Raw genomic sequence first — 54276 nt, forward strand, 5'->3', positions numbered from 1 at the left:
CAGGACAAATAAAATGTCAAACTTTAAAATAACACACAATACTGTTAAAGTAGTGTCCATGTCCTATCAAGGTTATCTTTTCATTTTCCAGTTTGACTGGTTGATTGCTGGGGATTATCGTGGTACCTGTGGTGTCAAAAACAACAACAACAACAACAACAGTTTAGGAATTAGTAGTCTGATTACACAAACATGCATTATAGATGTATCTACTTTATTAACAGGAATATTGATTAAAAAAAATTGCAGCTTAGGCAAACAAGAAAAAAATTCTTCATTTCATGTTTTCTGCATGAAGGAAATCTATCTAGTAAAACTGAATGTTTATTACAGTGCAGCTCCTAGAGTGCTTGTAGGTGGTGACAGGTGTAGTTGCACTGCTGCTTTGTTGAGGTTTGTTGCTGTTGTAAAATATGCCAGTTTACCTGCTCAAAGTCTCCTGCTGACTTCCTAACCCTAACCCTTCACTGTGATCTGGGCTGGAATTCCAGAGACGAACTCCAGCTAACATGGGTCTGTGGGATGCATTGCTCTGTTTCTGGGTATCCCCTTGTCATCAGCCAGCTGTCTGGCTTGTGTCTGGCAGGTAAATGTCATCCTTGGAACTGCAATAGCATAAGAGCCGTCTCCCAGACTGTTTCAGACTTACCTAAAGAAAAAAAAAGATAGAACACAACAATCTGTATATGATGACATTTTTAATTTGTAGTAGTTTGTGTAGTACTTTATTTGTAACTGTTATTATAAATACATGTTAGTCGGTTTAGTAAGGTAATTAGGTTTATACAGCAAAACACCATCCCTGTTTTTCATTGCTGGCCTATGGACATGATGGTTATAATCCAGGCCTCAGTGTACATCAAGATGTGGTTTTGAAATGGTTCCAGTTCTGCAGTTGATCAACATGTAGTATAAGTGGCAAATTATAAATCACTTTAAACATATTTAGTCTGATAGATGAAGAATAGGAAATATTTTCTTATTTCTCCACCTGATATGTCCAAAGTGAATCATGTGATTGTGAACACACTTTTCTTTTTTACTTTATTATTATTTAAAGTATAAAAGTGCATGAGTCCACATGTTGCCTTGGCTCTTGAGTACTGACTGAAATCACAATGAACATTTGGGAAAAATAACAAAGACAATTCAAAAAGTACAGTCAATATCAATAAATAATACAAATCAATAAAGGCCAGTATCTGCCATTGTAAGACTTGAACCAAACCAACCTTGTTCCCAGTTGTTGCAGTAGACTGATAGGACACAAGTTCGTCTGTTGACTGTATGTAGGCTATTTCTGTATATTTAAATGTGATTGTATTGAGCATGGTTTCACTCCCAGCATTTCTCTTTTAGCAAAATACAATTAGAATATGTCAATTAGAATATGCGATGTCTTCACCCTCCTGACACACATACACCCCAGTGCACATACACACACATTATCATCTACACACACGCACAGTCACTCACCCACTCAAATCACATATCACTTGACTAGCTGATCCTTCAGTGACCCCTGACCTCCTAACTGTATCTCAAATCTGATTCTGGGGTCCACTCTTCCTCACTGTCATTCTCATCAAGCTCACTGTCCTCACTGTCAGAGGGTAACCCCCCTAACTGCCTAATCACATACCTTCCTCCCATAAAGTTCTTACATCCATTTCCTAGGAATTAGTACAAGTTCATGTTTGTTCCTGATTCATTTGACTATTGTCATAATTATATATCCCATTGCTCAATGCTCTCAAAACTTTAATATTGTGGTTCTCGATCCTGAACCTCCTATTCCTGATCCAGCAAAAGTGATGAGATCAAGTTGGTATTAACTGCTGTAGCTGCTAATAACAAACTGATTATTTGAATTGGGTGTGTTGGAGCAGGGAAACATCTAAAACATGCAGGCAGAAGGCCCTCAGGAGGACCCAGAGTTGAGTACCACTGGGCACTGGACACACTAGACCAAAGTGGTCTAACTGCATGATGTTGCCCTGAGGCAACGAACGAAAAAACACTGTTTTAGTGAATAAACGAAAACAAAATATGTCTTCAAACAACCAAATTTACATATTCATACGCATATTTTTTAAAGTTGTTTGAATTTAAACATGTAAACTTTGGTACCTAACATGATTGCCCCACCCTCCAGTCAGAGGTCAAACCCACTTCTACCCCTAATTTTATTGGATGAGGACATGTCTTGTGACATTGTATGGTTCGTTGCCTGAGGGCAACACCATGCCACAGAGGGTTAATCATTTGTATTTTAAAACGAAAAACAAATACCTTTTCTTGTTTTGTTTTTCAATACTCGTTTCTGAAAAGAAAATCGAATGACCAAAAGATACACGGACCGCTGACTGACATACTACATCAGTGCTACTTAGCTTGTTTTTTAATAATACAAAACAACAACAATAAAATAAAAAAAAAACCCACAGCAATACATTCTTTCTGTGCTTGGTATATTAGTATATTGGCCCGAGTATACTTTCAATGTTTCCAGTTGGAGTCGTTTTTTGTTATTCTTTCTACTGTCTTCTTTCTGATATTGTCTTTAGGAAGATCGGTGCAACGTTTGAATTGGAAAGTACAAATTTACTAGGTGTACGTTAAGGCAGCACACACGGACCCCTGAAAACTCATTCATCATCACGCGCTGTGTTCTGGTCGAGCTAGCCGTCGGTTTTACGCGCTAACCGGCGACATGTTATACGAACCGAGGAGTCGGTCGTAACGTCACCCTTATAACTGTAACCATAACTATTTAGTCGTAAAAGCAGCTGCTGTATCTTTATCTAACTTAAGCGACACTTTCCTGTGTGGTGTGCTGGGAACTACCGTCTCGTGTTATGGGAGAAACACGGAGGTCAGACGAGCTTTGGGCTGTCAGCGATAATGTCCGAGTAACACAAGCCTGCTGCCAGTCTGACAGCTGTCTGATGATATTGTAACACTGGTAAGGATGATACCGTTTGCACTGGAAGCAGCAAGATGACATTGTTGTTACATGCGTGGTGTGCCTGTGAAAACATGGCCGATCAGGTAGAGCTTAAGAGATTCTGACTGCAATGCAGTTAACCTAAGTGGCTTTTCTTGCTAGCTTTAGCTCTAGCTAACTAACATTAGCTACCATGTTCTTGAACGGTGGGTCAGTAGATAACTTTGGAACGACTCTATCAGCCATTCACAGCTAAGCTAAGTTAGAAGCGCTATTATCAAGTGTAGGTGAGGGAAGCTGGCGTATTAGCATGTGAGCAAACAGAGGAAGGGGCTCTTCACACTGTCAACAACATATGCCATGTAACCAGGTAGTCTGCTCTTCAGTCCTGACTGTTCGTGACAGAAATCTGCATTATAGCAGGGGCTAATTTATCATTATTTCTGTTATAATATTATTTGTCCACAGATCAACTGAAAATTGAATCATGCCTGGGAAACTGAAGGCCAAAATAGTGGCAGGGCGCCACTTGCCTGTGATGGACAGAGCCAGTGACCTTACAGATGCTTTTGTAGAGGTGGGTGAAGTTGCTTGAACTGCAAAGCTTATTGTTTTTCTTTTAATTATATAATTCACTTTGTAAACACATGTATTACATTGGTTTCAGTGTGGTTGCTACATTATTATTATTATTATTATTATTATTATTATTATTGTTATCTTCTTTATTATTAAATTATAAATATGATATTTAGAGCTGTGCTTTTGTGCATTTTATTTTCTAGGTCAAGTTTGGAAACACAACCTTCAAAACCGATGTCTGTCCCAAATCCCTGAATCCACAGTGGAACTCAGAGTGGTTCAAATTTGAAGTAAAATGTTTTATGATCTTCACTTTCAACTATGGCAGCATTATTTTTAGTGCATGGATCACACAGATTAATTGCAATGAACCTCAGCTTTCCTAACCTTTATTACACTGTCATCTCCTGTCTTCTTTCCATCTCCTATCCTGGATGTCTAGGTTGACGATGAGGACTTACAAGATGAGCCATTGCAGATCACAGTGTTGGACCATGACACTTACAGTGCTAATGATGCTATAGGGAAAGTTTATATTGACATTGACCCATTGCTATGCCATGAGGCTGCCTCTGTCATCTCTGGCTGGTTTCCCATCTATGATACTATCCATGGTACAAGAATCAATCAATAAAACCACATTAATCACAGTTGTTACTGATCCAGATACAGCTGTTGTTGATTAGATTTTTTGCTTCTGTTCTTTTAGGGATCAGAGGGGAGATCAATGTCCTTGTCAAAGTGGAGCTCTTCAATGATTTGAATCGCTTCAGACAGTCCTCCTGTGGCGTCAAATTCTTTTGCAGTGCGTGTGTCTTGATATTTATTACATTTGTTTACAAATTTAAATGCAACATGAGTTGCAGTGTGTCTGTATAAAATGCAGATAGACAGTACACGATAGATAGGACAAGTATTCACAAAACAAATGCGTGAAAGTGTTTAATTTGAGGACAAAATAATTGGTGTTAGGCATGAAGTTGATTGTCATAATCAAACTTACAATTAATGATTCAGCAGAAAGGTGTCATTTCAGAGATCAAAGAAATTACAAGCCAACTAAAAAATACTTTGGAATATCTGAGCAGAAATTAAGAGGAACCTTTTTCCTTTTCATTTAATATAAAATTATTTCACTGTGTGTTGTTTGTCTATTTCTGTATGATAGCCACATCCATTCCACGGTGCTATCGGGCAGCGATGGTGCACGGGTTCGTGGAGGAACTTGTGGTGAATGAAGATCCAGAGTACCAGTGGATTGACCGTATTAGAACTCCTCGGGCCTCCAATGAAGCCCGTCAGAGGCTCATCTCTCTTATGTCTGGTAAGAAAATTTACAGTAATCCTGATTTCAAATTTGTAGAGTGTTCCCTGTTCTCCCCTCTCTTATTAATGTGGCTGTGTGTTACCCCCTGTGTAGGAGAGCTGCAGAGGAAGATAGGGCTTAAGGTACTGGAGATGGGTGGGAATGCAGTGGTCGGATACTTACAGTGTTTCGATCTGGAAGGAGAGTCAGGCCTGGTTGTCCGGGCCATCGGTACCGCCTGCACACTGGACAAACTCAGCTCTGGAAGTGCCCCTAATCCCAACACACACATTCACCCTAGCACAGCCCCTGCTTCCAATGCCTGCAACTCCCCCTCTAAGGATGGAAAGGAGTGAGTATGAACCAACAACACAAGCATGGACCCTGCCTCTTATTATATGCAAGTTTCACTGCAAATTTATTGTGTGAGAATGTAAAGATGATCAGTGTGTGCATGAGAGGGAGAACGTGTGGGCGAAATATGTGTTCTGTGTATAGTCTAGCAGTTACTCCTGTGTGTGTCTCAGTATCTTTGATTTCCCTTTGTAGATTGTTTGTCTATTGTGTGTCACGTGTATTGCATCATGAAACTAACAGCACATGACATATCCTGAGACACACACATGTACAGTACACACACCGGCATCCTCAACCGTCCCCCTCCCTTGTCTGCTCTTTTAGACCACCCTTGCATGGCTTTCTGCTCTGCCTCTGCATGTTCTAGTGCTGCGTCTTTTAGTGAGTATCTAGCACACCGAGTGTTCTGTTCAGCTTCTAACCGTCTGTGTTTGTTCTGTTGTCCTCATCCTGGCTATTGAGTGGGTAGTTTGTCATTTCACCAGTTCTTGTAAGAATAGCATAGCAGTTGAGGGCATGTGTGCCTCTCATTAGCAATTATACACTGCATCTGTGTAAGTGTGTGTGTGAAATTGTGTGTATCAGGGATGTAAACATTTTTGGTGATGACTTTGTCTCTGTTACATAACCTGTGTACATTTGATAAGAACATTTTTTTGGGGGGTGTGAGATGACAGGAAATATACACTTTTACATAATTGGTTGGATGAAAGATAGCAAGACTGATGATGTGTACTGATGACTGATACATCTTCTTCTTTTTCCCCTCCTCCAGTAAACTTTGTTGCAGTTTGCCTGTTCACATGATCATGGGAATATTTGTTAAAGTGATTGTGTGGCTTTCAAAAAGTCATCATTGAAGTGCCATACTTAATTCAGATTATTATTTTCAATACATATTTCCCTCTCCTTATTTCCTGTTTATTCTTAAAACTAAAGTGACTCAGACTGATCATTTTATATTTTATATGAATGTGTCTCAGTGAGTTAGCACAACCACTTCACTTTTATCATAGAATTTCATTTACATTACTCATACATACATTTAGCACTACAATTTTTTACTAATTTACATAATATTACTAAAGCTGCAAAATAGTTATATTAATTATGATGATCAATCATATCAAGTATTTATTAACTGATGGTTGAGGATAACATTCTTAGTTTACAACTAGCCTTGCTTTAGTATTTTTATCTTTTTAGTTTTGTCCAGACCTTTTATGTTATTGTCTTGGTTTCAAGCCTCAGTGGCACTTGGCTTGTTGAATAAAGGTTAAAATAAAGGGGTAAAATGTAAGAAAATATTGAGCATGAGCCAGAGATCAGCCCTTCAGATTGCTTTTTTCCCCCCAACCAACAGTCCAAAACCTAAATATATTTCATTTATAAGAATATATAACCTAGAAAAGCAAAACATTCTAACATTTTTGAAGCTGGAACATTTTTGCTTGATTGTTAACTCAATCAATCAATCAATCAATCAATCAATCAATCCAGGGATACACATAAATAAATTGTATTATTTTTAGCATGTCCCTATATATTTAAATATGCACTGTATGGGCCTCTTTAGGTCTTTTTTTTTTTTTTTTTTTAAATCTTTTTGTTCCCTGCTGTGTTTGCATCCCTGCTGTGAATGTCTCTGTGAAAGTGAGATTTAAGTGAGAGTTATGCATGCGTTTTCAGCTGCTTATACATGGCTTTAAATGGAATAACAAGGCAAAGAGAGGGTGTAAAACACACCCTCTCTTTACTGTTCTGTTCCTTTTTTTCCCTTTTCACCCTATTGCAATGTTGTGGTGTCGGTTGTTGTGTGCGTTTCTTTCTTCCTCTCTGGCTTCGTTTCGGACTGGGACGTTTCATACTGCGTGTGTCCAAATCCGTCCTCTTTCTTCCTCTGTCTGTGTGCTGATTGGCCCAGGTCTCCCCTAGCCCACGGATGCCGCTCCACCCACAACAGCCCCGTGCATTTGGCCTGCAGCTCCCAGAGACTGTCCCAGAACTTCTCTGTCTCTGTTCCCACACTCATCTTCACTGGTATGCAGAGGCAGGGAAGTAAATAAATGTAGTCGTAAAGGAAGTTGTTAGAGATAAAAAAGAGAAGTAGATGGTGATGTTTATATGTAGGCTGAAAACTGAATAGACTTTTTTTTGTCTGGAGTCTGGACAGTTTGATGTAGGAGAAACATTGTAAAGCAAGGCAGTAGCCAAAGACGCAGGAAGGCAGACCCTTGTACCTTTGTCACAGAAAGACCAAATGTCTCCACCTGTTGTTGCTTTTCATGCCGAAAGGGGGAAGGTATACAGTATGCCACTCAAGTCAGTCTCCGTTTTCATTGGCTGTTTTCTACAAAAAGGGTCCGAGGTGTGGCTTTAACTCTGAGGAAAGGCTCGTGATCTCTCTACAGTCACCTGACCTTTGCTTCACTCCACTGGGACACATGCTTCATGCTCGTCATCCTGTGTTGGATCTCACCTTCTTGTGTTTTGTCATGTTGCTTATCCTTTTATTTTGACGTGTGTGTGTGTGTGTTTGTGTTTTTTTTAATATTTTGCTTTCCATGCTTGCTTATTCGTTCTCTAGCCATCTGTAGCACCTCAAACACACCTCACCCAAAGCAAACAACATCACACATTTAAAAAGTCACCTTTCCCACTTAATGGGTACACTCATCTGCTCCCATGTGTGCAGCCACACACACACACACACACTCAGGGGGTGAGGTGATGACTGACGTGAGTATGTGTGTGTGTTTGTGTCATGTTCTCCTCCTGGCAGGCCGGTATTTGGTGAGGACCTGCCCTCGTCCTCCGGCCCGCCTACCCCTTTCAGAGCCCTTCCCACCTCCTCCTCCTCTCCTCCCCCCTTCTCTCCCTCCAAGCCATGCAGCCGCCAGTCCTCATCATCAGACACAGACCTCAGTTTGACGCCCAAGACGGGTAAGCACACGTGGCCCCGTCCCCTTCCCATGTCACCCCCCCCCCCCCTTCTCCTACACTTCATTGTGGTGCTACTCTGGTAGTGGTTTTTGATTATTTATATTTTTATTTAAAAAATATGTGGTTTGTTAAAAAAGATTGAGTTTAACGTTGTTATTTTTTTCTAAATGGTTTTTAATTTATTTTGCATGTTCCATCTTTCCCATGTGCTCAGGGGTCTGGTGTGTCTTCATTATTCACACTACTGAAAAAATAGAAATAAAATCTATGAATCTAGCATGAAGACACAGCAGAACTCTCAGAACTTTGTAGTAGTTTTGTTCCTCTGTTGTGGCCTTTTATAGAAGCACTGTGTCTCATGAGGGTCTGTTCTTGATCTAAGGTCATTCCTTCAGCCATTATAGTTAATCATTGAGGGAAAAGGTAAGTTCAGTCAAATTGTGCCACAAGGATTACTTGAGGAGGAGTTTGTCCTCAAATGCCACATAGCCTGGACGTTTGTTATTACCAGAGTTGCTCCCACCTCCCGACCCCTCAGGAAGGTACCAGCAGTCCTCCAAATCCAACTCCCTCATCATTTCTTCCTTCTCTGCTACTTTCTTTTTCTCATTTTCTTACCTTCTGTTTCTCTTGTGCTCCCCCTCTCTCCTGTATCCTCCTGTGTCTCACCATTTCAGTTATGTTAACGTGCCCAAATGCATCTTTTGCATACCTGATTTCTCTATGCTCCTGTCTCCTTTCTCTTTCTCATACCCTCTGTCATAGTTGTTGCACTTCTGCTCACCCTCCTCATGGCTCCACCTGTCCATTCTCAATATATCTGTTTTTCTCTATGCACCTTCCATCTGTTTTTCTGCTGGATAGAGGAGCCCCAGCCAGTGAGACGCAGGCCTGGGATCTTCCTCTGCCCCAGCTCCCCCACCCTCTCCACAGACACTTTGTCCCTTCCTGGTACTGGCTCAGTGGGCTGTGGTCACGGCTCTGCCCCCAGAGCCACGACCCCGCCCCCTCCCTTCTCCATCCACTCAGACTCTACCTTGCTGAGAAAGAGCGTGTCCTTCACTGAGGACCTGCTGCTGGCAGCCTCCGGTATAGTAGGACTGCTGTGTGTCATCTAGTAACAGAACCTGATAACAGCGCCATGTGAGCTCCTGTAATGTAACGACATCTTCAGGGTGGACAAGCCACAACAGACTTGTTGTCTGTGCAGAATATCACATTATAATTGCACATGGGATTAACTGGGAAACATTAACTCAACATGCATGATATCACTGCTCAGTTGTGTTGGAGAAACAGCACTACTGACTGACAGTCCGACTCAGACTCCTCCTACCCCAGCATGCAGTTTGATGTATTTATCAGGTGTACCCAGTTCTCACTCTATCTGAATAAGACAAAATATTTAGAGTAGGCTAGTCTTATGGTGAGAAGGCACAGGAACAGTTCCTGTACTAAATTTTTGGTGTTAATTGCAGTTCAAGTAGTTGCTTTCACTTGATTTGTCATAATAACATTAATACTGCAATGTAATTATCAACTGACAGTGTAACTGGCTTTTTAGTCCATCGACATGTGTGCTATAAGTGATAAGACTGAAGCCAGACTCTCCTCTGTGATCAGGAATGGGCAGTGGGGGCAGTGCCGGGAAGGAGGCGGGGCCTCTGAAGACCCTTTTGAGACAGCAGACGCAGACAGCTCTGGAGCAGAGGGTACGGCAACAATCACACTCACACATGCTCACACATGCATATACAGATTCACTGTATGTGCAGACATTTGCAGCTGAAACAGACTCCAAAAATGGCAAATCAAAGCAATGAGTTTTATATGACATTTTGTCTCCGGGTGGAACCTGACTGGTTAACTGTATTAATGCAAGACAAATAATAAAAAATAGTTATATTTATAGCCATAAGCAGTCATTAATAGGGGTGTGACACACTCAGCTCACGAGACGAGACACGATATTGGATTCACGAGATGACATGACTGTTCTTTTATTTGAAATTCACAAAATGGAAATTGATTCATCTTGTAATGAATCAGTTCTACTTTCTAAATATATAATTATCATATGCAGTATGCAGCACTGTAAAACGTTTCCACATATAGATAGATAATTTTGGCATTTATGGAAATAACAACCATTAATACAAAAATTAGATACAATCACAAAATATAAAAAGTAAATTATAAAGAGTAGAAACAATTATAACATATTGCTAATAAATAAAACACAGAAATAAAAGTAAATTGCACAAGTCCTGTATCACATAAATACACAAGTAGAACAAAATATAAATTGTTATAATTTGTTAGTGTGACTCATTTTACTTTTGGCAGCATTAGGCTTCCATAGATTCGCTAGATTTCTCTGCTCCTCCTACTTCAGGCTCTCTGTGTAGAGACCACAGTCTATGGTAGAGACCTGAGGTCAACTTTACCACTGCTCCTCTCCTCATCTCATACTTCTGACTGAGATCTTCTCAACAGGTAGAAGCTGCAACAAGGTTTATTATCCACACGTGACATTATAAAAAGAAGACATGCGAATGAGCGATAGAAAACCGATCGTCTTTTATTTTTATTTTTTGGTGCGCCCCTTAATTATAACTTCGCGAGACAAAATTCACTTAGACGAGAAATATCGTCGCGTTTTTCGTCTTGCGAGATCTCGTCACACCCCTAGTCATTAATATCCTATAACTCTATATCCTTCAAACTTGAACAGTATTTTATTTCACTAAGAGTATTGTATGTTAAATGTTGTTAAGTTTAAAATAATTTTACGTTCTATTTATTTTAGAGTTTCAAGGCTGCTGCATTTTTATAGAGTTGCCAGTTCAAATGTCTTTGTAGCACCTACAATGAAAATGACGATTTTATGTCTTATGTCAGTTTAAGTCTTGTCAGTCTAAGTGTTTTACATTTGACAGTTGACTCTTGCGTTTCAACCTCTGATGTCAGCATATAAGGTCAAACAGTTACTTAATGTCATACACCACTACATACATAGCTGCATTCTTTATGAAAGCTGACAGATTTACACTGGCGAGGTGTTAAACTGTTTTATGGGGAATGGGTCTATGTAAGAACAAGTAATGTTCCCTTTTTCTGTCCTCTTGACCACTTATGCTACTCAGGGAGCGTCCTCCTCTGGGTTATTGTTAAACGCCAGGGTATGTCCCATCAGTGTGACACACTTTCTCCACCTCTCCCCTAACACCCTGACCAGCTGATGGCCACCACTCGGTCTGAATCAACTTCTAACCCCATCTCTCCTCTACTGTTTGTAAATCTCAGAGAGCCAGGCTTGTTGGCTTGAGCCAACATGCAGTGCGTGACCTTGCGTTTGCTTGGTTAGCCACTGCACTCTTAAAGATTCACAGACATGTTATGTGGAGGGCTGGAGAGGAGTTGTGTTCCCTTCGGGTTTGAAGGGTGTGACTGTGTGTGTTTGCCGTCTGGATAGTCATGTTGAACTCCTCCTTCCTTTCTTATCCCGAGCCTTGATTTTTGGTTTCCTGTGTCGACGACGGGAATGAGCACGCTCACCTCATCACCTCATTCTTGCCTCCTTGCTCTGAGTGGGAGGAGCTGTCAGTCAAATTAGTAGTAGTGACTTCCTTACAGGATTATTGGACAAGAAAGAAGCTAATGGTAGTCCTCCTGCTGTCTGCCCCCTAAAGACATTCATCAAATATACCTGCATGGTTGAAAATCCCAATATGGTTTTCTTTAATGGTGGTCATCACTTCAACTTAGAATGAATACCAAGATGCTAACAAGCAGTCCAAGTATTCCTAGTTCTTCCTAGTGAATGCATGGATCTGCATTACATCATGTGACTGGAGGCAAAGGACCAGTCCTGTTGGAGGATAGGGAGAAGCATGTAAAACAAAATCCTGATCCTCAGCCTGGACCTTGTTTGTGCGTGTGTGTGACTTTTACTCTCAACTCCAAACCAAAGTAATGCATTTATATAGATTTGAAAGGATTGAATAAGTCACTTGATCAATATAGATACACTTTATTGAAAAATATATATTCTCAATCACTTCCAGATCTATTTGAAATGCTGTTGAGTTTTGTCTATACAAGTTAAGGCAGAAATGGGATAATCCTTCGGGGTGCACCTTGCATGTGGGGAAGGGGGGTGGGGGGGTTGGGGGGTACACCATCCTACTTCAATCCTTGCTGCATGTTGACACTTTCCTAACACATTGTCCTATTCTACACACAACACAGATTTATCTTGTATTTGTCTTTATTTTGATAATTTAAAATTCAATACATTTTGTTTGGGACTATTTTTTTCTACAATACACAAAGAGGAAAAAGTCACAGATCTAATTAAAATTAGTTTAGGCTAGTTTAACATTAGTTTTATATTTTGGTAAATCAACATTTATTTTTACTTGTATTACTTAAACCTAACTAAACAGGACATTCACATGAACTGTTCACCCAAAATTTTCACTTGAGCACACGGATAGTAAGATTATTTATTTACTTATAGAAAGCAATAGAATAATCATGAAATATTAAATATTATGTGTGTGTGACCTGGCTGCTTTCTTCCAGCAGGAATTCCCCTTCTTCACTTTGACGTCATTCCCACCTGGTTTTCTGGTTCATGTTGGCGGAGTGGTCAGCGCTCGCTCTGTTAAATTGCTGGACCGCATACACAACCCTGGTGAGTTCTGTGTACATAAACAGACAATGTCCCAATGTAGGTTGTCCATTGTCCTGTGAAATGATATGATTGAGCTCCTCCATTTAGCCTATCGTGTGAGTGTCCAGTCTCGTTACAACTGGCTCTCCTATGTGTGGTTCTAGTCCCATGTTTGCTTGGCCTGAAATACTGTTTTAAAAGACTTGAGTTATGTACAAAGCACTGGTCCTAAACAGGTGAAAGCTGTTCCTGGTTACAGTCATAGGCTGCAGCTTTGTAGCATTTTGGAAACAAAGTTAGGATAGGCTATCAACACCTGCATCAAACGGTTTTGTGGATAGGGGCATCTTTCACCTTGTGGTTTGACTGACTGGCTATGTGTAATGTAGTCTGTGCTGGTCGTGTGATGGCTGTGTGTGTTTGTGTGTGTGCGTGTTTGTGTACCTGCTGTGTTACTGAGTGTGCTATAAATTTGCCCCCTGGAGGTGAGGTGCAGTAGTGGTGCATGGCTTCAATCCGTTGCTTGCTGCTTCTGTTGTGTGGTGTTGTTGGCTGCAGGTGGCGCTGTGGTGAGGTATTGTGGTGTCTTATTTATGCTCTGCTGCTTTGAGTTTTAAAATAGGCTTCTTATCTCTTTTTCTTTTCTTTAATTAATTAGACGGATCATAATGAGACATTTACTTGTTAGATGGTACCTGCCCTTTTGAATGTGTTGGATTCTCCTGGGCATTCAGTTGAGCCCTTTTGTAGTGAGAACGTCTGAGAATTTAGGGAAAAGGGGAGTGCTGATGAATGTGGGCCAGGTTAGGATAAGCAGGGTTCTTTTCAAAGGTGGACATGGGGAAACAAAATAATCTAATAATATAAAAAAAATGACAGTTGGCAACAACACGACTGTCATGCAGCGATTAAACCTACAGTCTTCCTTCCGGTTTCAGACCTTGGTCCAAACAGCAAGCTTGGAAACAATTTTGAAAAGAGCCCTGTTCACTGTTGTTATGCCCAGACTTTATCTACAGATTACATTAAAGGTATCCTGTGGAGTTTTTGACCACTAGCATCGCCATAGATCAATGTTTTTACAAGTCGGACCATGTTTTGTTCGTAATGCAGGATTTAAAATATTCAAACGTTTTAAGGAAAGTTATCAACATGTATTCAGCAATCTTATTAGACCTCAAGGACATACATAATAGACTTTGGTGAGACACACTGAATGTGACCATAAGTTTTGTTTGTTGACAAGAAAACTCCACAAGGCACCTTTAAGTTTAGAGAGTATACTGTGAGTTTTATCATTTTATCATCCTTAACCTTTGTCATTCTCTATAGTCAGCGCAGTGACACAGCAGCTCTTCTTCTCTGCTGTTTGTATTAGTTTTCTGTGCAGCAATGAATCAAGAATGTAAATTAACAATATTTTTTGAATAAGGGGGTCAATCCCACCCTTTCTCTTAAACTGGCTGCTCAAAGCAGAAAATAAAAGAAACCGGGATGTGTTTTGCCATATTCCACATAAATCTGAAAAGGAAGTGAAATCCTAGCTGACTGCACCTTTAGATTGCTACTGCATACTCCCTTTTTTTTTTTTTTTAGTTTCTCTTCTTAAATCTTCTCAAAATGTGATCAGGGCCTGTAGCTGTTCTCATCTCTTATTTTCTTCTTTTCCTTGTCAGTCTTGTTTGAGATTGTGTTTGTAGGCCTGGATTTAGTGACTGTGGAGTGCTGTCTGTCTCTTCTGCATAGTGACTGTGGAGTGCTGCTGTTGTGCTGTGCTTGTTTGTTAGACTATCTCTTCTTTTCTTTTTCTCTCTTTCTGTACTAACGGTGTGTTCTGGCCCAGCCTTGGGTAACACGCGCTCATACAAACTGCTAGACTGGAATAGTGTCACTGCAGGTATTTCCCCCCTTTTACTGCTCTCACCCACAGGAGTGATGGCAGCTCAGTGAAATGGATTGAATCTCTTTTGTTAAACATGCACTCAACACTCACCAATTTTGACCCAACACTCACCGATTTTGACCCAACTCACCTGATAGTGTATCAATAATAACTAATGAGTTCAGTGAGCTGCCATCCTCCTCTCTCTAATCTGTGTGAGTGTGTGCTGAGCTGAGTTGAGCATGCGCTGTGTCCCCACCCCGCCCACTCCCTCCGCCCCCCCACACCCAGCTCATCCTGCTGCACTGAAGCGCTGCAGCTCTTCCCTAACGTTGTCCCAGCGCTGTTCTAATGCTTCCTGAATCGGCATCATGGTCAAACCTTCCTAGACCAGAGGAGGTTTAGAAGGTTTACTCTGTTACAAAGAACCACTGACCAGGCATGTGCATCCCTAACTCACTGGGCCGTATTCATACTGAGAGAGAAAGAGAGAGAGAGAGAGAGTGAGAAGGAGTGATGGATGAATGGATGGATGGATGGATGGATGGATGGAAGGCAGGGTGATAAGATGGGTGGCAGTATAGGAAAATTAAAACATGGATTTGGGATGTATAATGGGGAAAGAGGTGAGTTTGGGGAATGGAGGAAGTGTTATAGCAGTCAGTGATCTCAACCTTTTTAAAACTAGATTTGATGGACTCTAGTGAATGAATATGGCCCTTTTCCGCCCATGAGCGTGCACATGGTCATGAGCGTGCACGTTGGTGAGCCTGTGCCTGTGTGACATCCTGCTTCTGGTTTAAAGGATCCCACTCGTGGGCCTGATGCCTGACCATCAGTCATTCTTCTTCATCTCTTTAGTTGATCTTCCATTCCTTTTACCACCCTGACTCATTCCCATCCCCCCTCTCACCAAAGCAGCTGAGTTTCTCTCTCTTTCTGGGGCCCCGTCAGCATGTGGCCCTCCCAGGGAGTCATGGGGTGCGGCTCAATACTCTAATGTAGCTTCCTTCGTGTCTTCTTTGTTCACTGATCCAGAACTACTTAATGAGTGAAACTTTAACTCAAACAATTAGGCTTTTCTGAACAGTGCTAATAAAGCAGAGGTGGTAGTTGAGCAAAGCCTCATGAGACTATTGAAACACACCCATGGTTTAGCCTAAGTATGATGAAGGCTCAATCCCTTTTGACTTTAAAATCTTTGTCTCCAGGTTAGGAAACATTTTTCCTTAAATCAGGCACAGTGTCTTTTATTTAATGACTCTTTATAAGCAAGATTTTCTCTCTATACCTCCACAGCCAAAACTGACCTACTGGCTGCCTCCTTTCTGTCAGTGCAGCTGAGGGAAAGGAGATGTAGATTAGAAAGAAAGACAGTCAATTTGGTTTTAGACAATGTACACTGAGAATTTTAAACACACACAACTAACCTATCCATTGACTTTGCCTTCATCATCATCCTCAAATTGTCATTAGTCACTGTCATTGTCACTTTGTGTTACAAAATGATAATTGGTTTTGGCTTGCTTTGATACACCGATTAACCCATGAATCACCAGAAAATACAACTTGTACTGTTTGCTGTCTGTTTATTTTCTGGTAAATTCAGATATCAGATTAGATTAGATGCAAACTTCCAATGTTAAATTTCTTGTTAACATGTTTATACTTGACAGGCTTTTACAACATTACTTAGGTTTAGTGTTAATTCATTATTACCTAGACTGTACTGATCAGTGAAGTTTTAATAGATAATCCAATCTGAAAGCTGTTAGATTCAGAATTTTGTGTTTTTCAGATGAGCCAGAAACACGCGATGCATGGTGGGAGGAGATTCGCCAGGAGATCAAATCTCATGCCAAAGCTCTTGGTTGCCATGCGGTTGTGGGATACAGCGAGAGCACCAGCATCTGGTATGTCTGTGTATACACACGACAAAATCTCTTCTGTTTGTAACTCCAAATTTGACATTTTAGTTTTAGCTTCTTGGGTACATTCATTGTTGAATCACTTAGCTTTCATATTGATTTTAAAATGATTTTAACTGTTTTTAAAGCACGTCGTGGTTTAGCACCAGAACTGACCAGCTGTTCCAAAAGTCAAAACTAAAACACAGTTTAGTTTTTACGCCACGAGGTGGAACAGACTGCCTGAGGACCTGAGAACAGCTGGAAGTGTGGACATTTTTATAAGGAAACTCAAAACCTACCTGTTAAGCCTGGCTTTTGATTCATAATTTAATAGTTTATAGTCTTTTTATTTTATTTTATTGTGCTTCTTTTTGATGTTTTATATTTTTATTTATTAATTAATTTTTTGTCTACTTTATTTTACACTATTTTATTATTATCATTCAATAGTTTTATCTTCATATCAATTTTATTTGTCTATTTCTTTTGTCTTTTAATTTCTTTTTTAGCCTAGCGTTAGTCCAGCTTTTATTGAACCCCAGTTTTGAAGTCTAACTTATAATGTTCTATAAGTGATACGACTGAATGTTAATATTATGTTCTTATTCTCTTTTATTTTACTTTTTTTAATCTAGTTAATTATTTATTTTTACTTATTTTGTTTAAATTTTTAAACGTTTTTATCATTTTTATTTTATCTTGCGTGCCTTGGTCTCAATTTTTGTCTTTTAAATTGTTCTTTGTTTTTACTCCTTTTTAAAAATGTTTTTCTTCTAATTATTATAATTATTATCATTTTTAAAATTTTGTCACTTGTTTTGTCTTATCAGCTAACTGTAAAGCACTTTGAACTACGCTAGTCTTATGAAAGGTGCTATATAAATAATGTTTGATCGATTGATTGATTATAAACCAGCTTGTTGTGTGCCTAAATTCACATTTACTCTCTTCTCCATCTCCTACTGTCTCCTCCCTTTTATTTTCTTTATCCCTACACCTCCCGTCAACACAGTGAGGAGGTGTGTATCCTGTCAGCATCCGGCACAGCAGCCATCCTGAATCCTCGGTACATGCGTGAAGGCTGTCTAGACATTGGCAGCACCGACCACAGGTTATTTTGATTAATATTATATGTAAATATGTAGAGTTTGTCAGTACAGTTTAGAATGAGTTGTGGAGTCTCATACCAGATAGTGTGTGTTGTTTGCCAGGTTTGAGGAGCCATCTCCCCCGAGTTGTGGCTTCTGTCACATACCGTATGATGAACTCAACATGCCGTTTCCTGCGCAGCTCACTTACTGTTACCACTGCAGACGACAGAAGGTCCCAATTACATTTCCTTATATTAAATCAAAGACTCCTATCTTTGTTTTTTCACTATGGTGAAATAAAGTATTGCTTTACTATGTTTTTTGTTTTCAAGGTTCCTGATGTGCTGTTCACAACAATTGACCTGCCATCAGAAGCAGCTGTCACTGGGAAGGGCTGCCTTATCCAGGCCAGGTACAAAACTTCACAGTTAAATGGCTTCACATATTTTTAAAATGATGTTGATACTTTAGAATATACACACCAATAAAATAATTAAACCAAATCTAAAAGATTCTAAAACAGTAACTTAATTTATAAGATTTTAATAATACAATATCGAAGAATAATGTAGTAAGTAATAAAGTTGTGCTTAGTTGAAAATTGAAAGTTTTTTATACAAAAAAACTGAATATGAATTACTTTGTTAAAACTAATTTAAGGCACTCGGTTCAACTCTGATTGTTGTCTGAAAACATCTTCCCAGTGGCACAATGTAGGCTGAACAACACGCGTCTCAAAATGGAGCCTTACATCAAAGTCATTGATCAAAGTGAGTTGATGCCTGTGTTTGTTGTCTTCTAGACTGTGTCGTCTAAAAAAGAAAGCCCAGGGAGAAGTGAATGCGACAGCCATCTCCAACCTGCTTCCTTTTATGGAATATGAGCTCCACACGCAGCTGATGAACAAACTGAAGCTGCGGAGCATGAATGCTCTGTTTGGACTACACATACAGATCAGTGTTGGCGAGAACATGCTCCTCGGTCTGGCTGTAGGTGGACATTTTAAACTACCAATTTCTTCTGTCATACATGTGTTTTACTGCAACATAGCCCTCAAAATATGTGTGTGTATTCAGTCTGCTACAGGAGTGTATCTGACAGCCCTGCCGGCACCGGGGGGCATTCAGATTGCAGGGAAGACTCCTGGTGACTTGAGCAATGAGCACCACATCCTGACCATCCAGAAAAAGATCAACGACACCGTAGCAAAGAACAAAGAGCTCTATCAAATAAACCCTCCGGTGAGTCACTTGGAACTGAATGTGTAGAAGACATGATTTGTGATTAAGTCTGCAAATCCTCCCTTATTATGCCAGGTTTGCAGTGTTAAGTAGTCTGTACACTGTCAGATCAACACTGCAGTAGCTAGGATGGGATTTTATGACTCCCATAGGCCCACAGCCTGTGACGTAAGCAGTGTGAAAACCCTTCAATAAAAAAGCAAATGCAGTTGCAAGTTGATTAGGTATACCAAGCTAAAAGTAATGCAGTCTTACACACACTATAGTCTACCCTTGTTGACATAAATACTGTAGGTAAGCAAAATATTATAACACATTTCATGATTTGATTTGAAGATTTCTGTAAAAGAGATGCAAAAAGGACATTATAACCTTTATATATTAGATGTATTATATTTAGCTAGTTTGAGCTAGTTGTGCCTAATAAACTGGTAACAGAACGTTACGGTGTGTTGCTAACATACTGACCGTTTCCCTGATACACTTTTTATTAATTTACCTGTGTTGTAAATGAACAATATTTATGACAGATGTCCTGGGATATAAAGATATAATGAAGGATATCTTTATACTGCACACACACGTTTTTTAGACTTGGATGATAGATACCAGACGAATAATATCTACAGTTTATGGCCATTAAATTCTTTCATGGCAAGTTGTTGAGCTTTTATGTTATGCAATAAGTATAATGATTCTTCTTCACAAACTCATTTGATGGTGAACTGTTTCTATCATTTTGGGGTAATGTTCTCTCTGTTCTAGTGTTAAAATAATGTAATAATACATTTTACATATAATCTGTTCTTTGTAAATCATGATAAACTTACACCTGTTGTTTCTCTCTGGTCATTAAAGAAATTATTTGCCCTGGACCCTGAAGTGTTCTGCGGCATAAACATGGTACTGAGCACGCCAACTTTTAGCTGTGAGACACAGCAAAGCATGACAAATACTTCACTCTATTAATCGCAATTCTACACCACCTATACTCTGTATAACGCTCTTAACTGGGGCCATTTGGGAGCAGGTCAATGTATAACCCACTACAGAGTCACCTCTCAAGGGCAACCCACTGTAATCTCATTGTATTATTGTATTTGCATTCTATCTTGCCCATTCACACTCACATGTGTATGTTTTTGTGGCGTGCGTGTGTCTTCTGTGCCACTACTTAGTCTTTCAGATTCACATTCAAATTAACACTGTGCGTGCGTGTGTGTATGTGTGTGACATCTGATTGGGTGTGTGTGTGTGTGTGTGAGAGAGACATCTGATTGTGTGTGTGTGTGTGTGTGACATTTGATTGTGTGTGTGTGACATTTGAGTGTGTGTGTGTGTGTGTGTGTGTGTGTGTGTGTGTGTGTGTGTGTGTGTGTGTGTGTGTGTGTGTGTGTGTGTGTGTGTGTGTGTGTGTGTGTGTGTGTGTGTGTGTGTGTGTGTGTGTGTGTGTGTGTGTGTGTGACATTTGATTGTGTGTGTGTGTGTGTGTGAGAGAGAGAGAGACATCTGATTGGGTACTTCAGTGAGTGTGAGACATCTGATTGGGTATTTGAGTGAGTGTGAGCATGTGGTGTGTTTATTAACATAGTCATTCTACTAGCTGTACAGTCTGGACAGATGTGGGTGCAGATGGCGGGCTGCTGCGATATTCTGGTGTTTATCTTGATATCCCATCTGCTCAGACAGGCGTGTCCCTTTGCTTGCAGGAGCTGACAGAGGAAGCAGTGGGTTCTCCGATCCCTGAGCCCAGACAAAGATCCAGACTTTTTCGTTCTCACTCAGAAAGCTCTGATGAACTGTCGGAATTGGACCTGTCCCATGGCAAGAAGGATGCATTCGTCCTGGAGGTGTGTGCTTCTAAAGTTAAATGAAATCAATATGTAACTTTTGTGGACAAGTCTAACTGTTATCTGTCATTTATAGATTGATGACACTGATGCTGTGGAGGACATCCACTCTCTCCTCACTGATAACCCTCCTCCTACAGGTATGGGCCATGTACTCACTTCACAGCAGTTCTTATACAGCACACACTGCACATGTTCAGAGTTACTTCCTAATAAGGTCAAAGCACAAATGTCATTACTTATTATTATCTACAGGTTTCTACAGCTGCAACACTGAGATAATGCCTGGGATTTACAACTGGACTTCAGGAGTACAGGTCACTCTTGATTTTACAGTGTTGCTATCTTCACAGATTACAGTCTGATGGCATCATTAAACACCTTTTTTTTAAATGATGTTTACAATTCTGCAATAAGGAAGTGCACTGATTATTGTACCATATAATGTGTATTGCTGTCTCTCTTTTACAGATGTTTTCATCTGTGAGGGTCTTTAGGTTGAGTAATGCCAATCTTACTAATCAAGGCTTGAACAAGATCTTCACTGACCTGTGTGAGAATCTGCTAAAGGTAAGAAATCATATTGAGCAACAAGTAATTACGCTATATGTAGCACCATACTGGTGCTTTGTAATGGGCTTAGTGGATAGATCAGAGCTATATAATGCTCATTATGGTACTTGCAGTAGTTTTGTTTTGAATTACGAGTTACAAGTCTTTCAATTTCTTGTTTGTTTCAGAGTTTTTACTTCAAGCTGCGCTCTATGATCCCCTGCTGTCTTTGTCATCTCAACTTCACTGTAGCAGTGCCAGAAGAAGAGCTCATACAGGTGAGCAGTCGCAGGCTATCTTTGATTTGTGAAATTGCATCAAAACCAAAATAATAATAATACTGTTAGTGCCTTTTTCAAATGTTTTCCTCTTGCCTCACTCTCTGCTATACCACTCTTGCTGCCCCCCAGGTTGCAGTGACAGCGGTTGCCATGACATTCGACAAGGACCAGACTCAGGAGAAGCCAGCAGAGAAGCCCACCACCAAAGGTCTGTTTGTTTATCTTTATTTTAACTACTTACCAAAAGTCACAAATGTTCAACTGTGACATCTTATTTTAGTTAAGTTTCTTGGTGGCTGTGAGATCAGTAGCAGCTCTGCGCAAAAGGAGCATTTACAGCACAGCACATACATCCTATTGTTAGTTTTATGTTAATATCTTAAGTAAAAAGCACATATTGGATCCTTATAACTGGCTTACATTTTGCATGGAAGCGACAGATAAAGTGGATTTAACAGGATGTGAGTTGGAAGTTGTAATGGATTTTAATTTAACTAAGCCAACCATCCATCCTTGAAGAATATGAAATGTGTGTCTCCGTATGGATCATTAGATGTCATAGTCATACAGGGACTGAGCTAAGATATGAATACAGTATCAATATTTAGTACCATGAAACAGCATGCAGAGACATAAAAAGGCTTTGAAGATGTCTCAGCCGTAGTGAAGCAGGTAAACATAGAACTATCCTTTTAAGACCATAGTAGTTGTAGCAGTTTAATGCATTTAAGAAACGTGTTTGACATTGTGTGTGTGTCTGTCTTTTCAGGGTCCAGTGAGACTGAAGAGCAGCTGCAGTTTCCATTGGAGCTGTGTGCAGACTCGTCAAACACCAACGCTCAACCATCATCCAAAATCTCAGGTAGCCTCAAATTCTATTTTTTTTTCTTTGTGATTACTCCCTGACCTCCCCCTTTGCCATACTTCACTAATAGGCATTGCCCATCTCCTCCACTAACACTTCAGGTACAGTTTCTTTACTCACCCCAGCTGCAAAACTCTGCCAAAATCAGCTGGTTGTGGTTCACTCAGCAGGTAAATAAAACAGTGTGTCCTGTTACTGAACTTAGATGACAGTGTGATGTTGTCTAGATGAGACGTCGTGCTCCTACAGACTATAGATGAAGCAGTTTGGTGTTTAGAAAATTTAGATGTAGTTTGAGAAACACCTGCTGAGCGGGAAGGGGATTGACAGCAAAATCTCTTGGCTTTCTGTCAAGGGTGCAGGTAGACTTTGATATTTCTATATGTGTGTCTGACAGGTCTCCCAGAGAGTACCAATGTCTCATCTAGAGGTAAGACACCCTTCTCTTTTACCATCTCCCCCACCTTCCTTCTGCCAAAACTACTACACTTCTGTTTTGACTTTTCATCCTTTTGTCTCGGACAGAATTGTCCTTCACCGCTCCCAGACCTCATCCACTTTTGTTCTTTTCTGTTCTTCTGTTTGTTTTTTTGTCCTGTTTTGTTTTTTTGTTTTGTTGTTATTGTTGTTCGTTTGTTTGTTTTTATTTTCTTTTATTTTCTTGTTATCGTTGTTGTTGTTGCGTGTATATACGTTTGGGTGCGTATGTTTGTGTGTGTGTGTGTATGTGTGTGTGTATGTGTTCTCTCCAGCTGCCTCCGTTGATTACGGTTCCTTTGCAGACAGATGCAGCACCTGGCTAGAGCTGCTTAGGCTGAAAGCTCACACCATAAGACGGGGATCAGTTAAGACAAGTAGGAGGACACAGTCTCTAGCACACTCTGGTGATCATACCCACAAATACAGAACACCGTTTCACAAGCAGTCTCTCTCTCACACACACACACACGTACACACACACAGTACACAAACACACACACACACACACGCTCGCATTAATCACACACCCCTCCATGCATGCCGCTGGGGGGCGGAGTATCGTAAATCAAGCACCAGCTTCTAAGCTAGAGTGTGAAAATTGAAGCCCCGCCCCTCAGAGGGATCCACAATTCAACAAAAATTGACAGGAAGTTTTTATGTTTTTGGTTTCCACTTATAGCAAGCAACCCTTTTCTTCTATGCAGTTTCTGAATTAGATCTGTGAGAGCTAGATGGGTTGCAGCAATTCAATGACAATTATTGGAGGAATTCTGCATTTGCATTAGTGGATGAAAAAACACTATTTGATCTGAAGAATATAAAAATGCTAAGACGTGTCATGCCTGAATCCTACAACACTGAACACACACAATGTGCTAAAGATCACAGTGGGGTGGGGGACAATGCTTTGCTGCAAGAACTGGTATGATTTTCAGCCCTGTGCACAGTAAGTGAACTGCAGTGTGTGGCTCTGAAGGTTCCTGGTTTGATGGATGTAAGCCAAATCAGGTAAATTTGCAGGAGTGGAACATCTTTCACACTCCAGCTCATGTACATGTGCCCAGCTCAGCTCATAGCTGTCTCTGTCCATCTCCATTTCGCAAGCCTCTTTCACAAATGCAAACAGATAAAAATACTCTCACATATCAATTGTGCTGCACATACTGTATTCACACATGTAAACATGCACAGCTGTGCCCAGGTCTGTCTGTCTGTCTGCAGACACTGTGTAACGGTCTTGTCTGTTTGCCTCGACTGCATGAAATGCATGGCAGCGCATGCTTTCCAAGTGATTGTCTTGCCACAACACCACACATCACTGCATGTAAATTCACATGTATCTAACGAACACATACAACTGACTTACTCACACACAAGTGCACACACACACGTTACTCCTGCTGTGCAAACGCTAACAGGATTGCATTTTTGCACAAACATTTGACATTCACATTTCTTTCTGCTTCAAAGTTCATATCAGCTTTAATTTTGTTTCTTGTTGTTGAATGTTTTCTGGTATCTCCATTCCCCTTTGTCTTTTCTGTTTCCTCCTTCTATTGTTTCTTTTCACGTCTCCCTCCTTTGGACCTCTCCCTGCTTTCTTTGAACCTGCAGTATCATCTTTGGATCGCAGCAGCCCGCTGCCTGAGGGACGTTCCCGCTCGCTGCGCTCCAACCGCTCATTTGGAGGAACCTCAGTCACTGTGGTAAAGATGACGCCACTCTCCTTCCTCCCTGGGCTCCGCATCATTAAATACCTTGGGATCATCAACATGTTCTTCATCAGAGAGACAACATCTTTACGGGAGGTACGTCTTCAAAACACACCACATGCATAAGCCCTTGGATCATCTTATACAAGGTGTGTGCATACCTACGAAATATATGAAATGTCTGTACTTTTCCTCTGCAGGAAGGTGGTGTTAGTGGCTTCCTCCATTCATTCATAGCAGAGGTCTTTGCAATGGTTCGAGCCCATGTAGCAGCCCTTGGTGGCAATGCAGTAGTGTCCTACAGCATGAAGGAATGTATGTTGATGGAAAATCCAAACAAGAACCAGGTAGGCTACACATACACCTAAACATAAAAGCAAAGCAGAATTACTTCAAGCGTACTCACATCTGATAGTTTTTAGTATTTCTGTGGTTTCATTTTCTTGTCTTTGCTTTTGCTCTAGGCTCAGTGTCTCATTAATGTGAGTGGTGATGCCGTCATCTGTGTCAGGGAAACGGACCAGGAGCCCATGCCCTCAGTGGCAAACATTGGACAGAGCTGTAGTAGCGGGACTGATGGGGCTACATGACAGTAAAACCCAGACCCTCACTCTGTCTGCAGGACACGCAATCTGAGGACACAGTCTCTGAGTCTAGCCGTCCAAATATTAGTTATGTCTGCCTTAAAATTTTGTGAATTCTCCCAATGTCTGGACACAGGTAGCAAAGAACAAGTACTCACACACTCAAACATGCAGTCTGTATTAACATGGAAGTGCAGGATGTTTTCTCTGTGTTTTTATTTATATTAACAGAATTTTTGTAGGAGATACTGACATGGCTCTTTTGTAATTAGATCACCTGAGAGTATTTCAAGACTCATTGGTTAAAACAATAGCCAAAGGACCCCTCTGAATCGAACTGTTGCCTAGGTTTTGCAGCCGTCCATATGGGTTTCACCTAAGGATACAGTATCTTGGCCATCCCTTTGTGTGTGGGCATAAGTGACACTTAAGGCAGCTACGACCAATTTGTCCATCCACAGAAAAGGGGAGTCACTGACCAAACGGCCATGCCAAAAGGGACACCGCAATAAACCATCAAACATGTTTTAATGCAGTTGTATTCTCCCTCAGTGTTCTTGCTCTTGTTTTGAGTAACTTGCAGATTAAAGTCCCATCTGTCCATTTCAATTTGGCCAGATAATCACTGTGCTGGGGAAGGCACGTATTTAAATTTGAACATGCCTTGTGCTCATCCTTAAAATAGAAAATTCACCCTAGAATGGAAGTTTTTAAGCTAGAAACCAAACAGGCCAAATTTGTGATGCCATTTTGTTCATTGGTTAGTAGTGGTTAATAGTTCATCTGTGTCCAATTTAAAATGTCTAAATTTCTTTTGCGTATAAATTTGATTTTGTATTGCTGTTGTTGATAATCATACTATTTACTGTCACACAGTAAATAGGACAGTATTGCTCACAATCATAAATAATCAAATCATCTTAAAAGTGTCAAATAATGATGTTGCAGATTAGTCTTGTTTTTATTTCCAGGAGTGACATGACAAGTTACATGCATCTCTAACAAACAGGCCAAGATTACAGGAATAATATGCACATATTTTTGTAGGGTGAGGATTTTTGTTTTCTAACAGCCATTACTGTGCAGTCAAATGACCGTACTTTATAAATGTGTAAGATTTTTTTTATTGTTTTACATTAAAGTGGTGAAATGAAACGGCATAATTTATATGCCTGATATTCACTAACATCTAGAGTGAGTGGGTAAAGTGGGTTGAATGAGTGTAAATGGAACAGACATAATCTTTGTTTTAAATATATAGATTATATATATATATACAGTACATATACAGTATATATGTGACGTGTATATATGTATGTTGCCCTTTGGAGGGCTAACAGCAAGGGTATTTTCATAGAAGTCTCTGAAATTGTTTTGACTGAATTAAACCTTCAGTTGGGTGTATTGATGCAACTGTTGCTTCACTTGCAGCTTTAAGTTCAGTTTCTCTTGATGCTTCCTGCTGTCAGTGTCACATTTCACATCTCTGTCAAGCTTCATCTCTATTGTTTTGAAATTCGTAATCCCGCTACTGATCTGACATTGATGTCCAATGCTGGAAAAAAAGAAAGAACATCTCTGATGTAGGTTCCACTTAAAAAATAAAGGTTGTAAATGTTCTCTAAAAACATATTTTTGTAACATAAAATGTATGAAACCTACTGCTTGTTTCGCCTGTGCAATGAACTCCTGATGTTTTGACTCGGTGTCAGAGAATTATTGGTACTCTATTTGTGGGATGAGCGGTTTGTGATCAGTTTCTGATATTTGTGTCGAAAACTTGAATGTACATACTTTGAGGCATTTGCTTTCTGACTCGCAGCATGCAGACCCACTTTTATTGCCATGAATCTGTATGCTCGCCTGGTAAATCTTGCACAATAAACTCAGTCAAACAAGAGGCTTCTGTTGGTCATTGTCTGAATTCAAACTGAACATCCACGCATATTAATAAGGAAGAATAGAAATGTAAACTGTATAAGATAGCTACTCAACGCTTGTGAGAAGGGTCGGGACGAATTCATTAGCATCTACAATTAATAAAGTATAAAATGTGAGAAGTTTAGGGAACTCTCCAAGGATACATTTTCTGTTAAAAAATAAAGTATTTATGGGCATAACAAAAAAGCTAGAAGCTGACGCGCATTTCTTTGTCAAATATTGAGTGATTGGTTGTCAAAATAGTTTCTCTTAATCGATAAATCAACCACTGCATGAAAACTCACATTTAGAAGGTGTCAGCGTTGTGATAATGTTTTGTAGTTCAGGCTTTTACAGATTAATATAAGGAGCGGAATTTACAGTGAAAGTGTGACCAAAAAATAAAAAAAATATCCTCCAGGAGCGACGAAGGCTACAAAAAACAACACTGCATCCAATTGTATCCCATGTACCGTGAATGCAGCATAACCTTCAGGCGAGCTGCAGCGACATCTTGAGGCCTTTCGGTTGAACAATACCTTTCATCGCTACGTGTCGTCCTCCTCCTCTGTATTCCCGCTGCACGTCCACAGGAACAGGCAGCAGCAAGTTAGCGGTGAAAGGCAGCGCCCCTCCTGCCCTAGCAGCTCGGACAGACATGGGGGAAATTATTCTTCCAAGGCGCATGTTCCTCTGGTGCATGGCGGTCATCTATTTGACTGCTTTTGTCTCCCTCTATGTGCAGATACCAGGTGAGACTTTACTTATTAGTCTATGTGCATATGTGTGTGTATGTTAGCCTGTTAGCTGAAAACTTTATCTTCCTGGGTTTCTCCGCTTTTCACGGTGTCCTGACCCAGAAGCGCCTGGAAGTTTCTGATGGCAGCAGACACAGAGCTTTCCCCTTGCATGCACACCCCGCAAACCAGCTAACTTTACTAGCTACAATATACAGTCTGTTAGCTACCTGCTGCGGAGAGATAACGAGCCTGTGGAGAAGATGCTCACCAGAGTAATGTTTTTGTACTACAGCACCCACAAACCCCTCTGTTTCCATAGAGGAGCAGGCTTTATTTTCCCACCAGGAATCTAGAAGTCATGGCCCATGACATGAGTCAAAGGAAATGCATATTTCTTTGGTGTCAGGAGGATCATTTCACAGTGCAACAACATATACACTGCATCCTCAGTTCATTTATAGTCTCGCTAGAAATATTTTTAAACCGATTATTAAATGTGGAATGAATTTGATTTTCAGAGTGTAATATAATATAAAACAAATACAGAAACAAGATCATACCAAACCAAATGTGGTTTTCATATGTGGGTCAATTAGATGTTTCGTGTCCATGTGGTGTAGTCAAATTGAAAATGGTTGAAATGTGAAAATAAACGTATGAATAACTTGCACATCCTCTTTTTTGTGGACCCAGCATAACATTTCTGCTTTTAATCCATTTTGAGAGAAAATATTAGGATCATGGCAAAAAAGTTGTGTAACCATAGAAACTTTGTACCAAATTATTAAATTTGCTAAATTGTCAATAAAACACCATATCATCTAGTTTGGCAGAACTAGTGTATTTAAGTTTTCACTTAAATACACTAGCCTACTTGGATAAAATATTTAATATTTATCAGTAGTTTACACCATTTGACATTTTTCAGCAGCATTCAGTCTTACTTGTAAAATGTTTGTCATTTCAAATGACATAAAACCAACAAAAATGCAAAATGTACATTTTAACCTGATGCTACTTTTAAGACAATTTTTAAAGATATTTCTGAATTACTCATCTTACCCACCCTTATTTGTCATTGACCCATGTCCACTATTGTTCTTTGTATGAGCCTGCTTAAATATAGGCATTGAGGATAGATAGAAAAGAAATGTAATGAATGTGGATGCTTCTATACAGGGTGTAAGAGGTAACTGGATTGTTTTATGATGAAAATTATGTGAATCCCATATAGGACTGCAACTAACAATTATTCTCATTATAGGTTAATCTTGATTATTTTCAAAAAAATTTGATTCATTGTTTAGTCTATAAAATGTCAGAAAATGGTGAATAATGTCACTGAATGTTTCCCAAAGCACAAGATTTAACCTGAAATGTCTTGTTTTGAGAGTACTAAAGAAACCAGAAAATAATCACATTTGAGAAGTTTCTGTTTAAAAAAAAAAGATTGATTATCAAATTAAATGTCATTTATTGGCTGGCAACCAATTGATTAATTGGCTAATCGTTGCAGCTCTAATCACTTACTACAGTATGGCCTGTGGCAGATTTTGGTGATTTATTAGACAGCTCTCTCCACCGCCATCATCAAAACATTTAATGAGGATGTATGCTTACTGTATATCTTGTAGAGCTGCAGCCTTTAAAGGATTAGTTGCCAACTATTTGAATCATCTTTTTGAGTAATTCTTTTAAGAAAAACATTTTCAAAATCTGTGATTCCTGATAGTAAACTGAACATCTTTCAGGTTGTGAACAAAACATGACATTTGAAGACATCACCTTGGGCTTTGGGAAACGTTGATCAATATTTTATGGACCAAACAACTAATAGATTAATTGAGAAAATAATCAACAATGTTGTTGCTTCCTGTGTTTGTGTCTGTTTACAGGTCTCTATGGTAATGATGGGCTGCTGCCTGCACGACGGCAGCTGCGATACAGTGGTAAGCCTCTGCTGGAACAGCTACAGTCCTCTCCCACCCTGCTGTGGTTAGGACCTCAGCTTGGCCTGGACACGCACACCGCCATAGAGCTGCTGTGCCTCTTAGGGGCAGCGTTGAGCCTGGCTGCCACGCTGGTGGAGGCTCTGCGAGATAGCGTGGTGTTTCTTTGCCTCTGGGCCTTGTACCTGTCAATGTACCAGGTGAGGGTACAGTAATGTCTACAGCATTTCTCTCTCACAAGTTCCTGTAAGTGATCTCATGATGTTTCTTTGCCTTTGGTTTTTCTGTGGCAGGTGGGCCAGGTCTTTCTCTACTTCCAGTGGTGAGTGACTTGTAGATCTTTGTATTTAGATGTTTGTAATTAACATACCAGTGCTGTAAATAGCAGCAACTCAAGAAGTCTATGACAGTGTGATGATACGATGTTTGTATCATCATAGCAATGTTTGTCTCTGCTGCTGTGCAACAACATCAATCTAAACAACTAGAATGAAGACACTCAGACCTCAGTCCTCTCTTTCTTTCTTTTTCTTTCTCTCTCTTGTTTCTTGTTACACTTCCAACTTTAATAACATTCAGGGACAACCTGCTTCTGGAGACGGGGTTTCTCTGTGTCCTTGTGGCTCCGCTGACATTAATCAGGGGGTCCCGGAGGTTCAGAGAACATGATGGTGTGACCTTCTGGCTGATCCGCTGGCTGCTCTTCAGGCTCATGTTTGCATCTGGAGTGGTGAAACTCACATCACGTTGTCCAACATGGTGGGGTCTTACAGGTATGTGTCTCTATGTCTTTACACTACAGGATGTACTGACAGAAGAGATTAAATCACTTTATAAGGAGAAAATCAAAATGCTTTCATGACCTGCAGATGTAAATGCTCAAACAATTTTGTACATCTCCTTGTGTCGGTGAACTGTCACAATCTTATTTAAGTCTTTTTTACACTTTTGAATAGCTCTGACATATCACTACGAGACTCAGTGTATACCTACTCCGCTGGCCTGGTTTGCCCACCAGTTGCCAGTTTGGTGGCAGAAGCTGAGTGTGATGGGAACCTTCGTCATAGAGATCGTTGTACCACTGTTTTTCTTCAGCCCTCTGCGCAGGCTGCGACTCGGAGCTTTTTACTTGCAGGTTGGTATAAATTAACATGCCTGTTTTCAAAGTTTGTTTTCTTTCTGTGCTTTGCAGCCTTAACTCCAGGGTTGTCTAATAAATGTCTCTGAAATCTACAATTAACAAGGATGTTAAGTGCTGTGCTTATTAAAAAAGCTAATTTCTTTTATCAAATAGGACCCATTTCTTTATGTTTAACAGGTGAAATTATGGGTTGATTTTATGTTTCTTTGTAAAGGTGCTGCTCCAAGTGCTCATCATTTTGACAGGCAACTACAACTTCTTCAACCTGCTGACATTAACCCTCAGTCTGTCTCTGCTCGACGACCAACATGTACACTTCTGGCTGCGCAAGACAGACAAGACCACCAACCACAGTAGGATAAGCATAGACACTTTATACATATGCATAGTTTCCAAGCTAATTTCAAAAATGTGCACAAATAGGGGGAAATCAATCTCACAATTCACTGGTTGTTTGAGATTTGTTTAAATAGTAAAGTATACATGTAATATTCCAAATACTGTAATACTGTAAAAACCTGTCTATTCAGTTTGCACAGCTGTAGAACCAGTGACCATTCAGACATTGTTCTCATAAAAAAAAAGTTCCCAGAAAATTATATGGATTGTCTTTAATTAATAACAATAATAATAATTATTAATTTAATTCATATTTAAGTCATTGTGCTTCTCATTATTCATTAGCATACATCAGCATATTTAACACTCACTAAATGACTTTAAACCCTGCTTACAGATACTACTGGGACAAAGCTTGAATATGAGCCTGCATTGTTTGTCCATTCAGAGTATCTTCCCTCTGTCTTTGTTCTGATCAGACTCCAAGCTGTGGTCGTGGCTGTGTTACCTGCTGGAGCTGGCAGTCTGGTCTCTCCTGATCTTTGGCTCAGTCATATGTTTTGATCTTCAGCTGGACACCACAAAGAACGCAGTCTCCTCCAGGACAGGTTTGTGTGTATTCATGTGCAGTTATATAAACAATTGAGTTTGTCTTTTGGAGTTTTTCATGAACACTTTCATCCTTTCAGCATTCACATACCACCACTTTAACAATTTTCTGAAGACTGTCACCATCCCCTCTGTCTGGATTGGGGTCCTGTCTCTCACGTGGGAGATGGTCAAAGCCATGTTCAGGTAGGTTTCCTTCTGTGTGTTGGCGGGTGATTGATTATGTGGTCTGTTGCAGTAGAAGTACAACATTAAAATGTGTAATGTGTCTTTTCTAGGTGTGCATGCGTCTCTGGCTTCCTGAAGAGATTTTGGGGAACCCTCCAGTGGACTGTGTTTGCTGCTGCCACTGCTGCCATGTTCACTATCAGTCTGGTGTGTGATGATGGAGATACAGTAATGGTTTAATTTTCTCATTTCCACTCTGACTCTAAATCATGATTATGGTGTTATTCTTTTCCAGGTGCCGTATACCTATATTGAGTTTGACTCTAATGCTAGGTTGTGGCCAGGAGTGCGTCAGGTACACGAGCTGGTCGATCGCTACCAGCTGGTCAACTCATACGGTCTGTTCAGAAGGATGACCGGCGTTGCTGGGCGGCCAGAAGTTGTCATTGAGGGGAGTAACGACGGAGTCCAATGGACGGTGAGAGGAAAAATTCATCATTGATGACGGGTTCAAGCTGACTGCTCTTCTACACTGTAGTGTCTGTTGTGTAGTGTCATTGTAGTGCCTACCAGTTTATCAGTTCATATCATGTCCTTTTTCCTTTTAGGAGATTGAGTTTATGTATAAGCCAGGCAATCTGAGTGGACCTCCTCCTATGGTGACACCTCATCAGCCCAGGTTGGACTGGCAAATGTGGTTTGCTGCCCTCGGGCACCATACGCAGGCTCCATGGTTCACCAGCCTGATGTACAGACTGCTGCAGGGCAAGAAAGATGGTACGCAGTGCTGCAGCTGATTTTCTTGCTGTGACTACTAACACTACTTTATCTACTTTCAGGGCAATTCAGCTCTGAATCCAAAGGGGCAGAAAACGATGACGCACTTCTCTGGGGGTTATAGTTTCCAACCATGCTGCATATATGGCTACAACCAAATGAGTAGCATGATCATAGCAAATGTTTTGTCATATTGATCAGTAATTAGGTGATCAGAAATGAATTGTTAAGGTATCTGCAGGTCTCAAAGTAATTACATTTAGTTTCACAAAAACACTAGCATGCATTAAAACTTTTAGTTTATTTCAACGTGATGCATTTCCCAGGTTTTTATAAACCAGAATTATTCTTTAATTTCATTTTAAAATGTATTTTTGTATTTTTGTTTGCAGGCTGAAGGGAGATGTTCTACATCTATTAACTAAAAGTGATACTGGCCTGACTGTGCAAGCTGTTTTAATACTTCTTTGTGGAATTTCAGTCAGACCTATTTCATACCCTCACTTTTGGCAATTGGGTGCCCAGGGTGGTACTGTCAAAAAAGAGACTGGCAGACATTGTTGCATACAATAGCATGATGTTTTTACTTGGAGTGATACAAATATAATAAAGCCAGCTACAGTGCTAAAGTGCAGACAGCCAGATATTCATTAACAGTATATCAGACAGGGTGTCAGAGTGAGGCACAGTGCTGTAACAGGGCCAGAGGTGCACCATGCCTGAAAGTTTCAACTCATGGCACACAATGCAGAAAAAACTTTCCTTTTTATTAAAAAAATAAATAAACTGAGCTCTGACATCTTGGTTTTTATGTTCTGCAGTGATAGAGCTGATCCAGACGGATGTCACTCAATATCCATTCCACAAGGAGCCCCCTGCTTACCTCCGAGCCCACCGCTACAGATACTGGTTTACTGAACCAAAGGCTGACGGGTCAGTGCTCTCTCCCTCTACCTCTACTTCTGCCTCTGCTTCAGTGTGTTTAGAAACACAGAAGAAATCTTATGATTTCTGACAGAAGTAGCCTGTGTGAGCTGAAAATATCAACACACAACACCATCCAACACTTGCCATCTTTGAAATGTTTATCACATTTTCAAAAGTTTTGTCACCATTTTAAAACCAATTAAAATGGATCAATTTAGGTAATTTATACTCATTTGCACACTGTCTGTCTCAGTTGGACAGCCTATATAAATGATATCACATACATACAAACAAGCATATTTACTGTTTGGCTGGTCTTTTTTGGGCAGATCCTACCCAGAGCGATGGTGGAGGAGGGTCTATGATGAGGAATTTTATCCCACGGTGCACCTGGGAAACTCATTCCTAGAGAGCATGCTTAACCAGCACGGACTCAAGGTAAATATATCTTAAAATGACAAAAATTATGAAAGGTGTAAAGAAAATATTCAGGCTTTAACTGATTCCAGTATTGATTGATATGTGATCATTATTTGTGTGCAGGATAAATCGCCTCCACGTATGCCTAAAACCAGAGTTGCCAGGGCGATGAGGTGGGTGCGCTCTCAGGTCAGGGGTGTTCCCTCTGAAGTGTTAATCTGGACCCTCATTGCCTGCAGTGCCACCTTGTGTCTACTAAAGGGATTGCGAAACAGACACAAATACACTGAACCAAAAGCAAACGCGTCTGAGACTGCCAACAATCACACAGAAGCGACACACGACAGCACTTCAGACCACCTCGGGAAGTCAGATGAACAACAGGAAGAGGAAGGGGTAAATGAAGAGGACAGTGAGGATGAGGTGGAGGAAGGTGACACAGGGGAGAAAGGCAAGGTTACTGATGATGAAGAGAATGAGGAGGAAGAGGGGGATGATGAGGAGGAAGAAGAGAGAGAAAAAGATGACAACCTGCGAAAAAGAAAGTTTTAAGATGCAAGTCATCTTTAATCACCATCTGCCTTCATAAAATCTTACTAAAATGACCAAAGAAATTGTTTGTATATTTGTATTTCCTGGTGAGACAGTTATGGAAAAAAGTTTATTATTGTTTATTGCTGTCTCACCTTAATGCAGTACATGACTCATAAAGCACTTACTTTTATCAGAAACACTAAAACCACTCTGGTCAGTATTTAATTTGCCTATGTTTAATAATCCGAGAGAGATCTTCTCAACAAATCAAGTGAAAGCAGAAATTACTTCTTTTTTTTGTTAGGAGGGTGAACATGTATATCGTTTCAGATTTTTTCTTCCGTGCCATTTTTTGTACTTTTTCTACGTGGTTTATTCAGGTGTGGTTCTACTTCTAGGTGAATGCAGGTGTTTGTGTTTGCTTAATGTTGTTATTGTATTTTTGTCCCTGTGGTCACTTGTCTCTGCTGTATGTCCAGAACTGAAGCAACTCTGCACTTTTTCTTTTTTTTCTCCACTGGTGTCTTTTTTGCTTCCTTTAGTATTAGAAATGAAACATCACACAAAGCAATGTAATACTTTTTAATATTAAAATATGATACAATTTTCTGTCAGTGTTTCATAATTATGAGAATTATGACATTAAAAACGTGAATTGTTAGTATACATAAAATCAGACATTCTAATCTAGTTATTCTAATTATATTCTGAGTAGTTAGAAACTTGATATAAATATATTTGGTGATAAGTAATATGTGTACAGAAGGTACTAAGTGCAGCTACAGTGTTATATGTACAGTATGTGATCATCTCTATGTGCTTATTTCTTGACAGCCTTTCATTGCTGCGTGTCTGTTTCACCACTTCAGTATACCAGGGCAGTACTTGTCGATCAGGGACTGGTAATATGGCTTCAGCTCTTCAACGTTGGGCAGATTGGGGCTCTTTGTGTACAGGTCAAATTTGCTGTGGAAAGGACAGACGGTTCAGGGTCAGGAGAAAGCAGCGAGTAGGACAATGAGAACAGTAGAGAGGAAGATACTCACTTAAACTCTTGGACCCAGGGCAGCATTCGAAGGTCTTTGTCATTGCACAGGTGCATGTAGTCTCCACGAGAGTGCCAGGGGTAAAAGGAATGGAAGCGGATCATGTAAAGCCCCTGAAGAAAGACAGAAAAAACAGTAGATCCATAATGAGTCTGCAACCGCTGTAAGTTTTTATTCTTCAATTACACATGACCAGTCAAGGCCATATAATCGTATCTTCTATCATGTGTCAACTTTACAATGATGTGCCCAAAACATAAATTAACAGCAATGTATTGTAAAATTGTACTCACTTCCTCTGGTATGGTGCAGTTGTTGAACTTCATAACTCTATAGAGGTACTCTGAAGACAAAAATGCAGGAATTAAGTACAGCATCATAGTTAAAAAGCTATTTAACAGTGGTACACATTTATATGTTTTAATGGGATGACCTCTCTTACCGTCATGACCCCAGGACATGAAGACGTGTTCGAGCCCACAGTTGGGTTCATAGATCCCATGTTCAGTACTAAGAGAGAAAAAAATCTTTTTATAATGAGACAAACTCCAGAATCAAACACATAACCTGTGTATAAGATGCTGTAGATAATGATAGTCATAAAATACATAAGTTTAGTACAGCAGAGTACCTGTGATGGTATTGCATATAAATACAGTTATATTATTGATCGATTGACTACAAGTGCTGCAAAATGGATTTTGCTTTTTAAAGTAATCAATTGATCATCCTTTCGTTTACAAGTCTTAATGATGTAATACAAGGGTACCTACTTGTAGTATGGGTTTTTATCATCAGTGTTATCCAGGAAGGTGCTGTCTCTGAACACAATGGACTTTTGAAACTTGCAGCCCACAGGGAAGGTGTCCCCCACCACAGCCCACTACAGAGTACACACGTTTCTCATTAAAAGACACAAAGGATCTAAATTGGGTCATAAAATAATAAATGGATATTTAAGAAACGATAAAATGACATGAGTGTTATATACTTAAGTTTATAGAAAAGCTAGTCTGAATTCTTTATTACAGTTAGGCAGTACAGTGAACTTATATTCATTAGTAATTCCAGGCACCATGAAGGACCTGTAGTGGCAGCGATTGTTGCTTCTTAACTTTCTCCTACCTGGGGTTCATCCCAAAGAGCCATGATTTTCCCAACATCATGGATAAGACCCACCAACTGGAACCAGTCTGCGGAGGACCAGTGAATGCAAGACATTTACCAAACTTTACATGTGTGGGTGTGGGTGTGGGTGGATAGGGCTGTTGTCTCCCTCTGTCTGGTACCTTTGTCAGGGTGCTCTTTACGGATGCCCTCAGCAGTCTGGAAGGCATGGAACGAGTTGGGGAAGTCCACATCAGGATCGGACTCATCCACCAGCTGGTCTAGAGACATAATAATGTCCATCATCCCCATCTGAGTGTGGTTGCAGCTGGTCCATTCAGAATGCTGCAGGGGGGTGAATCACATTATTATGAGGAGGGTACTTTTTCTCAAACTCCCTTCGAAATCTTTTTTAGGTGAGAAAAAGTGCCTGAACACCTCTAAAAAAAGTAGAAAAGAAAAGTATTTTCACTGTTAAATTTGAAACATATTTTTTATAGAAGGTCTCTGATCAGCCTGAGTGGGTGATTTCAAACAAACAAGTGTTCCTACATAACCTTTAGGAGAAGTGAAAATGAGGTTACTCAAACAATGTTTGCTCAGTCTAAAAGGCTCATTCCGTCCACTGGTGCAAAACAAAAGTTCACCAAACATGAAGAGGATTCAGAGTCGGTGTGAAAGACATACTGCATAGCTGCAGTTTTTGCTCTTCATTTACTGACTTTTTGCTTCACAAAGTCCAGCGTCTGGTTGGTGTGCATCAGCTTGTACGTGTTGAACACACGGTCAATTAGACTTCCATCCTGAAACACAAATATACAGCATGCAATGATACAATTACATAATCCTAGTTGTTTAAAATAAAGACAAGAAGTAACACCACATGAAATATGGATAAATGTGTTTTTGCAAAAGTTGAAGCTTTGTTGCATCTTTAACACTTAGCCAGCAATGCAACCTACTGTGATTTCCTAATTTCTTTCAAAATTTACTGAAACAGCAATTTAATTAAGAATTACATAACATATTTTCTATATTGCAGTATACAGTATAACAATTCTATGAAGAGTATATTTATTAGTGTATACAGAGGACAATTCTAGCCACTGAACTTCTTTGAAAACAAAACAGCATCTCAGAAGTCTATGTATGATAAAGATGTATTATAAGTTTGATTAAGACATTAACAGGTGAATTAGGGCAAATATGCAGATCTGCCTGTTTCAACCATCAGACTGTGTGTACATTAAATCTCTACATTTTGGAAAAGTGGAAAAAATCATAAAATTTACAAAGTGATGTCAAATAAACAAACATATGTCCATGAAGTTGACCTTTTGAGTGAATTATAGCCTTCTAATTGATTCATAGGCTTACCTCAAAGTTTCTGTATTCCTCCTTCTCTTTGGCTTCATTTTTGTCCAGGTTTGGCCGATATGCTAGAGATGGGTCTGGACCCTGCGTTTGAAATAACAGACATTAAAGGATATGTTTTCAAGTTTTACATACAGTAGATACTTTGAAAAGAATAAGTAAAATGGCACATACCAAGTTGATGACCCTCATGGTTATTGTATGAAGTCTATTCAGCTGCAGTGTTGTGATGTGTTGGTCCTCTAAAACTGAGCATCTACTTCCCTACCTGTATATATCCTGCTGGTTAAAACCTGCACAGTAGGCTCACATGAGGTTTAACTCCAGTCACACTTTAACCAAACCTCACCTAATGGGGTACCCTGTGTTGAACTTTGGCTGTGTGTGTGTGTGTGTGTGTGTGTGTGTGTGTGTGTGTGTGTGTGTGTTTGTGTGTGTGTGTGTGTGTGTGTGTGTGTGTGTGTGTGTGTGTGTGTGTGTGTGTGTGTGTGTGTGTGTGTGTGTGTATGTGTGTGTGTGTGTGTGTGTGTGTGTGTGTGTTTTTCAATAATCAGCAGGTTACATATTTGGGCTGATGTAGAATGACTCAGTAGTTCTTTGTTCCTCAGTTTAGTTGTTTATTATTAACCATATAGTTTTTTTTAATTATTAATGAAAAACAGCACTATTTTATTTTAAAACCAAAGATTCCTGCTTTCAAGTTTCAGGTTATTTCTGGGTAATGACCCCATTACAACAGGGTCTGAATGGTGTTTTCTCAGTATCAAATGTCCTGAAATGCCCTGGTTCGCTGTGTCAGTTTGGTCAAACATACATACACACACACACACACACATCAGATCATGGTCACTTTAGACATAACATAGACTCATTTCCTGGAGACTTACCCTAACCTTAATGATCACCACTACTTGCCTAACCCTAACCATAGCTGCTTCCCCAAAAATTAGCTATTTCCCATTTGGGGACATGGCTTATGTCACCAATTGGACAAGCCAGAAATTTCTCCCCAAAAGTAGCTTATGACAGATCACACACACACACACACACACACACACACACACACACACACACACACACACACACACACACACACACACACACACACACACACCTCTACATTACAGGCACTGGATGTGAACGGTCAATAAAAAATCTCTTCTGTTTGTTGAACCAGAGGTAAAGTTAGAACAAGATGTTCAAACAAGCCTCAGTCGATGACCCAGTGTTAATGTCTGCCTGTCACAGTCACCAGATACCCTGTTTGATTTCAGTCCCAGTACACCACCAGTTGCCCATCTCACTGCTTTGGACTAAATGTGTGAATGAGGGGAATTTAATCAGCTTTAATGCAGCACAAAAGATGCACACTAGATGCTCATGTGATGTGATGTTTTGTGGATTGTTGTCATATTTGAGATAAGTTTACTTTTGGCATAAAGCCCTACTCCTACTTCCTTCTAGAGGTCATTGACTGGATACACACACATGTAGACACACAGCTGTGTCTGGGTCAATAGGTCAAGCGTTTTGCGTCATTTAACTATTTGTTTGTCCGTGTGGATATTGTCATGTAACATGTCAGAAAAAATCTAATTAATCAAAATGAATAAAAATTAAAAACATAAAATATTTACCAAGCTGATAACCACTATTTTAACCACACAAATGCAATGATAAGCTCAGCATGGTAGGTCTCTGGCATATGGACTATCTGAGCACCTATTGCAGTGTCTGTGCAACAGCAGATAAGTGCAAAAGACTGAATGAAGATAACTATAGATCAGAAAGTGTACTGATTATTAAATATTCTTTCAGCCAGTCACATTAATGCTGTCATGGCCAATCACAGTTAAACACGACAACAACAGAGGAGCATTCAGCCCCAACAAAACATATCAAAACGTTTACTTAAAGGTAGATGCTAGATTGGATGGGCTAATGGACAAAGTCTTATTAGGGTTAGGGTTAGAATTAGGTAAAAGTTAAGGTTAAGGTTATCGTACAAATCTTGTGAGAGTTATGCAAATCGTCTCTCTGGCCCATTCAATCTAGCACCCACCTTATTTAAATGGAAATGGCGGTGCGTTGAACACCCTGGAAGCATTCCATACTACCAACAGTACATACTTTTCTATGAGCTGCAGAAGGCTACATGCTAAAAGTAAAAAGTAGTATTCAGATTCAGTCCCTGTAGTGTTACGCAAGTGTTGCAACTATGGCAGCTGAGAAGGCCATGTTCTTGCGTACAGAAACTCAACTAAAAGATTCTGACTGTTAAAAGACCAGTGGAGCCAGAGGAATTTAATTTGACTTATACAACTTAACAACCTATTGAGTGACTGCAGAACTCACTTGCTGAAACATGTTAGACAATTATAGCTGCTCTCTGCAATATAATGAGAGCAGACACATGATTATCACCCTGGTATGTTCAATGAGGAGAACTGTACCACTCTTGAACCCAACATCACTCGCAGTATGACCATAATAATAACAATAATAATACTATTAGTAATAACAATAATAATAATAATAATAATAATAATAATAATAATGTACCGTAGGGCACACATGAAAGGAGACTTGTGTCCAAGACTCTATTGCCCCAGTGCATGCTGGGAGGGCTCTCAACACACCAACTGTTATTAACAGCGGTCACATGATTCATACTCAATTAAATCATATAAATGCTGATCATGGCTTCAACTCTCAATACATTTTCCCTTTATATTGCAAGAAAATGTAATCCAGGATAAACAAATCAATCAAACTGCATTCATAGAACCAAACTGGCGAAATAAGCTTTCAGAGGATTTTTTAGACTGATAACAGCATGTTTCAAGCCACATTTGAAGAACATTGTGTTGTTATCAGCCAATTTAATGAAGGCAACCACAGTGAATGGACTTATGTAAAAGGCACTGTGCTCTGTGTCAAAAAAAAGTTCTTTTCAGTGTATGCTTCATTCTTCCTCCTCCAGACATACTGCTGATCCATAGGCCCGAAAAGTTTCAGTTTTGTTTCAACGCTCCACAGAACAGAATCCCAAAACCTCTTTGGCTTATTTATATAGTTTTGAGCAAATTGGAGCCTACTTTTGTTGTGCCTTCGGGTCAGTAGTGGTGTACGTCTTGGAGTACAGGCATAGAGCCCTTCAGTGTTTAGTATGCGCCTTACTGTGGAAACTGACACCTCAGTGCCTGCTGCCACCAAGTCTTGCTGCAGGTCTTTTGCAGTCAGTCGAGGGTTTTTGACCACCTGCCTCCTCAGGAATCTGGTGGCAGCCGTTGATGGCTTCCTTTTTCTGCCACATCCAGGTAGTGTAGCCACTGTTCCTTTAACTTTAAATTTGCAAATTATGCTTCCAGCTGTATCTCTAGGAACATTCAGTGCCTTTGCTATCTTTTTGTATCCTTTTCCTTGTTTATGCAAGGCAATGATCTCTTCTCTGAATGTTTTGGACAATTCTCTTGACTCAGCCATATTTCTAACATGCAATGAACAGTCACTATCAACAGTCCAGGTATTTCAGGGGTTCTCTCTCAAGCACACCTGATGCAACTAATGAAGCCCTTGATATGTTGCATCAGGTGTGCTTTAGACCGCACCTGATTTGCAAATGTGTGCTCTTATGATGAATTCTATTCAGGGGGTTGAATATTTTTGAGACTGCAGTGGTCATTGAAAGTAGCATTTAGTGCTGAATTTGGATAAAATCCTTGTAATATTAGTTTTATTTAACTATTTAAACTGTTCTTGTGTAATTTATTTATTGCAAACACCTGAAATTTTTTATATTTTGCCAATAAACCTAAGAGGCATTGGGGGTTGAATAATTTTTATTGCAACTGTAGGTCCTCTATGTCTTTATAGATACACACACACACAAGCACACACACAGTAAGAAAAGCCTCAAAACTTATGTTTACATCAGAGATGTGTCTTGAGGTGGTGGTGACTCTGTGAGAACTGATTGACCTGATTCTTTAGGAGCTACTCCTCAATTATTGTGTGATTGTGAGGTTGTTTGACACCGAACCACCATGTTTGATCTTAAAGGGCACTTCATTTATTTTGCACATTTAAAAAAAAATCTTGAATTTAGCTTGGAGACAACAAATTTATGTGGGAAAAAAACCCAACAACAATTCAGCAACACTAAATTGACTAACTGGATGATCCTTCAGGAGGAGATGACAAACTAGAGGTGAGGGGATTGAAAGATGAAGGTTATACTAATTCTGACTTTTTGGTTGTAAAATTTAAAAAGTTGCCATTCAAATGAGACCTTTTTATTTTGGGTACATTATTTTCTTGCTGATGCACAAAAAGGGGTGTTTGGTAAGAGGTTACATGTAATTAATCAAAAGTAACACTGCACACCTGAAGGTATAAAACCAACAACGATGTCATGAACCTGACCTTTAAAGAGAAGTAATGTGTGTAATGTTAATTGTTTAAAAAATCTATTCACTACAAATAGATCTGGACTCATTTGGATAAGACTGTTTTCATATCTGCCTCAAAACAGGACATCCCATGAAGGAGAGTGATCAAACCTGCATCCAGTGTAACCATAGCTACCAATACTAGTTTTGATGCTGCTGTGGTTGAAAATATTATTCATATGACTGTTGTGTGTTTCAAGTCTGAAATACAACAAACAACACATCTTTTAGACAACAACATGTATCACATATAGCTAGTTGTAGAGGACATGGTCACTACTATAAACATCAGACATCCTAAAAGTATAAAAATAACAGAAAATCACCAAAAGCATATTATGTCCCCTTTAAGAAATGCTGAGTCACAATGTAGGACGGCGATATGTAATGTCATGGTGACCTAGACAAATTTGGTGGCAGTGGTTTGGACTTTTCACTTTCCTTTTTGTTGACTCTTGTGGGCTTCCTAATGTGTGTGTGGTAGCCCAGATCATTATAAAATGACATATAATTGGTGGGTGCTCTCTAGCGCCACATAGTGGACACAGGAAGTGGCATTGAACACTTTCATGCAATGTTCAATAAAAGCCAGAGTGCAAAGACATTTACCTGCTTTGTGAGCCCTCCGACTGCATCACAGGCTGACATGCACGGGGGAGTGAGGGTCCATTCATCGCTGCTTATAGCTTTAATTATTATTATTATTTAAATGGTCACATTTAGACCTCAAACCTTTTGTCAAACAGATAAAACACACAAGTGTTTAACTGAAGTTTTATTACACAATTCTACTGTTGCAAAGACTAACAGTATTCAACCCAGATGGTTTACAAAAGGACACTTGGAGGGGCTCTCACAACATGAACATGAAGATTTAGTAAGGTAGGACATTTACAGCAAAGTGGTCTCATTAATTAAAAGTTAAATAACACATTTTAAAAATTCAAGTCATACTCAATTTAAGGAAAAATAAAGTGCTTTCATGCATTCCTAATAAACATTTAATCTGTGATAACTACTGAATCTCTCAAACAAAGAAAAGCAGGGGACTATAAAGTTTCACATAACACTTTGATAGTCAAAATTCACAGTGATGCTTCATGTGAACAGGAGAAAGGCATATAACAGCTATAAGGCTTTATGAATGATTAAACCTGCTAAGGCTCTAAAACAGACAAAAGCAGCAAAAATCAAGCTGAAGCATTGCAGATTAACAGTTTACAAGTCAAAAGGCCCTCTGCTGTATAGTTGTCCTCTCTCTGGTTCACCTCTTAGTGAACTAAAGACAAGCTAAGAGCTACGCACACAGACAGATCATGGATTAGGGTTAGTGCTTATTTTGTCTGATTGTGCTCACTGGCAGGGTTTTGGGTGAAGGGTTAACCGGTTAGGAGGATATTCTTGGTTTCTGTCCTCGCTGAAGTAAAGCTACTTGTTTGCAGAAAGATGAGGGTGCTTTTAAGAGACAAGGGCTAGATTAACTCTGAGCTCAGGTAGATTCTGATCAAGAGGATCACCAGTGATGACGATAGCGGATATCAGTCAGGTAGGCCAGTTTGACGGAGGCTTTTCTGGTTCACAGTTTTTACGTACATAGAGTGTACACGGTGTCTCAGTGATTAGTGTCACTGGATAAGTGCCACAACACAAAAGTAAAGTGTCATTCAATCTTACTACAACTGTTATTTCAATAGTTTTGGCAATCTACTGTCTATTTTTTATGTGATAACTAATATGTGATAATCTAGTCACAATAGTAGCTGCTAAGATTCGGGAGTACAGCAACATCGCCTCAGCAATATCTGATGGGGCAACAAAATACATTTATTCTCAGTCAGACTATGGTGAGGGTTAGCCATAGCTGTGAGGACTACGAGGGTTGATGGGAGAGGAGTCTTCCCTCCCACTTTGTCCAATCAGTTGGTAGAGACGATGGCTGAGGTTCTGAACCTGACAGGTGCCCAGGACACACCCCACCCTCATCAGATGTCCGTGGCCCCTTCCGCCACCATTGTTGGCATGACGACGACTTCGTGACCCTCGCTGCCAGACTGGCGTTTCCTGTAGCACGTTATCTTTTTCGTTAAGCAACAGTTCGGACAACCTCGGTGGGGGATCTTTGTGTAGTAGGGCCTTCCAGATGATATGTCTATCTCCCTGGGTGATGTGGTTGTCAAGGACAACAGAGAGATCAGACACAGCAGGCATGATAGCGGTGTAATAAGACTTTGGGTGTTTGCAGGTTTTTGGTGAATTGAACCTGCGATATAGAGAAACAAAGAGAGAGTTAAAAAGAGTTAAAGAGAGCACACACACTCAGCCTATTCACATGCGCCTGTTGCCTGCTTGGGTTTCGTAGCGTAACTGGATCACTAAGATGAAATGAAATGCCTCACAGGAAGTCAGGCTTGTGCTGCAGGAATGTCTGCAGTCGCCCCCAGTTACCAAACAGAGAAAGACAGGATTTGGAGAGAAAGTGAGATGGAAAGATGGAAGAACAGATAGACAGTGGGTGGCGAGCAGGTGGGTGTCTTCTTCTGTAGCTGACTAATCCAACTATACTATCTCTGTAACTGATAAGGTGTGTAAATGTGTGTGTGTGTGTGTGTGTGTGTGCGTGTGTGTGTGTGTGTGTGTGTGTGTGTGTGTGTGTGTGTGTGTGTGTGTGTGTGTGTGTTGACTATATTCCTATCTGAGCATAAAGATACCTGCAGAGAACTGGTTGTGCCACTCAACAGAGTAAACAACAAAGTGAAACAGCAATTGCATCAGATGCTGTGTAGTTTGAACACAACAACATGCAGTATTACCGATTTCATTATTAAACTCAATGACCCAGTGCCACAAAACTAGAAAAGTCTCAGAGCCCCTAATAACAAAATATGTGCAATCAATAACAAAGTGATACTACCTAATATTTTTTATCTTGTTTTTTCAAATGTTCCCACCTGTAGAAATAATTGAATGAAATAATGGCTTTAAAAAACGCTATTTCGCAGTGCAAAATGGATTCACTACAGCTACACTGGATCTGTGACGAATTGAAAGCAATAAAATCTGAACCACAAACTTCTCTAACCCCTTCTAAGCATACAGTCACTGCCAAAATTATTGGCATCCCTGCACTTGACGCTATGGTAGGAGACCACTGCTTACACCAAGGCATAAAAAAGCCAGACTGGAGTTTGCCAAAACTTACATGACAACGCCAAAATCCTTATGGGAGAACGTACTGTGGACAGATGAGACCAAAATAAAATAGCACTTCATGGTACTGTTCACAGACAATGAAATGAGGCATTCAAAGAAAAGAACACGGTCACTTCGGTCAAACGTGGTTCAGAGATGTTTTGGGGTTACTTTGCTGCTTCTGGCACCAGATGCCTTGACTGTGTGAATGGCATCATGAAATCTGATGACTACTAAAGAATTTTGGGGAGCAATGTAGTGCCCAGGGTCAGAAAGCAGCATCTCTACCAGAGGTCATGGGTCTTCCAGCAGGACAATGACCTAAAACACACTTCAAAAAGCACTCAGAAATGGTTAAAGACAAAGCGCTGGAGAGTAGAAATGGCCAACAATGAGTCCAGATCTGAATTCTGGAGAACACCTGTGTAGAGATCTCAAAACAGCAGCTGCAGGCATCCTTCATTCTTCATATTTTGAGATGTTAGGTTTCACCATTCTTCCATATTGTAGCTGATTTTACTTCAAGGGTCTCTTTTTCTATTACTACACCCCAGAGGTCGGTGAGGATAATCTGCAAGACTGCTGCCTTTCTTGGATGTAGTTGCTGTTTCTCCATCTTTTTCTTTAGAGTCAAATCCTGATTCTCTGTGGTCACATGGTGAGTACAAAGAGAACAATTAAGATTTGAAAGGGCAGGAATTTGAATGAGATGTCGCCATCATGAGGGCCAGTGAGCAGCTCAAGATTATACTGCCACCCCGAGAGGCACCCAGCATGCGTTTTGGGTCTAATACAGTCAATACTGATACTGTAATAACACAGAAGCTCTCATACTCCTCTCATCTGACTCAGGTTAAAACAGGCAAACAAGCACATTTCTAGAAACGTGAATGTGTTCCACACACTTTGGCACCTGACACCTGGCTGAGTACTGCTTAGTCATCTTCATGTGGACCTGCACAACACAGTTAAAAGGTGATGAGTTGTTTCTTTTCATGTCTTTTAGTCAATTATTAAAAGTTTGGACCAATACTCTCAAATATAAGCTAGCGACCCCTAGAGGCTTTGTCTTTCCAGCACCCAACCAGCCCAGAGTGGTTTGAACCGACTCAGTGACAACTAACTGACACCACATTTACTACATCATCAGCTCAGCAAAAAGATAATGTTTATGGTTTATCAGCAACACTATCTAAGACAATAAAACTAACAGCAGTGGAGGGAGGGGCAGAGTAAGAGAGTAAAAGTGAGAGTGACTTTTTAAGACTCATGTCACCACACAAAAAAACATCATTTTCATTCAAGCCTACTCTCTCTCAGATGTTTAAATGTTCAGATCTGGTCTGTTTGACCGTGTGATTGTTCAGAAATTATGCAATACTGAGAATTGATTTGATTTGATTTTTTTATTAACGTGTCATGCACCAGAAGTGCCCAGGCCAAATGGGCTTACAAGACACCAAAACAAAAAAAAGGAACAAATAAAACTTATTCTACTGAGTGTAGAATAAGGTAAAGTAGCAGGGGGCCATAGAGTGCTTTCAGTCTCTGTAGAGTGTTAAACAAGCTCAAAACAATAACACAGTCACCTATTGACTTGTGTCCTTTTATACTGCTGACAGGTCCAAGTGGTTACTGTAAATCAAGACACTGGAATTTGGGGCATGAATCGAGGACATATATAACCAACTCTTATCTAAACAATAACTAAACTTAACTATGTTAGGAATGTATTTGTGTGTATGAATGTATGTGTTGCAGCTCAATCAACATTTATTGACAATTTCTATTTTCTATTGCAGTACACATGAACTATAACCCTGCCTGAATATAGGTTTTGTTGTTGGAGGGTTCGGTTGAAATGGCATTTGAATGTAAATATATTCAGGGTGTCTACCTGTAAATTTAATACAATTATTTTGGCATTAGCAAGGTTAATGTGTATTGTTGAAACTATTGATGTTTGACTGATTTAGTGAGGCAAGACAAGATTAGACCTATTCAAATCACCACAGGTGTATTCATTTACTGTCTTCATTTATGTTGATTTGGCATGAGAATACTGCAGATACTATATCACTAGCACTCATTTTACATGCCAACCCCATGATGTGCAACTGTCCTGCAAAATGTAAAAATATTTTGTCTGTGTATATTTCTGTGTGCGCAATCCAATACCTCTGTGTGGGCTATGCATGAGGTGAGAAACAAAGAATTGAAAGAGCAAGTCTGATGGAGCGAGATAATGTTTGTTTGTTTAGTGTGAAAAGTGGGCCAGAATACCATATGATCTTTATCCTGTAAGTAATCCTGACTGGTATTCTGATCACTCTTCTGGCGGGACACCTTGGGCTCTCACTGCCAACATGCGCGTGCACACGCTCATTCATTCACTTATTCACATATACTCACTTGCTGACTGACTAACTATTGAGTGTTAGAAACTTGTGGCATTGAACTAACTCTATTAGTGTTTTCCTCTTTTTAATGGATGCTGAATTCTGGCAGCTCTAGAAAACACACACACACACACACACACACACACACACACACACACACACTGGCATAATGTTAGCTGGCGGGGCATTAGTGGGCACAAACGTGCAAGTGACATGTGACTGCCTGGCGACAAACACAGCAACACAAATAAATGAACACAAAAAATGTGCCAAAAGTCACTTTCCTGCTGTACACCTGCATGCACACATGCAGTACGTGCATTTATCTTTATCTCTATCTCATACATTCTCTCATACACACACAGATACATGGCTAAAAAGCCACCTGTAGTGAGGGTTAGAACACAGTTGTCTCTGGAGAAAAAGCTACTTGGCGCAAAGGAGCCTCCCAAAACAAGGAAATGTAGGCCACTGAACTGCTTGCCATTCTCCATGTAGCACAACAAATACAGGTGGACTGTAGCTGCTCTGTCACACACCAATGAACTAATAAAAGTGTGTGCATGTGTCAAAGACATGACATTTAAGTCTGTGCTTTCGGGTTGAACATTTGTCACAAAGAGCACAAAAAGCCAGCTTTAATGAGATTCACTGTCAAGATTGTGATGTTTAAGGTCGTGTAACGCTACAGCAGCCAGAGGACAACTCTGCTTTTTAATGACACATTTCACACTGATGTTTATTTATGTTTAATCAGATAAACTACACCTCTCACATGCATGGATCATTTTATGTTTTTATTGACGTAACTGCTGTATATTTGATAAGATTCAGTCTGATTTACTCCTGCCACAAAGAGGAGCATGAAATACGTTTATTCTTCATTTATTTTATAGTAATCAGCCCTGTATGATGGCAGTATGAGTTGAGGTGCATATTTCTTTGTAATTCAGTGCTTTCTTTTGCGACCTCTCTCTCACCCTTTCCCTCTCTCCCTCTCTCATGTGTGCTGATTGTGTGAAAGTCCAGGTTGTGGACCTGTGGAGAGTCTGAGAGCAAAAGGAGCTTCTCCAACATTCCTCCCATGTTAGAGCTCAGCATGTGGTTCTTCACAGGGGAACTGCACACACACACACACACACACACACACACACACACACACACACACACACACATACATGCACGCACGCACTCACTCAAGCACGCAAGCACATACATACACACAGCTTCCTGTCGTAACTCCTCACAACTACTTTGTGCAAAGGAAACTTTTTGTCCCTATCAGAGCCCCACCATTTAACTACTAGTAATTGTTACTGGCTCTATTTGTTATTTTCCTCTCCTCTTCCTCTCTCTATGTTTCCTAAATTACAAGAATATTGTGTTACATCCATCAGTGTTAAATCACACTGAGATCTTCTCTCCTCTTTCCCACCAGCCAGGCATATTTTGTGCAAACCTGATGCACCCCGACCTACTCAGACCTTCTTAAAGCTCCTTTTTCTTAATAAAAAGAAAATGCATCTTACAGTATCGCTGCATTACATCATCTGACTGCCTATTTGAGAACAACATTTCACAGTGCAATGCACAAAAATGATATGCTGCATAACATGTATGTATATATAAATATATATCACATGGTATGATATATCAGTAGTTCATTATTGTTTCAAAACTTTGTCAATTTATTGAAGCAACTCTTGATTTCACCTTTATCTTTCACACTCTTCAAATATCCAACTTAACTAACTGTAACACTTCAACTATAGGATTGAAAGGATAAATTACAGAAATCATTCACATCCACAAATGTCACAATTTCCAAAGTGCTGTCTGTCGGTTGTGGGAGCATGTTATTGTCGTCTGCATTAATAAATCTGTGGCTTGTTTGCTGCTCGGTCCCCCAGTGTGCACATGTGTCCTTGTCCAAAATCCCACTAAATCACCCTCACCTCTGCTCTGCCTCACCTCCTGCTGTTGAGAGGAATCACCTCATTTTGCTGTTGGGCCTTTTCTCACATTAATGACTGTCAGGAGACCTTTAATGTCCTCCATTGTGATTCTCTGTTAGGGCTACAACTAATGATTATTTTCATTGGCCTACTGATGAACCTGCTCATTGTGTTTCTGGTATATCAATCAGTGATTAAATCTCCCTATATCACAAAGTCAAGGTAATGTCTTCAAATATCTTGTTTACTCTAACAGTCTTAAACTCTCCAAACAGATAGAAAATGTACAGTGATACAAGAAATGCAGCAATTCCTCCAACTGAAGAAGCTTGAGCCAATGTTTGGCAGTTTTACTGAAGAATACATTATCTTTTAGTTTTTCTTTGTTATGTTTTGTGCAGTTCATCAAGTGGTTATTTAGGCACTAACTATGATATTCATCACAAAAAATGGCAAGCAAGTGAAATAAAAGCTGTTTGGCAGATTTGGAGGTTTTCATTCCCAGAATTGGAGATTGAAGTAGTGTCTAAAAAACATTTGTAATTTTTGGCTGTATAAACATTTTTGCTTGACTTTTATAGTGATTAAGTGATGAGATATCAGAGCCAAAATATAAGATAAGGCCTGCTGCATGAATACGGAAGTGGCACCACTGGGGCACATTAGGCCACTTAAGAACAATAAAATTACCATTAGGCACAACAATAAGACTTTATTGTCCCAGATGGACATTTGCCTTGGACACAGAGTGCAAATTTCCACTGGAGAGTGACATGTAAATCCACTAGAAGTGTCTGTGGGTTAAAATATCATTATGCATCTTAACATTTTGTTGGAAATATTAAAAAAAAAAAAAATCTACCGACACAGATTAAAGCATTTTCTGCTACTTAAGGACATGATTTAGTGAGTGTATTACGCGAGCATGATAACAACGACTTTAACGAAAGTGTTCAAGTTTGTTTGGTTTTCTAAATTTCCACCTTCAAATAGATCTGTTCCAGCAGTGTGTTGATGCTACCTGTGTCTGTGACTGGGGCTCTGCGGAGTTAAAGCTCGGGACTGGATCTCCAGAGGTAGGAGGCCGAGTAGAAGGCACAGCCACGCCGGGAGCAGTGCGCACATGACGTCGCAGTGGAGACGCACTGTCCGGGGGAGACGGATCTCAGAAGACCAAAGTAGGCTACTGTAAGTATTATAATGTAAATAATCAAGAGAAAAAACTTGGTAAAAATCCAGAGGAAAAAAATCGAATCTGAAGTTATTTCTAACAAGTAAACTGTCCCGTGTAGGTGAGAGACACTGACAGCATCCTCAGTCTCTGGTGTGGTTTCTGTTGCATCCTCTGCACTCTGACCCTCTCCTCTTGCTCCAAAAGAAATCCGAAAGAAAATAAAGACGTGAAAACCCAGGAGCTCATTGGTCGCTCAGACTGGGAGCTACTGAAGACCTGAGCTTTCTCATTTATAAAGCCTGATTGAGGGAAGAGGAGGAGGAGGAGAAGGAGGAGCAGGAGGAGGAGGAGGAAGCCTTATTATCTGTCCTACAACAATCTAACCTCTAATGAACCCCACAACCCAATTAAATCTCAGGAGTTCCAGTCTTCTCATATAAGTTACAGAGGTGTAGCAGCTTTATGTATTTATTTATTTATTTTAATACGTGAGGTCAAGGTGACCTTTGAGATGTTTATTATTGGATTTAGTTTCTTTTAACACAGGCACTTCTATTTGTGTCCAGGGTGAGCTTGACCCACTTAGCTCAGCAATTGCTGAACCCAACACAATCAAAGTCAAATGTTAGTGAGACTTTGAAATATGTGTGTGGTTGTGGAAAATTGATTGCAGACTGATAAAATAAAATCATCCAATAAATAATTAGCTCACTGCCAGACTCTGCTGATAAGAGATGAAGTGTGGTTCCTTGTTTCGGGCACTGATGGCTATTACCTAACACAGAAAATCACATGTTGTATCTGGACTACACATATAGTGAAAGCTTAGTCTGTCCGTGTGTCCTCTTTAATAGTTCTGCCTCAGTTAAAGGACATGTTCTGGTGACATTTGTAAAATAAACTGTAAAAACTGGCATTTATCTTTACTATCAGCAGATTCAATTTCAATAAAATAAACAGAAAATTGGGCCTCACTTTCACATCTTTTTACTTGTTTGGAATTAAAAACATACTATAAATCTCATTTACAGATTTTCTGTTTCTTTTTCAGTATTTTACACCATGATCTATTTAACCAGGTTTATTTTCTTTTAACCAGATTAACTTGTGTTATATTTTTCAGTTTATTATAAAAAGGTCACTGTTGCTGTGAATTTATGCACTGCACATTATGTATTATGCACACTACTAGTTTCCAACCTGGAGTCACAATCTCTCAAAGGATCGTAAGATGAAGAAATAAACAATATTTTTTCTTCCACATATAATTATTCATTCTTACTCTGTTTGTTCCTACTTTCATTTTTTCGGTGTTGTTTTACCTCTTTTGGGCTCTAAATATTCAAATTAAACAGCCTACGTTGGAAATTAGTGTTTACTTGAGATGCTCGCAGCTCACAGAAATATGTAGCCTATAACACAGAGGCCGGTGAGTTACTTTTTGCTTAGTATATGGATCACAGGCCAAGAAACCAAAGCTGTAACCTGCTGTGGTCTTTGCAGCAAATGTATTTGACATGGAGCAGTGATATCAATGTGTATGTGTGTGCAGAGTAGACAAGTGAATACAGTACCAACGAAGTAGATGTTATAGTTTCCCTTTATTTATGAATGTCCACATAAGAAGGCTTGGCGTGACTGTGAGGAAAAAGAGAGCTAGTGTGGTTCTGCATTGGTTGTTCTCCTCATTTTCCCTGCATAAGAACATCTTTTCTTTTGTGTGTGTGTGTGTGTGTGTGTGTGTGTGAAGGAGGAGACACAGATGAGGAGCTCAGAGTCTGAACCTGATTAAAAGAATGCTCTGTATGTGGTGGTGGCTTCAGACCTTAATTAAAGGGCTGACTGCGTGTCTGCGTCTGTCTGTGACTCAGCAGTTTGTAGTATTACCTTCTAAGCTCAGTTTCCAATACCGTGAGCCTCAACTCAGTCCAACATGTGCATTAGCTCATCTATCACAAGAACAGTGTGTGTGTGTGTGTGTGTGTGTGCGTGTGTGTGTGTGTGTGTGTGTGTGTGTCTCTGTGTGTGTCTCTGTGTGTGTGTGTGTCCACACTATCCAGACTTATCCCCTCTCCCTCTGATCTCTTTGCAGCCAAAGATGCTTTGGCTCTGGAAAAGCTGAGTTTCAATTTAAGTCTTCATTTTGTCCAATCTGCTGGACACCTCAGGCTGAAATCAGAGAGGAAATTAGATGTCTGGACACATTCACAACCTGAAGTATAAAGGGAGCAATGTCTAGCTTTACTTAACAACACATATTACACTATATTTCACCTGCTGTAGACACCACCTCTTTTTTTCTAGACATCCAGGAAAAAAAGTCCAGATATAAAAAGCATGTCTTGTGAGAAAAGTCTTGGATTTCCAAAGACACATTATGTTAAGATACATCAAGAACATATTAAAAGTCTGAAAAACTTAGATGGGATTGTATTCATGTTGTAAGCACGTGAAATGAGTGCAGCAGTGGGGATGAGGAGGGTTTTAGTGAGAGTGCACTTTGCAAAGGACCCTTCACACACAAGACATATTTACATGTATGAGGAGGAATAGCACAGGTATAAACAACACATCTGCCAGAGAAACTGCTTTGTGTTGGTGTTTTTAGTAGATCAGTCATTTATGTGATGGATGAGCAGTTGTATTACTTATGGTACCTTTGAATTAGTCTCCCAGTTCTGTTGACTTCCTCTTCAAAGATCTTCTTTAGAGGATGAATATTGTCATCTCTCTCAGGCTGGGCAACATAGATCTCACATTTCAGATAGTTTGAATAAAATTGATAATTGCTTCATC

General features: G+C 39.8%; 3 protein-coding genes across 10 annotated transcripts; 2 read left to right on the forward strand and 1 right to left on the reverse strand.

The window, feature by feature from the left end:
- Window positions 1-2637: 2637 nt before the first annotated feature.
- Window positions 2638-27161, forward strand: c2cd5 (C2 calcium dependent domain containing 5). 7 transcript variants are annotated; one of them, XM_053319119.1, is made up of 29 exons: window positions 2638-2965; window positions 3416-3524; window positions 3733-3819; window positions 3972-4143; window positions 4239-4334; window positions 4698-4853; window positions 4950-5187; window positions 7975-8135; window positions 9759-9847; window positions 12726-12834; window positions 16494-16608; window positions 17618-17716; window positions 17817-17928; window positions 18029-18108; window positions 18499-18685; window positions 18773-18937; window positions 19796-19840; window positions 20647-20787; window positions 20864-20927; window positions 21043-21104; window positions 21259-21357; window positions 21528-21617; window positions 21750-21828; window positions 22390-22482; window positions 22883-22915; window positions 23238-23369; window positions 24580-24773; window positions 24878-25024; window positions 25142-27161. In XM_053319119.1, exons 2-29 carry the CDS (start codon window positions 3435-3437, stop codon window positions 25265-25267), a joined length of 3261 nt encoding a protein of 1086 aa, XP_053175094.1. In that variant the 5' UTR covers window positions 2638-2965; window positions 3416-3434; the 3' UTR covers window positions 25268-27161. The 7 variants fall into 7 exon arrangements, with proteins under 7 accessions (XP_053175094.1, XP_053175095.1, XP_053175096.1 ...); XM_053319120.1 differs by having other exon boundaries at window positions 23238-23339; XM_053319121.1 differs by having other exon boundaries at window positions 23268-23369.
- A 613-nt stretch (window positions 27162-27774) lies between these two features.
- Window positions 27775-35226, forward strand: lmf2a (lipase maturation factor 2a). The gene is made up of 14 exons (XM_053319132.1): window positions 27775-27933; window positions 29817-30070; window positions 30164-30192; window positions 30450-30643; window positions 30827-31005; window positions 31226-31364; window positions 31830-31958; window positions 32040-32145; window positions 32238-32334; window positions 32423-32605; window positions 32736-32904; window positions 33726-33837; window positions 34161-34269; window positions 34375-35226. The coding sequence occupies exons 1-14, from the start codon at window positions 27840-27842 to the stop codon at window positions 34801-34803; spliced, it is 2223 nt and encodes a 740-aa protein (XP_053175107.1). The 5' UTR covers window positions 27775-27839; the 3' UTR covers window positions 34804-35226.
- A 127-nt stretch (window positions 35227-35353) lies between these two features.
- On the reverse strand, window positions 35354-38669 carry miox (myo-inositol oxygenase). 2 transcript variants are annotated; one of them, XM_053319137.1, is made up of 10 exons: window positions 38487-38661; window positions 38316-38396; window positions 37661-37741; window positions 37121-37283; window positions 36957-37024; window positions 36605-36714; window positions 36274-36341; window positions 36125-36174; window positions 35832-35944; window positions 35354-35751 (listed from the first exon to the last, which is right to left on the reverse strand). In XM_053319137.1, the coding sequence occupies exons 1-10, from the start codon at window positions 38502-38504 to the stop codon at window positions 35643-35645; spliced, it is 861 nt and encodes a 286-aa protein (XP_053175112.1). In that variant the 5' UTR covers window positions 38505-38661; the 3' UTR covers window positions 35354-35642. The 2 variants fall into 2 exon arrangements, with proteins under 2 accessions (XP_053175112.1, XP_053175111.1); XM_053319136.1 differs by having other exon boundaries at window positions 36125-36341; window positions 38487-38669.
- Between the last annotated feature and the right edge of the window lie 15607 nt (window positions 38670-54276).

This window comes from Scomber japonicus, chromosome 5, assembly GCF_027409825.1.
Source record: "Scomber japonicus isolate fScoJap1 chromosome 5, fScoJap1.pri, whole genome shotgun sequence".
NCBI classification, from domain to species: Eukaryota; Metazoa; Chordata; class Actinopteri; order Scombriformes; family Scombridae; genus Scomber; species Scomber japonicus.

Coding starts and splice junctions, on each gene's coding strand:
- c2cd5 (XM_053319119.1), top strand. CDS start 3,435: ATGCCTGGGAAACTGAAGGCCAAAATAGTGGCAGGGCGCCACTTGCCT. Junction 20,928..21,042: donor TGATAACCCTCCTCCTACAG/GTATGGGCCATG, acceptor TATTATCTACAG/GTTTCTACAGCTGCAACACT. Junction 22,916..23,237: donor TACCAATGTCTCATCTAGAG/GTAAGACACCCT, acceptor TGTTCTCTCCAG/CTGCCTCCGTTGATTACGGT.
- lmf2a (XM_053319132.1), top strand. CDS start 27,840: ATGGGGGAAATTATTCTTCCAAGGCGCATGTTCCTCTGGTGCATGGCG. Junction 31,365..31,829: donor AGACAAGACCACCAACCACA/GTAGGATAAGCA, acceptor TGTTCTGATCAG/ACTCCAAGCTGTGGTCGTGG. Junction 32,146..32,237: donor ATGGTCAAAGCCATGTTCAG/GTAGGTTTCCTT, acceptor TGTCTTTTCTAG/GTGTGCATGCGTCTCTGGCT.
- miox (XM_053319136.1), bottom strand. Junction 37,025..37,120: donor TAAAGAGCACCCTGACAAAG/GTACCAGACAGA, acceptor GGTCCTCCGCAG/ACTGGTTCCAGTTGGTGGGT. Junction 36,342..36,604: donor GATAAAAACCCATACTACAA/GTAGGTACCCTT, acceptor TTTCTCTCTTAG/TACTGAACATGGGATCTATG.